General features: G+C 32.7%; 4 protein-coding genes, 1 long non-coding RNA gene and 1 other non-coding gene across 15 annotated transcripts; 2 read left to right on the forward strand and 4 right to left on the reverse strand.

The window, feature by feature from the left end:
• Positions 1 to 984: 984 nt before the first annotated feature.
• LOC129291418 (uncharacterized) lies at positions 985 to 1,983 on the forward strand. Of its 2 annotated transcripts, none has more exons than XM_054928750.1 (2): positions 985 to 1,301; positions 1,440 to 1,983. In XM_054928750.1, the coding sequence occupies exons 1-2, from the start codon at positions 1,207 to 1,209 to the stop codon at positions 1,693 to 1,695; spliced, it is 351 nt and encodes a 116-aa protein (XP_054784725.1). In that variant the 5' UTR covers positions 985 to 1,206; the 3' UTR covers positions 1,696 to 1,983. The 2 variants fall into 2 exon arrangements, with proteins under 2 accessions (XP_054784725.1, XP_054784732.1); XM_054928757.1 differs by having other exon boundaries at positions 998 to 1,301; positions 1,443 to 1,983.
• A 1,146-nt stretch (positions 1,984 to 3,129) lies between these two features.
• LOC129312118 (uncharacterized) lies at positions 3,130 to 11,871 on the reverse strand. Of its 5 annotated transcripts, none has more exons than XM_054954739.1 (16): positions 11,625 to 11,871; positions 10,556 to 10,717; positions 10,314 to 10,430; positions 10,148 to 10,232; positions 9,353 to 9,461; positions 9,165 to 9,232; positions 8,936 to 9,061; positions 7,781 to 8,826; positions 7,343 to 7,543; positions 7,134 to 7,194; positions 6,390 to 6,503; positions 6,041 to 6,154; positions 5,862 to 5,968; positions 4,539 to 4,631; positions 3,642 to 3,710; positions 3,130 to 3,450 (listed from the first exon to the last, which is right to left on the reverse strand). In XM_054954739.1, the coding sequence occupies exons 1-13, from the start codon at positions 11,708 to 11,710 to the stop codon at positions 5,870 to 5,872; spliced, it is 2,388 nt and encodes a 795-aa protein (XP_054810714.1). In that variant the 5' UTR covers positions 11,711 to 11,871; the 3' UTR covers positions 3,130 to 3,450; positions 3,642 to 3,710; positions 4,539 to 4,631; positions 5,862 to 5,869. The 5 variants fall into 5 exon arrangements, with proteins under 5 accessions (XP_054810714.1, XP_054810705.1, XP_054810698.1 ...); XM_054954730.1 differs by having other exon boundaries at positions 3,539 to 3,710; XM_054954723.1 differs by lacking the exon at positions 4,539 to 4,631.
• Positions 11,872 to 13,454: 1,583 nt separating this feature from the next.
• Positions 13,455 to 19,177, reverse strand: LOC129318716 (WD repeat-containing protein WDS homolog). Of its 5 annotated transcripts, none has more exons than XM_054963646.1 (5): positions 18,885 to 19,177; positions 17,613 to 18,348; positions 16,477 to 16,578; positions 13,866 to 14,501; positions 13,455 to 13,779 (listed from the first exon to the last, which is right to left on the reverse strand). In XM_054963646.1, exons 1-5 carry the CDS (start codon positions 18,926 to 18,928, stop codon positions 13,612 to 13,614), a joined length of 1,686 nt encoding a protein of 561 aa, XP_054819621.1. In that variant the 5' UTR covers positions 18,929 to 19,177; the 3' UTR covers positions 13,455 to 13,611. The 5 variants fall into 5 exon arrangements, with proteins under 5 accessions (XP_054819621.1, XP_054819646.1, XP_054819612.1 ...); XM_054963671.1 differs by having other exon boundaries at positions 17,613 to 18,385; XM_054963637.1 differs by having other exon boundaries at positions 18,854 to 19,177.
• Positions 19,178 to 36,221: 17,044 nt separating this feature from the next.
• On the reverse strand, positions 36,222 to 36,293 carry TRNAD-GUC (transfer RNA aspartic acid (anticodon GUC)). Its single transcript has one exon. It is a non-coding gene; the product is annotated as a tRNA-Asp (tRNA).
• A 643-nt stretch (positions 36,294 to 36,936) lies between these two features.
• On the reverse strand, positions 36,937 to 40,421 carry LOC129291864 (FT-interacting protein 3). Its single transcript, XM_054929420.1, has one exon. It carries the CDS (start codon positions 40,192 to 40,194, stop codon positions 37,105 to 37,107), a length of 3,090 nt encoding a protein of 1,029 aa, XP_054785395.1. The 5' UTR covers positions 40,195 to 40,421; the 3' UTR covers positions 36,937 to 37,104.
• Positions 40,422 to 58,217: 17,796 nt separating this feature from the next.
• LOC129305566 (uncharacterized) lies at positions 58,218 to 59,374 on the forward strand. The gene is made up of 3 exons (XR_008591989.1): positions 58,218 to 58,500; positions 58,602 to 58,698; positions 58,835 to 59,374. It is a non-coding gene; the product is annotated as an uncharacterized LOC129305566 (long non-coding RNA).
• Positions 59,375 to 72,089: the final 12,715 nt, after the last annotated feature.

Genomic DNA, 72,089 nt, shown 5'->3' on the forward strand with positions numbered 1-72,089 from the left:
TTTGAACATTTAATTTTTTTAAAAATATTTATATTTTTAAACGGAGAGAATATGAAAAAAAAAGTTACATAGACACAAATGAATGTTTGTAGTCTATAGTTTTTTTGGTCTAGTTCTTGTCCATGGGTTGGTTTCAATTTTTATTTAATTATAACTTGAATCAATATAAAATTTCCTTTTCAATTGTTTTAGAAGAAATTTTCCTTGATTGATTTTTTGATGTAAGATTTTATAAATCAAATAAAAATAATTTGATTTAAATTAATACTATTTATAAAAGTGCATACTTATTATATGATTATTAAAAAATAAATTTATTGTCTTTTCAATAAACAATTTAATGATAAATATGTAAAAAATATTGTTACCTCCTTGTCGCCCTTCGGTTTCAAGTGTATTGATGCAACTTTACTCATCTTTATCCTGTCTCCTCTTTTCTTTTTTATTAGTATTTACTTTTAAAATTTGAAAAATATTGTACATAAATTCATCAAACATCTCTCTCTCACACACGCAAAGACCATTTCCTATTTGATATTATTGACTTGTTTGGATTTAAACTTTATCAAGGCACAATTGAAGAAATTAAATGAAGTTGTAAAGAGGTCAATAAATATATTTAAAAATAGTTGGAAAAAAACTGTTCAAAGCAAAAAAAAATCGTTATTTTAACTTTCGAATAATGTTGCTCCATATAAATTTTTATTTATATTAAGCTGTATATCTAAAAGCTCAAACTAATCATAGTAATTTTAAATTGATAATAATATTATTCCTCTTGATGGGTTCTGATTTATTACAGTCAACAAACGGAGGCAATTGGGAAGAGGGACTCTCTTTTTTTTTCTCTCTTTCTTCTGCGCTTCTCCTCTCTTCACCATTCATTAATTTTATTTTTTAAAAAAAATATTTAATAAAATAACATAAAGAGCGGAGATGAAAAAAAAAGAGAAAAAAGAAGAGAGAGAAAAGGAGAGTCCTCTTCCAGACAACTGTGGGTGGTGATGCTACGGCAATTGCTTGATGTGATGGGCAGATTCTTATATTGCGTGTGTGTGTGTGTGTGTAACAAACAAGCATTTCAACTTTCAAGCCCTCCTTATCGTCTTCTAACTCTGCAAAAAGATTCCTTCTTTTTAATCTCCAAAAATCTCAGTGATTCTACTTTTCATCAGCCTCTCTCTAAGAGTCCCTCCATTATATTCCATGGCCGGAGATTCCAATTCTAACCCTAAAATCATCGTCGAGAGAAATCCTCCTCAGTCACGCCTTGCCAGTCTAAACGTCACCTGCTGGCCCAAGTATGTATGCCCCTTGCTCTCTCTCTCTCTCTCTCAGAGTTAAGTTCTGCATCAAATTCATAACATATACGCAACACAACTCTGATATTTATGTGTCTCTGTGTATTTTGTCGGGTTTCGTTTGGGGGTTACGGGAAGAAGATGGGGTTGTTCACCAGGGAAGTACCAGTTGAAGTTTGATGCAGAAGAAACCTGCTATCTGCTGAAAGGGAAGGTCAAGGCTTACCCAAAAGGTTCATCGGAGTTTGTGGAGTTCGGTGCCGGAGACCTCGTGATTATCCCTAAAGGTCTCAGTTGCACTTGGGATGTATCTCTCGCCGTCGATAAATACTACAAATTCGAGTCGTCTTCTTCTTCTTCATCCTCATCATCATCATCTTCTGCAGCTTCTTAATTAGTGCATATTTCAGATAACTGAACTGTTAGTAATTTCAATTCTTTTTGGATGAATATCAACTTCAACAAGTGAATGATTCGGTTGGCAAATTTGTCTATTTGTGGAGTGGCCATGGGTGGGCTTGGCTTTCTGGTTGTCTGTTTCTGTTGGGTGTTCAGAGTTCGGATTCCGACAGAGAGAGAAAGAGCAGTTTCAGTCAAAGAAGGAATAAAATATCCGTCAATGCATGTCCCGTTCAAACCCATCTACTTTACGTGTTAAAAATCAAATGCAGCTTTTAATGTCCCTTTGACCGGTCAACGCCTGAGCTTTTTTTTTGGGTGTTAATGTTTTATTGGTTCACACATGACATAATAATTCAAGTTTGATTAGCTCCCACAATATCAACACCCATGCTCGCCGGGTATCAAGGCGCTTGTCATGTTTGCAATTGTATTAAAACAACACTTTTATGTTTCACATTTTTGTTTGGCTGGTTTTGAGAATTTTTTACAAAGAATTAGAAACAGATTCTCCTCTGCTGTTATGATTTATGACAACATAATGATGCTATTGGTATAATAGCCAATTTGAAACAGCTGAGGCATTACAGTGTGTTTCATAAAAAAAGAAAAAAAAAACTATTTTACATATTGGTAACTCTTAAACAGAGTCTGATGTTTTTCTATAATAATCAACATTATTATATACACATAGATCAAGTGTTTTTTAAAATTAAATTGTAGGTCTCTTTTTACGAAGTCATGTGGAGAGAGAGCCTGACAACATTATTTTTCATACAAAATATATGATTGCAAATCAATTCACGTAACCTTAAAAAATGACCCAAAAAAAAAAACGCGCGCATTTTCTTTCCTTTTCTTCTGTTTTTTTCAAAAAACTCGTGACAGTCTAGATTTTTCCACCTAACATTTCAGGGAAAAACCCTCTTAAGTACATAAGCGATTGTTGTTTTTCCGGATCAATAAATCATGAGAAGGACCCGCATATAACCTTTTATTTGCAGTTTTAGCTAATTTTTCTTCAGGCTGTTTCAATTCTTCACGTTTGTGTCCGTGCTCTGACAAAACCCTATCAATCATTTTCAATTTTTTTTGCTCCGTATCTTCTCTCTTGGACCAGGAAACTTTTTTCTTTTCCATTATTGTTATTTTTTAATAAAAAGATAGAAGAAAGTCAGGAAACATTATACAAGCGCTTGAATTTTCAAGGCCCACTTCTCCAGTCCTTGAAAAGAAAAGAGAAGTTCAAATAAGCTCTTTCCCAGACCCTGATTTATTTGGATAAGGTGGACTTTCTTTGCTCATGGTTTTGGGCTTTTGGTGCCCGCACAAAAATTTACTTGAGCAATTCTGATTTCTGATTCATAGTTCGCAGCTTACTCAGCTGAAAATCCTAAAGCAGGAGAGGAAAAAGAGTAAAGCACAGCCCTGAGAACCGATAGAGCATCAGATATTTCATTGTGGAGAGAAATTTCTGTTTTTTTTTTCCCCTCGGCAACAGCTTGTACACAGGATGTGTGGAATGAAAAAGAAAAAAACCCACTCTCTATCTCTCTCGTGTTGTTTTGGGGGGGGGGGGGTTGGAGGAAGAGGGAAAACAAGTGTTTGAAGGGAGAAATGTTAGTAAATGAATAATACAAACTGTACAGCTTCTGGGGAAGTGAGTGTGGAGTCCCTGCATTTCATGGGCTGCATTGCATTGCATGCACTCAGCAATCCAGTATGTTTGTTTGGGCAGATCATAGGGAATCTGCAGAGATAGCCGCATGTGAATTAGGTTCATCTAAAATCACTACGACCTTTTTATCATAAGGGGAAAAAAAGAAACTGAGCATTACTCATGTAACAAAATTTAGGCAGGGTATGTGTCATTCTCGTGTTGAAATTTCACACCACCCTAAATGTAAAACCAAAGAAATTAGGTTGGAATCTTCAGTCTACCATCTCAGAAGTACAGGTGATGTGAAGCCGATCATGGCATTAATTCTGCCTCCAATCATGCTTCTAAACCTACAATCATGCAGTAATCGTAAGGTTAAATAATTTACATGTTACTTTGTTCTGATCCAAATTCATGAATAAAATATTTCCCTATGATAAAACTGAATGAAAAAACACCGGGGGAAAAATTGACTCGTCACAAGAGACTCCAAAGATAAAGTCCTATGGATTGCCCCCAAAAAAAAAAGAAAGAAAGAAAGAAAGAAAGAAAGTCATAATATCCTCAAACAAACATTGAGAGAAGAAATGGGGGAAAAAGTATGCATAGAAAATCAGGTTTACGGGTATCTCCAAATCTGTCGATCAAAGAAAGTTTCTTCAAATCATTCGTTCATACCACAGAAAAGTCAAGACATAAAACCAAAACCCAAAGACCTCAAGATTAAACCAGGTGAACCAGATGAAGAAAACCATTATCATCTACAAACAATATATGAAAGGCATGCAGCCAAGAAGACAAGCTTGGGAGTGTATTTGGCTGAGGCTATGACAAGTGACAACGATAACGATGATGAGAGGGATACAATTTGGATCATAGGTTGGGTTAAGGAAATTCGATGGAGTAGAAGCCCATGTTGAATTGAAAAGGCATATAATATGGGCTTAATCGTAGCAGCAAAATTGGCCCAATTCATCATTAATTTTGGCCAATCCAAACCCATCACCCAGCCTAAACAAAAAGCAGATAGTCAAAGCTACACACAATCAACTTCTTTGCTTAGAGTTGGAGGAGGATGAACGATGGTTAAGCAGGGTAGACACAACGAAATGAACCAGACTAGAGCTATGTTTATGGGTTGTCGAGATTTTGAGTGAAGCATGGGAGAAAGAGCATACTTGTGCAACAAGCAGATGCTATGAAGAGAAGAGGGCATGGATTCGTTTCCCATCATGCTAAAAAAATTTGGGAGCACTTGCTAGAACCCAAACCTGCCATTTAACTCGTTACTTGCAAAAGAAAATGATCAAGGCAACCAACAGAACCAAACAAATAAAGCATTTACGCAAGTATTCTGTGTTAATGAGAGTACCTGCTGAGATGGACAAGAGAACTAAATACAACCATGTTAGTAATTGCTATAATCGCAACTACTTGTGTTATGGCAATCTTTATTATAACTAAAGTCACGTCAAATACCATCCTAAGCTATCAAGGATTCCTCTTTAGTTCTATCAAAATGCATTTTGTTTCATGAAACAATTGGGGCAATACCGTGAAAAGGAGGTTATGGGATGGCGTGAAAGCATTTCTTTTCAAAGAATTGGCTCTCAACTGAAAGCTCTAGCAACTCAATTAAAGTAAGCCGAGGAGGTTAGGGGAAGGTTTCTAAATGCATTTTGTTCTATGAAACAGCCGTTGCAATGGTGAAAAGGAAGAGGCCAAAAAGCATTTGAGGCAAGGTTGCACTTTTACCATTGTCGCATCTTTCACACCTAATCTCATTGGTTGCATATTGTCATGAAGAAGTGCAGATTTTGACTTACAAATTCACCCCTAACGGCTACTACAAAGTGGGAGCGGACTGGACTTCCTGTTACTGAGACAGGCTTGTATGTTGGGATGAAAGATGGCAGTTTCAGTTTCGCGGTTGGCTCCAGTCTCAGGTTTAATGGAAATGAAATGAAACCCTTGGTTCCGACATTTGATTTCCATCTTGGGATAAGATGCGTCTTTTGGGGTGGGGATATAATGGAACACGGCAATTAGACCTACATTGTAGCAGAATCATTGTTCTGAGTGTTATATTGAGAAGAGTTCCATAACTCCTCTTTTCTGCACCTGAAACCTAGAAAAGCCTAAGGTAAATCCATGAATCAATTCAGACTCTCCAAGCATCCAAGTTAAGTAGAGAGCAGAACAACACAATGATACAGTCTGACGTCCTTTCATACACTCTAATTCTGTCCAAGAGAACAAGAGAAAAATAGACATTTTAACAAGGAAATAAGAAAGATTAAAGCTTTGTCTGACTAACAAAGCTTTGTATCAGCAATAACAAATTATCGAAAGCAGATCATCAGCATATACCAAATCCTTTGATTTTATATACCCCTCACCCTTATATCTCCCCAAATGGAATTGAAACAAATGAATCAAATACCATGTATACAAGCATCTATAAAATTAGAAAACATAAAAACAAGTAATGTAGATAAAACCTTGCTGATTAGTTGACTCCAATAATGTTATCCTCAGGTAAGTAACTTGCTTTAGTGCCATTTACTGCATGAGCCCCGTCATAGTGGAGGACCCTCAGCTTTCCTTCCTACAACCAGAAGAAATGTGTTATTGATTAATTGATGGCAGTGAATTTAACAGGTAACATATAAAAGCATACCTTAGTTCCATAAACAAGCCCTCTACCAGGAAAAGGATGAAAGCATGCTACATTGACCTCATCCTCTGCACTAGGAAGCACCATGACGAGTTTCATATCTGACACTCTGTATACCTGAGACAAGTAAATTCAGGAACCAGATATTCAGCCTAGAACTTGTCATACTATCAAGTGCGATGGCTGGCATTTCCTAGTGGGTGGTCCATATTGAACACAAAAAGGTTTGTGATCAATCAAAACAAAAATATATAAATTGATTTTTCAGAACTACTGGAGTGACTATGTTAGTTCAGAAAGAGGAATAACATGAATTAGAAAACTATTTTGAGATTGAGAAGAGAGCATTTACCTCTAACACAGTATATATAGGCAGGGTTGTTTCTCCATCGATAACAATGCTTTTAAGAAGAGATAAATGACGTCTACCATAGGCAAGCAGTATGTGCTCAGATGTGGGTGAGAACTACACATTAATAGTGTTGCAAAAATTTAATCCACAAAGACAAGAACTTTTTAACCCTTAGCTAGTCAAGTAAAGAAAGATTACAATGATAGATAAGAAATACATTATTTTAGACATCAAAACAGAAATAGGCAATTAAGTTTTCAGAATAAGTTTGACAATTCCCAATGCCAATAGGTTTGTTACTTCATTTGGTGGGTTCCAGAACACAGTAAGAGAGAGAGAGAGGTGTGCGTGCGTGTATTTTGTAAGAGAGAGGGGGAGAGAGGGAGAGAGAGGTGCGGAATAATGGATGAAATGCAAATTGTAATTAATAAATGGATAAGAAAAGCTAGAACTGTGATTAAAAATGGTTGGAAATATTTAAAATTGCAAACAAGGCAGGACTCAGGAGATAGAACAAGTAATTGTTTAATGATAATTGTCGGGACCAACATTTTCCTTTCTTTCCTTTTCTTAAAAGGAAAATCCTCACCCGCAATTCTTAATATATAGTTAAATGACAGTCAACACTTATTTGAATATTCCAGCCAAATAATAAATGGCAGATATTTTTATGCATAGGTTGGCTGTGATAATAACGAATACTAACCAAGAATAGTTTTATCATCAATTAATAAATTAACTGACCTGGATTGAAGTCAGACAGTGAGCTGCTCTAATTGCCCGCGATGCAAGCACCATTCCAAATCTATTCAAGAAATTCAAATAGTAAAATTGTTTTAGATTAAACACAAAGGTGTCAAACTAAAAAGTAAGAGCAAGAAAAATATAGAGATTCCAGGCAAAATTTAATGAAATCCTTATCCAGGAAAAATGTTAAAGGAAGTGTGCCCTACGTTGCCTCCTCAAGGGAATATATGCGAAGCTCGTACATAACTTGGTGTGCGGAGATTGGATGTCGTGTTGGGGACGTTGCAACTCCTGATTCATGTTGTACTTGAGCTTGTAATCCTGAATCAGCTTCTACATGAGGAAGCATACATGCAACACATGCAGCCAGAAACCTACCACATGGTGAAAAATGGGCACCCATTTCACTGCAAACACAGTTTTGCATTAGAAACATGATGCATAAATGCAGGCAGTATAAAAATTGACCAAGTCACTGCAAATAATTATGATAACAAATTTAGAACTTAATCCATTCCCATGAATTGAAGCAATTAACTCTCAAAATGCATGGACTAGCAAAGTGAAACAACTCTTTTTTTTTTTTTTCCAAACAACAATAAAATTCAATCCCACGATGGAAAATTTGTTAACATAGATGATACCTGCACAAGACGGCATGTGGTATTGTAAGGTGGCATCTTTCAGTACTTAGTGAGGCACAGGGATCTTTTATGTCATGCGACCATACTCTTAGCTTCACTGTGCAAGGCAGCTCTGCAGCAGCTGCAGCTACTGATGTGGCAAGTTCTGACTGAATCCGACTTATGATGGTTTGAATGTCAGTACCACCATATGGAATACTAATGGAAGAGGCCATATTGCCAGAATCAGATGCAGGAACTTGAGATTGTGGAAAATGACTACGCAAACCAGATCTCCCTAGAGCTCCTGGTATACTTGTGCTTCCTGGATTAGCTGAAGATGAAGTTGTTGCTTCATCATCATGAAGGGGCAAATTAGATGCCATGATGGAAGAACCATTCTGAGCTGAGCTGTCCCGACTACCACTCAAATGAGGAAGCACCAAGGGGACGCCAACTTGGCTTTGACCCATTAACCATCCTTGCAGAAAGGGTAGCTCCCACCCACTTGGGTCTCTTGAAGGGAAAAAACGGTGAAATTGACCCAAGTCAGAAAGACCCTCATGATTTGTTGTTTGTCTATATAAACCATGCAGCACATTACTCAGAGAACAGACATTTGTAGAGTTTTCATGTTGGCTTCCTTCAGCTGGTACTGTTTCATCAGTGTCCATAACATCCACAGCAAGGTTACTAATACCAGTCCCCATTCCATTAGAGAAGGTACTAGGAATCTCAGAGACTGTATCCATAGGAGACACTGTATTATTATACTGCTCAGTAGCATGTGTGGCTGCTTGAAACTGTGCTGAGGAAGCAGATTCAACTTGCATGTTCTCTGAACCAGCAACAAGACTAGCATTGTGTGTTTCCATTCTTGAATCATCGACATGAGATGAAGGTAAGAAGAAAAAAGGTAATGACAAATAAGGTAGTTCACTGCTGGGAAAAGCAATATGTTCCTTAAAATGAATATTCGCAACAATCACAGCAGGTGGAGGATATTGTAAATAACCAGGAGATGTAGCCCGTGTCATTGAGGAATCTGAGGAGTCAAGATCATTGACCTGCACATCAGCCAAACACATCAGCCTAAAACAAGAAATCAAACATGATACTTTGGTTACAACAGGTAAATAATCAATGAAAATGATCAAAGGTGTTTCAGTTTGTTACCTCAGCAGTTAAAAGATATGGTGCTGCATGCGGGTGAAAGTGAACGGCCCTAAGTGAACGCCTTGTTTTCAACACAGATGTTGGTGAGGATCCTTCACCTCTCTTGTTGTAGTGCCATATGTAGAGCTGGCATGGCATTGAAAACAAAAAAAAACTAAGGCATCAAATCCACCAAAAAACAAGCCAGATAAACATAAGAGATTATATAAACAGCAAGTAAAAATCATACCTTGTGGCCTGATGCAATGGCAAGTATTTCCCCTTCAGCATGAAAAGCAATGGACGCAATGGGGCGATCTGTGATTGAAAAGATCATGATAAGAGTAAAAATGGAAGCAATAGAACAATAGACAAATTCTGCAACGGAGTAAAAGTAATTTAGGACTTAGGAGATAGGGGGATTAAGAGTAAAATTACAGAAATGGTGAAATAATATGCATTTTGATGTGTTAGCATCCCATAAGCGAACTTCTTGATCCAAGCTCCCACTAGCAAGTATATGTGGTTGCAACGGATGGAACCTAACCTGTAATTCATCAGCACCATATTAATATAGAGATGAGGCAAAAGTACCTATCAGTTAAACTTGCAGAAGAAAGGAATGCATTGCTTATTTGAACCAAACAATAAACAAAATGGTTAAAGCATCTAGCGGCAAGCTAACAAAACCTTGAATCAGATAAATAATCAATATGCGCCACTATCATTCATTTCTATATTGAAGGCAATGCCTAACTTATAAGGGCCAGAATTTCCTAAATCATTCATAGCCACACATAAATTATAGAAATAATTATAAAATTCTTATAAACTTTTAAGGCACAACACAACAACAAAAATCAATGACAGAATGCATTCCCCAATAAAGGGGATGAGTGCTAATTAATGGGCGCTGAACAAACTTGCTAATTGTCACATGCTCAAATAAAACTTCAGTGCACCAGCCACAAAATCAAACCACTGTTACACAATTTAACAGCTTCAATGACTGAAAATATTTAACAAATATTAAATGACTGAAAATAGGGCTTTGTTATATGTATAAAACTCAAAACCTTGGAAACTGTCCCTTCTTTGAGAGTATATCACATCAAACTTGATGTAACAAGGTTTCACTCTCTAGAAATGATAATCAGTAACGAGCGTAAGAGAAACTTTGAAATAAAATTTAGTTACAAGAAATTGAGGCAAGCAATAAAATGACAAGCTTACCACCCAAGGGGTCCTCCTATGGCCAATTAACACATTTAAGCAACTTCCAGTTTCCCAATCAATTATTTTTACAGTATGGTCACCACTGCACACGCCAAACAAAAACAAAGCTCAACCACAGAGGATTTCAAATTAGTAAAAGGAGGAGGAAAAAAGTACAACTTACTGTGTCGATGCAAGCACTTTTCCATCTGGGCTAAATGCTGCAGCAATAGTAGATCGTGGGGGAGGCAACAAAGAACAATATTTAGCTGATAAATGCCGCAATGACTCTGCCTCTACCCTGAAAATCATTGTTATGTTATTCCTCAAATTTTACTGTTCTTAAAGAAAGAAAACAAAGATATGCACCTTGAAGAAGCTTGATTTTCATTCAATGAGACTTATAATATGAAGTTGCATAATTACCATGAGAGGAGACTGCGTTTCGAATCTCTCACTGCATCATTTTTAGGATGCGGGCAAGAACCAGTTTTGGGTTCAGAAGCTTCTCCCCAGTGCTGTTTTGGCACATGTTTTGATCTGGCAGAAATCTCTCTATGCGCTAGCAAATTAAATACATTTTTTCCACTGACCAGAGTGAACAAATCAAGTGAGAGAATAATCAAGAAGAAAAATATTTAATTTCAAATTCTTAATGAATAGCAAAAGAAAGTGATTTTCAGCCAAAGCTGTCAACAATAAACTTGATATCATTTACCATAATAAATAAATTTCATATCCATTCACAAGTACTTGGAAAATTGTGAATTATTTAGCTTATTATTCCATCACTAAGCACTGATAAGTATTTTCAATACCTAAGGATGAAAAAAGTTTACATGCTCCATAACCATAAAAGCATACATGAGAAGTTCTCAGGGACTCCAGTGCTGCGAATTTATGGTCATATTATATAATCCACGTGTATTTCTTCCGAAGAAAGAAAATTCCTCAAATATGCTCCCGATAAAAAGGCAATGTGGATATTTTTACTTCAAATTATATTGATCTCGACAATGGGCTAAAATTAGATCACTGGATCACACCTTGGGGAAAATCTACCGCTTGATATTGAGTTGGTGGCAGTAAATCAAAGATAGGCAACATTGAAAATCAACTAGCACCAAAGAAGAGGATCTTGAAAACTAAGAAGCTTAGAAATGAAAATCAGAAATAATACACATATATCAGTTCTCAGTACACGGCTATATAAGATCTCCGCTGGCCCAACAAGTATCAGGAGGATACTATCATCCATCAGCAAAAATGGAAGCATCCGCTAAAATAGACCATCATTTCATAACCTGCTAAACTTGGTGAATTGCCATCAAATTTCCGGCTTTTATGCCGTCAAACTACATGACCCAGAATTCAAATTTCTTGCTTTCTTCCGAAAACAAGACAGCGGGACACCCAAGTTCAGAGTGACACGAAGAAATAAAGAAAAAGAAAAGAATCGGTACAAACAAAAGGGATGATCTGAAAGAACTCAGACCTGCTGTTAGAACTACAGGAAGACGAGGACGAAGGTAGGGTCTGATCTTGAGGCCGAGGAAATCCTGTCATATCTGTGAATTTCATTCATAAGAATTGAAATTAAACAGCAAAGATCAATCACCGGACGAGGAGAAATATTACAGTTGCCAATATCTGAAAGCGAAATTCATAGTTTCAATCCCCGGAAGTGGAAAGTTGGGTTTCCACAAGTCTCCCTCTCTATGAGGGCGCGTGTGTCGCTTTATTTAGCCTCCGTGTGGATTTCAAGGTGAGAATCCACGCCGTAGGGGTGGGAATGAAAATATGGCGAGTCCTGGGGCCATGGATGCAATTACGGATTTTGAAGGCTGCTAGGGCAAACAGCTGTCCTGATCATTGATGTGACCACTCCTTTTCTTACGGTCCGTTAGATCAACCAGCATAGAGATTTGTGAAACCTGAAAGAGGTCGATTTAGGCCCAACCGTACGAGGATGGATGGATTATACCATAATCATAAGCATAATAGGAGTGTATTATATGTATTAGCGGGAAAATAACGAATTTATGATAATGGCAGGTTTGTTTAAAATTAAAAAATAAGTGATTTTTAAATAATTCAGAGATTTTATTAAAATATATTTATTTTATATAAAATTTATAAAATGTAAAAATTATTTTATATTTAATTATAATAATAAAAAGTGATTATTAATTAGTTATTTTTAAACTTAATGATATTTTTTATGTTTATTTTATAAAATAATTTATTATTATATTATATTAAAATTTTATAATAATTTCACTTTTTTTAACAATTTCATTTATAGTATTAAATTATTTTTGAAAGTTATTCAAAATAACTTTTTAAAATAATCAAAAATATACTTTTATTAAATTCTGATTATTTTTAAAACTTTAAATACACATCATAACAACCCACAAAATATAATTTCATAAAATAAGTGATTTTTCATAAAATAATTTAAAATAAACGTGCCAATAATGAAAGAATTGGTTAATTTCAACCATTTTTTGTGAATACATAATGGCTTCTTTAATTAATGAGTTCGATTTAAATTTACCAAAATAATATAGGCTGAACGATACAAAGAAATGTCTTTTTTATTGAAAAGTTGGAAAGACGGTTAGATATTCAATGCTAGTACCTTTTACCATAATATTTAAACCTTCAACATGTGTGCAGTTTTTCTTAACTGGATAAGAAATGGTTCAAAGCTTCAAATAATTAGAAAGATAGTAAGATCATTTAAAAAAAAGAAAAGGAAAAGAAAGATAGCAAAGTGCATGATTGCGTAGCAAATTCAACAGAATTCAACAGAATTGAGAATATTTCACGCCAATAGATAGTAGATAGATAATTCTCTCTGAAACCAGGCAACACTATGAAGTTATTTTACCTAGGGCAAGATGAATGAAAAAGAAGTTTCGTTTCAAAAATAAGACCTTTTTCCAAAATAAAGACTTTATCTCATCACATTTTGGACATAAACTAAGATTCCGTCAAACACAGAAATAGAGATTACTAGGAATTGAATTCAAGATCCCAAGGTCCAATAATATTGTCTGTTCCACATTCCCAACTTTACAGCAAAAACTACTGCAATCAAATAAGGAGAGAAGTCATTCATATCGGCTGAACAGATAACCGCATGACCTGCGAACACAGACATTGCATGGATAAAAGGAATATGCTAAAAGCGTTTCGTAACATAGAGACTGGAAAAGGAATAAACCCGAATCCCATCAGTTACCTACAAAACTATTAAGAAGCTGACAAATGCACCGCATAACAACAAAAAGAAACAGTCAAAAATTACAGATACAAATGGAAATAACGAAAATTTAATAGGAAAATCAGGGTTTTACATACAAAATCGCGCTGAAAAACTAGGCTTATGGGGAAAAGAATGTAACTTATCTATATACACTAGGCTAAGGTTTGAAAATCACATCCAGCCTTGCTCAAACTAATATACTCTAGTTTCAATCTTTTTTTGATAAGCTGGGTCCCCATATACGAATTGTATGATCATCACTGGCAGATGCCAACATTTGTGGTCTTCTAGGGTTCCAGCTGACACAATTCACAGTCATCGTGTGCCCAGATAAAACCTCTATTGGTTTTGAGTTCCGGCGGTTCCAAATGTAGACCTGAGTCCATTGGATCCAATATTTGTTAGTTTCTACTTTCTATAGCTAGCTGCAAGTAATTAGCCAATTCTGAAGGAAAGAAATACCTCTGAATTCTCGCTACCGCTGGCAATGAATGTGCTATTCAATCCACCAAAGCATGACCTTATCACATATTTGTGTTGCTTGTGGCCCTTGTACCTCAATGGCTTATCCCATTCCCCACCCACATCCCACATATGAATCTCCTGGCTGTTCAAATTGACGATGAAGAATTTGCCATCTCCTGAAACTGTAAGGGATGTGATTGGGTGTTCCTCTGAAATGACTCGATCTATATTCGTCCCCAAATGCAAAATCCGAATCTCTTTTTCCATGAATACGGTGATAAGGTACTGCCCATCTGATGTAACAGCAAGATCTACAACTTTAGGCATCCTAACTCCTCTCCAAGCCTTTAGCTCATTTCCATCACAGTCCCACATGCAGATGCCCTTTTCAGGGTCGGAGCTGCCACACACAATATGCTTTGAGTTGGGAAACCAGGCACATGAGCTCACAACGAAGCCATGACTCCCAAATGTGTGCTTGCAAGTACCTGTTTCAACATCCCACAGCTTCAAGACTTCTGCATTCCCACATGTGAGCAACTTAGTGTCATCAGGACTCCACGCCACGAAAGATACAGGACTTTTGTGACCTTGTAGTGTGTGTTTCAGTGTCAATTCTCCATCTTCCAGCACCTAGTACAAGTGATCCAGAACATTAGAAAACAAGTGCCTTCAATGTTCCCCACTTCCACATGCGCACTTGACGGGTAAAACTAATAATCCAATACTAAAGTTTTATTTAGTTCTTACAGGTTAACTTCATTACATAAATACATCCAGAGGCAGCAAATAAGCAGGAGTGCGCACCAAACTGACTCAATACTCGACAAACTAACAGTTAGAAATATTTGGGGAAAAAAGAGTCGGTTCTCAGGTTGCATGAAACAAAATAAACTACGCTATACAAGTCTCTTGGCTCAATGGCATCCAAACCCCTTTAAAAAACGGAGGTTGTGGGTTATATACCCCATATGGTGAAGGGATGGGTGTGTGAGCGTGATAAGCATGTGTGTTATCCTTCCCTATGGGGGAAAGGGTAGCTGGGTAGGTAAGTTGATGTGTATGGGTGTTTGTATTTAATCCATTTAAAAAAAAAAAAAAGACCAATATAGAATATCAAAACCCAATCTCATGAAGCCCATGAATATTTTGATTAAAAAGACAGTCTGAAGAGAACATACGGAAATTCCCAAATAATATTTTATGTTAACTTATTTGGTTAAAAATGTGCTCCATGCTCTACTCCTAGGCTTCACTTGTATTTACTAAGCAAGTGGCATTCCTTTTAAGGGAGCAAATCCACTTCACTTTAACCATAAAATTATGTGATCAATTACAGTGATCAGGATAATGAGAATAGTTTTGGGTCCAACTAGTCCTGACAGGTCAATTATTCACGTAAACATCAACAATAAAGTTCAAAGGGCAGAAAGGGTCCCATTTGGATAAGTAGTTCCCCAATCCTCTCCCCCTTTATATCACAAGTATTTTTCAGCCTTTACGTGCATCAGAAAAACTAAAATCTGCCACAATAAAACTTTACTAAACTAAAATCTCCACCATACAAATAGTATAATTTCCCTTGAAATAGCTACAGGGAAGGCAATAAATTTGGAGCACCAGAATTCACGCCATTATGGTCTGGTCTTTAAAATGGGCTTAGCCAGCTGCCTAAACAGATGAAGTACCAATCATTTCTTTCCGGTAAAACTAAAATCAATGCAGGACATTCCCAATATACATTATAATTTCTTCCTCTATTGGGCTAAGAGTTACGCTCTTTAATAATTTACACATTATACACTAGTAAATGCAGTTATTCTGCCCTTGCAAATAGAGCAATATTTTAGTTTAACTAGAACCAAATAAACTTTCAACAGATTTTAAACTTTTGATAAATGGCTTCATCTAATACCCCCCACGTGCAAAATTCATTTCCCTTCAGCTTATATATGCCAAATTATCATCCAATATTGGAAAGGCTCAATCAACAGCTGCTTCAATCTACAGTCTCTTAAATAAAAAAGAAAATATTATGGACCAAAATTATCCTCACATTGGCAATAAACTAAGAGGCCTTGCTGCAATTCATGATTTGTGATTTTCTCTATAATGATTGACAAATCAAGTGCACTCATGAATTGGAAAGATGTATTCTTATTCTTAGGGTTCTCCACTAAAGTCTATTATTATCAATTAGATTAAAAGAGGGTCAATAAATTGATGTTCCCCAGCCCTCTCACGATAACAAAACGTGTCCCAGCTGACCCACTGTAAAAATCCTAATGTGGAATCTTATGCTTTCACTCCAGCATTTGTGAAAATTCCTCTAGCCAAACAACTTAAAATAATTACACAAAGTCTTGAGATAACAAATCTATTGTGATGCATACATTTGAAGGAAAATGTAGAACCAACCTAACACCTTGGCAGTTACAATTCACAGCAAAACTTCAATAGAAATACATGATGTTTCCAGCCATTTTTTGCATTATCATACAGATTATGAGTTCAAACAAGAAGTTTAATTGACATTTAAGAAAGTAAGTCTTGAAAAAATCAATGGTAAAGCTAAAATATATCTTCTATGACACTGATAACGTTATACCTTCCATATGATAGCTGTGCAATCATTAGATGAAGAGGCGAGGTACTCCCCATTATTAGAAAACTGCACAAACCAAACTTCATTTTTATGCCCAGTCAAGATCTGCAGCAATGACCAACAAATGTTATCCAAAAACATACAACACATAATGTTAGAAAACTAAAAGATAAACTTCAAATTTATCTCCATGATTTTATATATCACACTCTTTTGCCACAACTAAAGCATCCATCTAGATCAATTTCTTGGCCTACGGTTCATAAGCATTAGTCCATTTTGGAATCAGACAGACAGATACTCTCATGCCAATAATTGCTATCAAGAGACAACAATGAGAAGTCTGTTGACATGCTATTATGGTACAGCATAAACCAGTCAGTCACCTAGAGGAAAAGCGGCATAGGTTGAACTATTATAGATTGTAGATACTAGAGCATAATCATTATGTTCGTTGTTCCTTTTTCTTGAGAAAAAAATTAACTGAAACCTATACAAGTGCCCACTTGACTAACTACATCCTCCCTCTGTTACAAGAAATACACCAATTATTCCTCATCTGTAATACAAATTTGGAACCACAAGAAGATGGAAGCAATGTTTCCAATTCTCCCCCTCAAGGCATCTAATGGGAAGATCATCCTCTATCACAAAATTGATAGAAACATAGTAGACATCCTAACCAAAAGGGGTTAACATGGTTAAAACTTGAACCAACAAAATATGTATGCGCAATATGTAATCATTTTTTCCATAATAATCAATGGAGAAGATATTTTTTTCCCACAAAAAATAAAGCAACATAGATATATGATCTGAATCACAATGAAAAGGTAATTTAGGAAGACCCTTCATCTAAATTTCAAAGAAGCATGATGCATACTATATATATATATATATATATATGTAACTATTGAATAAACAAAGATCATGTGTAGAATTAATAATAGATATTGATTATTTGATTTTAAAATGGCCTGCATCCAGTAAAATGAATCCAATTTATACAACAGAAAGCAAATAAAATAAAACAAATTCTTTTAAAAGATCAAATAAATTCCTGCATTTGTCTGATAGATCCTCTTGAAAAAATAGCCATGCTATCTTGCAAGCAGTCACAATATTCAGAGCCAACTCACCTGAGTGGTTTCAGTAGGAATGTTATCCCGACTACAGCAATGGTCCTCATAAAGTGAAATTGGATCTGATGAGCTATGATACATACAAGAATCAGTCCAGGCAGTCAGAGTAGCTTCTACTAAATGCTCCAGCCTTCTTTCAGGTACTGTAATTGGAGGAGGGATCAATTTCTCCAAGTCAGCTAACAACTTTCTTCGCAAATCATGGACAATGGATCCATCTATCAAACCTAACTCCGTATCCTTCAAGGAAAGCATGCTATTGGCCAGGCTGTGAACCTTGCATTTGTCCACATGTAATGAAGAGACCTGATTCCTTAATACATTCAAAGCTAAAGTATCTTGGCCACAACTCAAATACTCCAGAAGACACTGTCTGAAGACAAGAAACAGAGCGGATTCTCTAGTTTCATCAATCATATCCTTCATTAAATTAAGAGTGCTAACGCAACCATCCCAATCCCCATTAAGTATTTGTGATTCAAGCAACCGAAATTCGGCAGATTTGAATGAAATACCAGATTCCAATTCCAAGCATGATGCAGACTTACTATACCCTAATGCATATAGGCACTGAATGATGATCCTCACAAATTCAATTTTTTTAATCAAGCCTTTTGAGCCAAGCACATCGGGTGAATTCTCCATTAATAGGATGCTGGAAAGCTTCAGCACGTCCAGACAATTATTGACTTCTATACTCAAACGACGCAAATTCCCTTCAGCTGGCATGAACCTAAATCGAATATTGATTCATCAGCACAGTTCCCGCCCTGTAAGAACACAGCTATGGAGAACCTTAACGCGAAAACCTGAGACTTTGGACTTCCCAAACTCTCAAAAGAGCCTGCCAATCATAAGAAATAGCGAGGGGCTCGAACAGATGATATACAACAGACAATAAACCTAACTCTGAATATCGTAACGACCCTGAGATTGGAAATTCGGAAGGGAAGAACAAAATCCTCTCAACCCAAATTATCAAAATTATTCTTCAATGAATCAAGAAAATCCGCAAAATAAACCCTAGATACTAGAAAGAAACGATCACGAGCTACCGGCAGCAAAAAATGTGAAAACAGCTCTATGCTCGCAGTGTTACAAAACAAGTCAAGTTTAACAACACAGAATTAGAAAGCATAAAAGGCATAAGCACTAGAGATTGAGAAGAGGATGAAGGGCAGAACCCATAACATAAATTGAAAGAAGAATCCATGACAGTAGAATCCAGATAAACTAACCCGAGTGGGTAAGAGCCGAAAGGGGATATACCCATGAACGAGAGAAGGGTTGCAGTGAGGCGAGTGGACGAGCATGCAAAACAGAAGGAAGAGGCTGGGTTCATGGAAGAAACAGAGCAAGTGTTTGAAAGAGGCCAACAGAGAAACCAGGGCGTTAGTTTTGCTCTTCAACGGAGGAAAAAATTAGTGTTGTTAGAAAGGATACGATGCCATTGGAGGGACGCAGAATGGAAAAGTGGAAGATGAAGGAGTGAGGAAGGATTGAAGGGGCCAGATCTTTAGCACGCCGTTGTCCCTTACTTGCAAGTTTCGCATTGTAAAACAGCCTAAGGTTGCTTCTTTTATTTGTAGCCTCACCTCTCTGTGGACGACAGTTTTTTTGTTAACCGGGTCGGATTCATAGTGCTAGCGAGCTGCAACATTTGGATCCACCGGCACTCCGGCACCGCCAAAGCCAGGGACTGGGCTTGGTTAGGGGTTAGCTGTTTGTATTTTTTTAATAATTATTTTCATTTAATAATAGTTAAGTAAAAAAAATTATACTCTAAGGTCAATTGTGTATTTTTCATTATAGCAGAATTGGAAAGGTCTCCCCATATTTATTTAATTTATAGACAATAGATTATTACTTATTAATTTTAAGTTTAATTGATCATCATATCATCATCTATACTGTAAAGTATAAACTCTGTCACTGCTGATCTATTGTTGTTTCAACATTGACGGTGGAGTCCAATTTATTTTTTTTCCATTTATTGTCAAACAGAAATATAAAAAAAAATGGGGGGAAGTAGGGACTTGGTGGATAAAAATAAAAATATGCACCAATAGTTTAAAAAAAATGAGTCCAAGATCTATCATTAAAAAATTTGGTGTGAAATCTGCAGTTTAGTTAATAAAATTTATTTACATATGGTGAAAAAATTTTGTTATATAATTTCTCATTTATAGATGTTAAAATTTAAATCAGGATTCAAAAATAATAAAATTTTTATATTTTGCAAGATGACGTAAAATCAATAATAAAAATTGATGGTGAATATAAGATTCTTATAAAAAATAATAACCATTGGATATGCAATAAAATTATAAATTTTAATTCATACAAAGTATAAAAAGTAATTTACTTAAAATAAAAAATATAAATAAAATTAATTTACTCAAAATAATAAATTTTTAATAAAATAATTTTTATTTTATATGTATGAGATTATAAATTGTAGATAAAATATAACGATAATTGAAAAATTATAAAATATAGTATTTCATTGTTTAAATTTAAATATCAATCATATACTCGTCTTGGAATAGTGAATTATTCTTTGTATAACAAAATTTTATACCATTTGTGTAAAAAGGAGACAATTTGTTGTACATATTCTTAATATAGATGAGTACGCTGCTTATGTTTTTACTATCCATAAGAATAAGAAATTCAAAAAATGCAAGTTGTTATTTATGAAATAATATAAAATAAAATTTTATTTTAAAATAAAAATTGTACGGGGATAAAAAAATTAGTTATATAAGTTCTCCTTTGTAAATATTAAAATTTATATCAAGTGTAAAAATTTATATCCCTCTATTTAAAAATGTAAAGCATTTTTAATTAAATTTTATCCTCAATGAAGTAGTTATTTACTTTCAAAACTAACCATATCTTTTTATATTTACTCCTATTAAACACCCTATAATAAATATAAAGTCATTCATTAATAAAATACTTTTAAAAAAGGACAATAATTACACCTTAAAAGATTAAAAATATCTTATATTTTTTAACATTTAATTTTTAAAAAATATCTTATATTTTTAACAGAAAGAGTAAGATTTTTTTATTTTAAAAGATCATGTAAGATCTATAATAAAAATTGATAGTGAACATAAAATTCTTATAAAAATAATCAGTGTTAAATATGCAATGAAATTATAAATTTTATTCAAACAAAGTACTAAATAAATAAAATTAATTTACTCAAAATAATAAATTTTAAAAAATAATTTTTCTTTTAATTTTATGTGCAAAAGATTATAAATTGTAAAATAGAATATAAAGCTAATTGGAAAATTATAAAATAGAATATTTTATTGTTTAATAAATTATTTTTCATACTTCACAATGTGTAAAGTAACAAACTCTTTTATTATTTGTGTAAAAATAAAACAATTTGTTGTACATGAATATTGTGGACCGGAATAAGAAATTCTAAAAATGCAAGTTGTTATTCATAAAATAAAATTTTATTTTTAAATAAAAATCATATGGGGATAAAGAATTTAAATTTTTACAGGGATAACACGGCCTAGATAAAAAAACTTAATGTATATTTATTATTTTTATGGAATAACAAATCATAAAATAATTTGTGTGAAAATAGAAAAAGTTTTTATTCTTTCACCAAAAAATCAAAAACAAGTTTTTGTCCATATTTTTCAAATGCATAGGATAGAAATTTTATTATTCTATTATTTATATCTAAAAGTATATCAAGGTTTGAAAACCTATGAAAACATTCATGTGATTATGTCCTTCAAATTCATTATATAATGTTAATAATTTATCTTCTATTGCGCATTTAATCTTTTTTTAATCATTGTATTGATTGCAATGTACGTACACGAGATTGATAAATAATATTATAACATAGAGTTATAAATTACTCCCTCTATTTTAAAATATAAGGTATTTTTTAAAGAGTGAAATGTTAAAAAATATAAGACATTTTTAATCTTTTGAGGTATAATCATTATATTTTTTTAAAAGTACCCTTATTGATAGTGACTTTATATTTATTATAGAGTATTTAATAGAGATGAATATAAAAAGATAGAGTTAATTTAAAAGTAAGTAACTACTTTATTGGGAGTGAAATTCGATTAAAAATACCTCACATTTTTGAACGGAGAGAATATATCATTTTCTTAATTTACAACTATTTTAACTAGGATTTATATAAATAGGATAAATTGGCCCTTTAGGCAAAAAAATTGTGTATCCAAAAAATATGAATCAAATTTTTAAAAATTTAAAAGTATAGTCAGTTCACGTCAATATATAATAAGTTTATTATTTATTTATAAGAGTTTTATCATTAAAATTTTATAATGAGTTTGTCATTAATGTACAACGATATATCATTGACAAATATAATAAACTGGTCATAATACAAAATATAATAAATGTTGGACTGTTTGCTTAATTTACTCCTATAACATGAATTATATCTACAAAAGTCTTTAGATAAACAATATTATAACATAAATTATAATTTATCATTATAGTACATGTTTAAATTTTCTTAAGGTGATACATGGGACAACAAAACTTTGTCCAAGAAAGGAACTTCAAACAATTTTTTTGCCAAAAAAAAAATTGAGCTATTAAGTATGTTAATATTTAAATGAAATAATTTAAAAATATTCTATTAAAATTATAAAATTTAAATAAAAATAAATATGTATTTTGTTGACTATGAGTAACCTACATCTTTTATTATATTAAATTCATATCTCATTACTTTTTTTTTTTGCATGTGTGTTTGAAATATTATTTTAGCAAACTTATGTATTTATTTTTTTTAAAATACTACATAAATAAGTCTGTATAACTAATTAATTTAAAATATGAATAAAAATTTAAAAGACTATATTAAGATTGATACTTTGATCAAACATGTGGCCTAAATTACTTAATCGTTGAATGAACGAAAATGAAAATTTAAAAATGAAAAAAAAATGTTTAAATTTTGTAGCTATTGACGATTGATTTTGAGAAAGATTTATATATATATATATATATATTTAAAAAATAAAAATGAGATTACACAAAAAGATGATAAAATTAGAATAGAAAGTGAATTTTGCCAATAGAAAGATCTGAAACTTGTTAGGCATTTAATAGAGAGAACAAATGTATACTTAATTTCTATTTGATCATGTTATCTATTCCCTCACTTCCATCTTCTATGATCCATCTTTTATTGTGTTTTCTGTTATTTGCTCATGTCTTTAATTTACCACACTTGACCACGTAATATTATCCCAAGATGAGTTCGATATTAGGCTAATGGGGATTTTTAAAAAAAGTCAGAATAGACATGGATGGACAGATGGTAGGGAAAAAATTAAGACCATTTAAAAACAAAATTCCAGACAATTTAAAAAAAAATTAGAGATCAAACAATGCATTATAATTGAATAATCAGTCTTGTTAATTTTTAGTATCAATATATATAAACTATTTATATAACTTTTGTCAAATATATCAAATTTTATATTTTTTTATATACTCCTATTATTTAACATATCAAATGTTATGTTATTTGGAATTGTTATCACATATTTTTTTAAAAAAAATTAATATAAAGTATTGGCATAACATGTTGGAAAATCTTTTAGAAAATCTATTTCAAATTGTGCCCAATGATACTATTCTTAAGAGTAATTTTGACATAGTTGTCAAAGCTTTCCATAATTAAGTGAAACCCTCTATAAAATAACTAAGATGATAAAATAGTAAAAATTACATAATAACTTAAGAGAAGCACGAAAAGAGGGAGAAGGAAAAAGTGCCCAAATACTAAGGATAGTGGCTCCTACTATGTGATCTGCGCTACCTTTTATGGGCAAAAACCAATGAACATTGGGCAATTATCACTTATTAATGACACATTAATGCAATTAAAATGATAGTTATAGAGAATAATGGCATTTAAATTATAAGTTATCGAATAAATAGATTTAAATAATAATTAATATTATTAATCAAAATAAAAAGTTCTTTTGAAATATCGTTAAAATAATTAAAATATCCAACAACCCTACATACTTCAAAATGAATTTACCAATTGAATATGTTACTACGTTTGCTAGGAATTTATTTTATTTATTTGTTGCATAACTTATTTTAGTTAAGGCATGAGAGCTATTTGAGAAGATGTATGTGAGATTTAATTACTGGATATTTGTTGAATACATGCAAGTTACTGTTAATACAATTTTAATTTTTCTAATTGCCATTCGATATGAAGGGGCTATGTGCATATGGGTTTACAAGTTTAAAATTATGAGAAATTCTAATTTAATTAAGATATGAGGAGATTATATGGCAAGATTCTAATTTAATTAGAATTATTATTGACAAGACCAATGTTTCAAAACTCAGACCGAACGTTCTGACTATCATCCTCTCAATAAAACAACTTGGTTCAACTATTTGGACCATATGAGCATTTGGATCGGATTGACCCGAGTTGACCTAGGTGGATTTAAGAGAACTGAAGTTGACCTGAAAACTAAAGTGGGTCAACCCGGTCCAAGCTTAAAAATGAGAGTTTAAATGATGATTATTTCTCTGTTAAACTGAAAGACAGTGATGAAGCAGAACTTGAAAACAATTATTTATAGCAATTTATTCATGTTGATGTTGTTGATGACATTAAACAAGGTAGTGAGAGTGGTTTAAATGTCGTAAAAAAATGGTCTAAGTATTTGGAGATTATTCCTGTGTCTGGACAATGCGAAAAGAACATTGGAGATGTAGTGTCCAATCTAGAAGATGATGATTTGCATGAAGAGTATGAATCCAATAAGGAAGAAAACAAAAATGTAGAACTCTGAGTAGATAAGTAAGGTTGCCCTTACTAATTTACTATAATCTTCCAAAATTAAGATAATCAAGGGTTTAACCCTAATATAGATGACCAGATTTGTAAAATTATACAAATGTGATCCTAATTTTTCATAATTTAAAATACTCCCATGAAATTCTATCATTCACAAATCAGAGCTTAAAACATATGCAGAAGTATGGAATCCAACTCAAGTTAATGCATTTGCAAAAGTAGTGTAAAAGCATTAGTTTTCAGCTAGCACAGCACATGGGTCGTAGCTGAGGCACCATGCACCTTGACACATTACATGAATTTGAGAGCATTTTGCTATCAATGGTAGCACCCAAAACAAACTTTTAAAGTATCCTATTTTTTTGTCTGGCATCCAATTAAGGTGATCTAGGTATTTATGGAGAGATTTCTTCTAACTCTTGCTAATGGCACTAATTTCACATTCAGATCATTTTTCTATTAAAAGTTGGACACTCTTTACAAATAACTTTGCTTTTTCACACAAACACACAACTAGGCTACCCAAACCATAACACAAGTGCTAAAAGCCTACGCTAACCCTTATACCACACTCAATGTATTATTATAAACTCATGCAACACACCACAGTCATTCCAACACACATAATTCATAATTTCAACACTCAACTCCTTCATTCACAAAAACATGAGAGGGAGTTAACTTTGCATAAATCCATCAAGCATTCAACCATGAAAAACTAATTACATAATATCCTACTTACACTAGTATTTCAGCCTTATAAAACTTTACAACTCCAACACAAACAAATTTAGGGCACAAAATACATTCAAAACATCAATTTATGAGTGCAAGTAGTCTTAAGAATCACGTGAGGTCCTAGTTGGCAAGATTAACAATATTCAAATACATATAATTTAAATTAAGAGGCCTATAAGTAAGATTTACTTATACATTTGATCATTTTTCCCAATCCTAAACAAATGGGCTAGGCCCTATAATATTGAAGAATAAGGGGTGAGTATAACCATTTAGTAGCCAAGGTTAATTTAGCTTATACAATTATATATTAATTAATTATAGATGTAAATGACAGTAATTTTACACTCATTATATGCACATATTTCAAATATAGCCTCAATCACAAAAATAACAATCATGTGACTGGGCACGCAACATATGGCATCAAAAATATTTTAAAAATGCACATCTTGGGATCGTAATAATAACAACTATGTGGCCGAAAATAGAATGTATGTTCAATGCTAATATTATGCCCTCCTGATACCTTCAACATAAAACGGGTAGTTATTTGGTGGCTACATCTGCTACTCGAATTAACACAACCTTTTACTCATAAGGATTTGCTAGGCCAGGGTGAGCCTACTCATTTATGATCCACAATTTTCTCCAATACTAATAACCATGGGGTGTCGTACTCCTAGCCTCTTATGAACTGGTGGAGACTAATTAGATTCAAGTCCCTCGAATAACAAGTGGAATAGTCTCAAATCAACCATTAAACAATGACTACCTTCTAATTCCAATAGTCAATGCCAATGTAAGCTTCCGATTCCAACAATAAGCTGCCATTACTATATGGATTTATCAATCTACTCCTCTCCTTATAGGTGAACTCTTGTCTTAACGATTATGCTCACATACTAACAAGTTGTATGCTATTCAACAACATTAATCACCTCATATCATGTTTACATAATTTTCTTTCTCTACTATACTCCACATACCAGACATCACATATTTATCATTTTCATAATAACATGCTCTCACTCATCATTATTAATCACATAAATGTAAACATGCATATCCTTATCAATCATCCAAGCAATGTTACACATATATTACATCACATTGTCAAAATTTGCATTAATGAGCCCACAAACACCCAACAAGTTCTAAACAATTTCATTCAACAAATAATTAATTAACATATAACTATACAAACTAAATTTTTTTTCCCAGTTGCTTCAAACCTTTGAGAGGTCAGATGTTTACCCTTCAAAACATAAACTCCCAAAGCTTCTTCTTAAGCCTAAATAATGTGAAAATGGTTAATCTACAATGAATTCACAAGGATATCATCATTATCCCTTACTTGAACAAATTTTAACATTCTAACTCCAATTCTCTTTTTTTTAATCAAAATTATAAATTCAATCCCAATCATACCTATTGGATTTACTAAGTTCCAATAACCCACATTATCATAATTAAGCCAATAATCCACCATTAATGGCTATTTAACACTCCCTACCAGCATCATAATTGTAAAATTCAGACATTAATCTCCCTTACCAACCAATGACCCACAAAACCACTTATGCCATGTTTAAATACTTTAAACAACTCCCATTAACTCTACCCAAGTTAACGAGTTTAGACCCATGGCTCATATGGAGTGAAAATCATCATCCTAACTCAAATCCTAACTTTAATCTTCAAAAAAATAGAAGGAAAGGGAAGAGAGAAGCTTAATATACTTACTTTTAGTGCTAGAAGGCTAAAATATCTCTAATGGTCTTCAAGATTATGTCTTAGCAGAGCAAATACCATGCCTTTCATTTTATCCTTTTTCTTTGCTCTGATTTTCTATCTAGTCTATGTGTTCTTTATTAGAAAATTTAACCATGCTCCACGACGGATGGCATAAAATCACTCCCTTCAAATTTTTCTTAGTTTTGACACCTAGGTAGCTCGACTTCACTTGGACCCGAATCTAAAGCGAAAATCACAACCAAATACACTTATTAAGCCTCTATAGCCATACACCATATCAATAAACTTAATTACCCTAATTGAGCTTTGTTAATCGGGTTTAAATTTCTATGATGTTACAAAAAGGCTAAGAAGGAACTCAAAGTACAATCCTAATAAGATGACTTTACATATTCCAAGTTTATGATTGCAAATATATGGTTTCATATTTGGTATCGTAAAATTTAACTCATTCGTGTATAGGGCATAAATATTGAATTGCAACTTTTTTATTGAGCTTGATGCTAAAATATTTTATTGTTGATTAAAAGCTTATTGCTAGCTTTGCAATTGGTCTTCTACTTAATCAAGAACTAGTTTTTAAGAGGAGGAGACAAGTGGGAGATATTAAATGAAGTTGGCTTCCCTCCATTGAGGAAAGCCTCCTTTATCTCTCCGCTGAGGCAAAGGCAAATCTAGATCGTCCAGATTTAATATTTTTAATTTTTATTTTTAATAAAATAATATATATATATATATATATAAATTATAATTTTTTAATAAATATACTTTTCAATCTGACAATTCAGGTTTAATATAGATGATCCAAATTTAATATTAAAAAATTAAATTAAATTTTTAGATATATTCTGAAAATTGCAGATATATTTTGAATAGGACAATAAACTTATTAAAAAATTTTAATGTTAAATTTGGATCATTCATATTAAATCTAGACGGTCAGATTGATAAGTTTATTTATTAATTTTTTATTTTTTTTTTATATTTTTTATTTAAAAATAAAAAAAATATGAAATATGGACAGCTTAGATTTGCCTCTACCTCAATGGAGAGGTAAAGGAAGCTTTCGTTAGCAGAGAGAAGCCAACTCTATGTTAAATATGAAAAAGGTGTTTGAAATATTTTTTAATAATTATATGGCAATAATTAGAAAAAATGATAATAAAATCCCTTTTGAATTATATAAATGACAATTTAGTCCCTCAAAATGTTATAATTTCACTAAAGTCTCTAGGGACCTCTTTGTCAATAAATTTTAAATTAAAAAGACTATTTACCCTTTATTGATAAATTGCGATTTCTTGTTCAATTGTTATGATTCTTTAAATTGAAGGTGTGATTCTTAAAAAAAAACGGTTGTGAATGGGTTTATTATCTTGATAACTTATTTTTCAATAATAGAAATTACATTTGATAGATTTTGATTTCTTGTACAACTTTTGAAATTCTCATAATAAAATTTGTTATTCCTTAAATAAAAATTATGATTGTTTTTCAATAACAAAATTACATTTGATAAGTTGTGATTTTTGGTTCAACTCTTATGATTTACAAAATAAAAGTTGTGATTAGGGTTTTTTATTTTCAATAAGTGTAAAATAGTCTTTTATTTTAAAATTGATTAACACATAGGTTCTTAGCAGCAAAAGTGATAAAAGAGTAATAACAAAACTCATCTCGTTGCATAATAATATTAATTGCAATAACTAGTCTATCTACCTATTTTACATTCTATTACTTTCAGTACAAAAAGAAAACTAGAAGACAAAGTAGTCCACTTACCTACTTTATTACATCTTGCCATTTTCAATCTAATAGTCCCACATATCCTTATACAATAAAAACCCTAAATGTTGTCAAAAAAGTATGAATGATAGCCACAAGATACAACATGATCTTTAAGCTCTTCAAATCTCTCTTCAACCTCTCAATCTCTTGCTTTATGATCTCATTCTATTGCTCCAAATTTCTCATCTCAATTTTAAATTTGCTTAATCTCTTTTGTCTGTCTTTATTGATAGTGGATTTGGATAAGAAAGGAAAACAAAAGGATACATAAAACAATAAAGTCAATTGTTATGGAAACATGTTTATAATGACATGTGTAACATCCTTGATTTTTAAATAAGATTAAATAAGCTCAATCAGATTAATTGAGTGTGTTAGTGAGGTGTGTGGCCAGAAAGGCCTAATGGGTATTTGGTCTCATTTCAACCCTAAACGCTGGTTTGAAGAAGAATCGGGTCACTCAAGAATGAAAGAGGGAGATTCTGTGCCATACGTTGTAGCTTGTGGATAAGCCACAGTGGCACATGTATGGCAACATGCTTAGGAGAGGCTTTACGTGCTATGTGCCACAGTGCATTGTGCATTCGCTGTGGCGCATGGTCACTTTTATGATATAATAAGTCACAAATCTGATGCAGCAGAGAAGAGAATAAACAAAGAACCCGAAAGAGCAGTAAAAGAGCAGAACAAGGGTTTGGAGAAATTGAGTGTTGAGAGTATTTTGGATCTCCTAAATATTAAAAGTAAGCTTTTTACATTTAAATCTTTCTCTCTTCTTCCATTTTCTTGATGATAGAAGTTAGGATTTGATTGATAATGATAATTTTTGATCCATAGAGGCTATGGGTCTAAACCTATTGACTTAAATAAAGTTAATAGGAGTAGATTGAGCTAAGTAAACTTAATATTTATGATTATATGTTGATTGAAGATCAAAGGATATTAAATGTCTGAAATTCTCATAAATATAATAGTTGGGAACAATATAATTTCATTAATAATTATTAAAGAGCTCAATGATATTCATGAGGGTTAAAGAAAGCTAAGAAACCCTATGGGTACTTTTATGTGAACTAGGATTGAATCTTGAGCATGAAAAAGTGTGGAATTATTAGTGAAATTAGCTCAAATGTGGATATTGATGATTTGCATTGTAAATGCTTGTAGAATGGCTATCATTGGAATCATTTAAGTTTCTTGAAAGCTTTAGGAGTGAGTATTTAAGAGGTGAAACCTTTGACCTCTCAAAGGTTTGAGATAACCGGGGGAATTCTAACTTAACTTTTATGTGTTTATTAGTTATTGATTGATAAATGATGATTAAATTATGTGAAATTGATTGAAATACAAATGTGGTTGCTTTGCTTGAAAAAGCCCACTATGAAATAGAGAAATAGAGATTTAATATCATTCAATTATTTTAAAAATTGTCAAGTTCAATGATTGTCAATGTGTGGGGTACTATGATTATGAAAATAAGAGTTTAATGATTTGAGTGATAGAAGTTCAATGATTTTAAAATGTATGGAGTTCAATGATTGTGAATGTGTGAGGTACAATGATTTTGAAAATTGGAGGTCAATCACTTGTGTAACTTGGAGTTCAATGAGAATGTGTTTAAGAAGTTCAATGATTTACAAAATGGTGGAATTCAATGAAATTAGTTATATAGAGCACTTTGAATTAAATTAAATATAAATTTTGCATGAATATGCATTGCATGATTTTGATAGGCGGGAGTTTATCTAGAAAGAGGAGTAAAAAATTAAATTCACATGGTAGGGCTCCATCTTAGTAATGGCTTGCCGAATTGATTATATTCATATTGTCTTACCTGTTCAATAAGGGACTATCCTACTGGTTCAACAAGCGACTCGAACCTAGTTAGTTATCTACTGGTTTAATGAGGAAGCTAGTTTAGGATATATGACACCTCATAGTGTGAGAAATGGGGGAAATCATGTTTTATAAGTGAGTTGGATGTGCCTTAGCTGAGTAATCCCCTTACAAGTATTTAGGCTAGGAAACTCATGGATTATAGACTATCCCATTATATTATAGCCCACGGTTTCATGTCAGAGAAATAAAGAGGATATAAAGGAGGTGTGATCATATATATAGTGAGTAAGGGCATATGGTTGTCTTTATTATGACCCTAATGATGATAATCATGAGTTGAGTTTTAATCACTTTCGAATATATGTCAATGAATTGTGTGATAATCTTTCCTTGATATGAAAATTACTAAAAAGCTTTATTTTCCAAGTATGTGCTATTATGCTTGGAAGTGTAAATATATATTCTCAAATGTTTTTCATGGTTTGAAGAATTTTTTATATATGCCACTTACATTTAAACTAATCGATATGCATTAATATGTGTTAGTTGGACTTTAATTATTGAGTGGTTGTACTCACCCTATTATCTTTAATATTTCAAGGAATAGGTTAAGAGAATTAGAAAGAAGAAAGCTCTCAAAGGCTTAAGACTGCGGTCATATTTTGTATGCCTCTTTATTTTTTAAATCATTATATGCATTTGACAATTTAAATTGCCAACCAAGTTTTATCCATTTTTGATTCTTACTTGCATTATATGTTTATGAGTTATAAATATATTTTGGGCCCTAAGGAGTGAGTTGAGGTTATGTGATACATGTGATGGGGTCAAAATACTAATACAAGTAAGAGTATAGCATATTATGTGTTGATTATAGATTATTTGATGAAAATGTGCTTAAACCTCCTTGTTTGTTTTTTAGGTTAAGGGGTTAAGTAGTGAAATGGTGATCTATAAATGTTTGTTGTGATATGATTCATTACACAAGTTAGTTTTGATATTCTATATGTGGTCAAATGGGTATCAATGGCTAAAGGCTTATATGGTAAATGGTTTGGGCACTCAGTTTTGTGAAATTTGTAGAAAAAGTATAAGTTTTAAAAAGAGTGTTCAGATTTCAATTAAGTAATAATTTGATCATTAAATTGAAGCCATTAGCTAGATCTCGGAAAGAGCTTTCCGTAGACATCTAGTTCACATCAATCAGATATCAGATGGAGAATTGGGACACGTTGAAAGTTGTCTCAAAAATTATCAAATTGACAACAGAATTTATTGTCAAAATTTTGTGCAATTGCGTTGCCGTGCAGGGTGTCACAAGCCGCAGTGCATGTTCAATGATCCATAGCACATGTTCAATGAGCCACAATGTACATCCTAAAATTTTTTCTTAATTTTCTTATTTTCAAATTCTTGTATTAATGCACTCATGTTTTGAATGATCTCACGCTTCCACTTATTTATGAACTCTAATTTATCTATTTGGAGGACTTTAAAAATGATTTTAGTTTTGTAAACTTGAGATCCTAACTTTTTTAACTATTTAAAACGTGGTATTATGTTAACTACCTTGATCCTATTTCTCTATTGCTTGGGAATTAAAGTTAATTATAGGATAGAAGGAGGAGGATGTTATAACATATAAGTTCATGTGTCAACACAGGAGATATGAAAAGAGAAAGCAAGGCAAGATATGCTTGGTGCAATGACATAGCTAAATTAAATGCTTCTAGACATAGTTGCAATGATACAACCATCCATACACAAATATATTCATATCTCAATTATAGTAAAAAGACATAAGAGAATCTTAAGGGTTTCAACTAATTACCCCTTCACTACCAACGATATCTTTTAGGCCACATATTTAGCACAAATAGATATATCATTTTTTCCTAAAAATCATTCTGACAACTCTTCATCTCTTAATTACTATTTTATCAATACTAAAAGGCATTATTAAATTACTTCTTTATTGACTATAATGGTGTTTCGTAATAAAATAGAGTGTAACCAATAAAAGAAATAAAAAATAGAGTAACTCAATTCGTTATTGACACTTAAAAAAGTTTTAAAATTAGACATTAGGTAGTACTATCATTAGAAGACTATATCAAAGTCAAAAGATAGAATTGAAAAAAAAAACAAGATTAATTAAGCAAGTCCATAATTGGTTTGATTATTAAATTTTCCATCTCAATTCAGCTAGCAATGCATCCTAAAGATTGGTATCTAGAGAGAGAAAAATCAAAAGGTAACCTGAACATAATTTAGAAAGTTTGACTTCAAAAGTTCAAAGCATCCAAAATTTTTTGGTGAACAAAATTGACCTCATGCCAAATTGCTATTTCTTGTGAACATAATCACACACCCTCTCTTTGGTGAACTAAGATCCCTATCGCCATCTCGCTTTCTATGGAATGAAGATCGAGTCGAAGTCTTCTGTTGAACGAGGATCCCTAATCGCATTAGGTAGCCTTCGAACTTGCATGTGTTCGCCCTCTAAGTTTCAAAGTTAATGCTATCTAGTGCTCCGTAAATCCCCAAGGTTGAAATATCAAAAGGTTGATGTGGCTATCATCGACAACTTAAAGGGAAAAGAAAAAAAAGGCACCAAATGAACAATTAAAAGAAAATATAGGTATTAACAAAATGACTTTCCCAATATTTTTCATACGATTAAGATATGTCTAGCAAAAATATTTTGCTTTACTCTATTAAATTGATTATATGTTGTATCATATTATTAGCCTCCTTTTATAAATGCCAATATGATTTTATGGTGGTTTACAGAGAAAAAGTTTTAAGAGGAAGGTTTTTTTTTTTGCATAAGTGTTCTTTATTGTGAATAATAATTTGTTTATATATGGTGACGAAAACAAATATAATATTAGAACTACAATGGAGGAAGTGAATCTCAAGGATACTGTAAATGTGAGTATCATATATAATAAATTTTCATTGTATTAAAACAACACCATGACATGCCTAAATTTTATATTTAGATAAAAAAAACTTTGGTGGCCAAATAAAATATTATGAAAGTTAGAGTTTATTAATTTGGAGTTGGCTAATAAGGAGGTTGAGTAGTTGAAAAACTTCTTAATGAATATTGAGAGTAAAATTGACATGGACTATATGGATGATTTGTGATAACCAATTAGGAATAGCTACGACTAAAAATAAGATATTTAATGACAAATGCAAGCATATTCGATTAAGGCATTATATTACAAGCTAGCTACTAAAAGATGGGGTTATCACAATTGAATATGTGAGATCATATATATATATATATATATATCTAGCGGATCCGTTAACAAAGCTCTCGAGAAGAAACAAATTACAAAAACACTGAGGAAAATGAAACTTAAGTCAATTTGAAATTAACAATGATGATGACTCAACCTTTATGGTTAGTGATTCCATGAAGAAGATTTATGAGTAAGAACAAATTATTTGTTAGTTCTACTAGCACTAAAATTATGTTATCCCTCTTTTTATGGTGCATGAGAAAGTGTTATGATGCATTGTTGGCGAGGTTGAGTAAAGCTCTCGATGATTTCGTATTTTTTATGGAAGGTGTATTAATTGCAAATACATTTAATAAAATCACCTAAACGAATGTGGAGTAAGGCCGCTTTTATGAGATTGTGGCAAGATCTCTAAAGTATTTGTTGAAATACCAAGCACACATGTGATCGATTAAAGCACAGACCAGCCATTTATAGTAGAAACTCTAGGGGTATAATTCCTCCAATTAGGCCTTTAGCATAATCTTAAGAGCTATTGGTTCATAGAAGCACGCTTTACCAACTTCCCTATGTATTAAGCAATATTGATCTAAGTCTAATTCATAGTTCATAAGACACCAGATTCAAATTAATTATATTTCATGTGAATAACTCTGATGATAATATTTCTTTTGATACATATGAGGGATATTGCATGTATGTGTGTCAAAAAGTACAATACCATATTACTCAAATGTATAAAGGCCTTAGTACACATATACTCAGATGTAAATTTGGGCAAGCATTGAGCTTAGAGGAGAAAAGGTACTGGAAAATATTATTATGTGGAGTTACACATTTTTTTCCTTTTAAAATATGCAACGTATCTAACATAACAAAAGCTATAAATCATAAAAATCAATGACCTCTTTTTTATAATTATGCAGTTAAAATCACTTTTATGATATAAATCATAAAAATCAATGACCTCTTTTAATATACCAAATTGCCTTTTGAAAAAAAGTATTGGAATACAAATTTTATCACACCATCTTACATTTACTAAACTGACTTTTACAAAATAAATTTTTAACAAACTAATTTTTAACTAATAAAAAAACCAAAGTGGCACTCAGTATCGTCTAAAATCTGAAGGCATCACCAGGTTTGGATATGGTGGATAATGATAGCAAACACTTAACCACGATCACCAAATTTGAACCCCACGAAAATTCGATAAACAAAATCCGAACCTTAGAACCAAATGCGAATCATTTATCATAATCTCAAAATTTATAAAACAACAACTTCAATCCGAAGGAAAGTGGATTGCCGAACAGTACCTTTTTTATTTCATAACAGAGGAATTTAAGATTCAAATGAGATCTTCCATGGTGTCCACAATTTTGAACACTGGAGGTCTTGTCTTGTTTACCAGTTTGTCCCGGCCAAATGGTAGCTATCAATTAGCTATCAATTATTAATTATTTATCTTATAACATATTATTGTCATTAATATTATTAACATTTTAAAATTTATTTGTTTGGATTTTATTAAATAAAAATGATACTTCTCTAATTATATTTATAGGTCACTTCTAACATATTTTACCATAATTAAAAAAATTTTAAAACTTATTAACTTTATTTTAAAATTTAATAAATTCTTAAATTTATTCCTATAACATACATACTTTAACAATACTCCCTTCATTCAAAAATATAAGACATTTTTTAAGGAATTGGATGTTAAAAAATATAAAATATTTTTAATTTTTTGAGGTATAATTATTGTCTTTTTTTAAATGTATTCTTATTGATAATAACTTTATATTTATTGTAGGGTGTTTAATAGAAAAAATATAAAAAAATAAGATTAGTTGAAAAATAGGTAACTACTTTATTGAGAAGTGAGATTTAATTAAAAATTTTTTATATATTTAAATGGAGACAATATATCTTTTTTTTTTCAACATTCAATGAAAACTAAAAGAAAAAATTTATATTAAAAATTTAATAAAATAATTTATAAATAAAAAAATTTTTCCCTCTCTAACCTATAATTAGGATTAGAGAAAATATAAAAGTGTACTGTAAAACCCGCAATTAAGTTTTCCATTGTTTTCAACCACTCCATGATATAAAAATGAACATATGCTTTATGTAAAAAAGTACTAAAAGAATAATTAGATTATCAAAACAACGCTCAAAAAGAGGCACTTATTGAAAGGGGTAAAAACGGCAGCGTTGGTTCAGAACTTGAGATTTGAGATAATTTATTTTATTAGAATGAAATTGAAAAGGCCACGCGTCTTGCTCGAAACCGAAAAGTAACGTGAACACCCTTGCTCACGGGATATTATGGTTGCAAAAACTGAAAAGGGATAGCGCCGTTGCCGGGGATCGAACCCGGGTCACCCGCGTGACAGGCGGGAATACTTACCACTATACTACAACGACCTTGTTATTGGGCAGGAGAAACGATATATATATACATCATAAACAATAAACCAGGAAGAACCATCTCGCCCTCCTCAATCTCCATCCACGTCTACTTGTTCCTCCAAATCTCTCTCTCTCTCTCTCTCTGTTTTTGGTACAGTCATCACCAAGAATTCCAAGGTATCGAACTTGTCTATTTGCTTGCATGATCCAGGCTACAGCCTCCGACCATGCTTTTAATAAAATTATAACTATTGAGAATTAACCGTCGGCCAATCCAGTCACGACGGAGCTGCATATTCTAAACCTTGCATAATAATAAGCATAAATCATACTTGTCTCCTTCGCCCACCATTTTATACCTTGCAAACAGATTTAGAATTATGTCACTGGTACGTGAAGACAAATCGTGTCCCCTTTAACAAAGCACAACACTTTCTTTGCTAGCTAGTAGCTAACTCCTTTTTTCTTGTGTCAACGCGTCCCATACCTTAGCTTGCATTCATGGTTCACACTTCAGTTATCGTGGAAGCCTATGTAGTGTTCCCGTTGAAAAATGGATAACGTTCCTTGATCATAATCTACAGAACAATACCACCCTTAAGCCTCGACACTTTGCCTTTTAGAGCGATTTATCTAGTGAAAAATTAAACCCATCTAATATTTCAAAATCATTGGGGATAACAATGCCAATGCAAGACTTGATTAACGGTTAGCATCAATATCATTGGGCATAACAACTCTCCCACACGAAATAACACCAGACTACTTAGATACATAATACCCAGAGACAACAATCCCTCCCACCTAAACCTAAACCTCCAATCATCTACAACAAGCTATCGGCTTTGGTCGGCAATCTTCTGAAGAAGCTCAATGCCGGCGATGGCAACTTGCTCCTAAACCTAGGAGGCCTCAAACAGTACACTCCCAACACAGCCACCACGACCCTGATGGGCACCGCATAGAACCCGACCGCCGCAGCCAAACAAAACAGCACGAACAACAACGTTGCCCTCGGGTCTCTCCAGCTCAGCACTGCCTGAAATCTTTCCCCTTGTGTCGCCATGTCTCCGACCACAGTCTGTATCCTCCCCGCCACACTCCTCAGCCTGTCATACCTCATCCTCACTATCTCCGCACTTCTACTCGTTGGAAATGAATCAAACTCCTCGTCCAGCTCATCTGGGTATACACTCTCAGCATGCGACAGCCTCGTGTCCATGTGTGGTGGGTGACGAGGTCTTGTCCTGTATCGCCACAGTCCCACGCAAGACATGTAGAGTAATATGCCGGGAATGATGAGTTCAGGAAGTATCACTAACGTGAGAAAAATGATAAGGAATAAGGCCGAGTATAGTGGTTTTTGCCAGTTTCTGATTGATTCAAGCCATCTTCCAGTTGACACTATGCCTGAGACGATGCTCATTAGCCTGAAGAAATTTGCTTTGCTTCTTCTCATACTCCACATGTGAGAATCACGGTCAAGCATGTACTCTACCACCTCTCTGCCCAACGGTGGCTCTGCTCTGCTCAGCCTCGATGCTACTACGTTCATGGCTTGGTATCTCATGCTGTCTAATTGATTCACGCTTAAAGGATGAATATAATGCATCTTAGGAAGCAATGGCATTGTGTACATGTGGAGCATGTTGGCCACGTTGGCGCATGAGAACCTCACAGCCAAATGAAGCTCGCCCATTTTCTTCACCCCAGAAGAGTGCAGCATCAAAAGAGGATATGAGTGGGTGTATACCCTGTCTGTCTCAAGTGTAGACAATCTGATTCTAACCTTTCCTATTCGGGAATCACGAGATGTCGTTGCTCCTCCAGAATTGTTGTTGCTGTTATGTGTGTTCCTGTCAATCCTAGAATTGTCAAAAACCCCGACAGTCACCACAGTGCAAGGATCATAAACTTCCCAAGTGTACTGTTCGTTCCACTTCGGTGACAAACTATCCACCACCGTGCGAGTTCTAACCCATTTCTGGCCATACTTTGCAACACAATACGCATCTGTTGATCCTACTTTACCATCCTTTATCTTCGCAGGCATGAGTCCTGTGGCTCCCAGAATTCCCATTTCGAGAACCCCAATGTGAGGTTTCCAGAGTCTCTTATCAGTAGGCCTAACGTCGCTACTGTACATTGTGGCTTCATCAAGCACATGGTACCCTCCGTCAAGCGACACACGAAGATGAATCCTGGAACCAAACCTCGTAACAACCTTAGTATCAGCTATGTTACCGAAGTTGCTTGTATTCTCGAGGTTGAACCACCTTGAAGTCACTGGCTTATCATCAGCTCGTCTCTCTATTGCAGCCACGGGTAGAAGCACTCTGCCTACAACCTCGTCTCTTCCTGGTCGAACCCGATCTTCCACAGAAATTAACAAGTAGTCTTCGATAGGTTCCCCAACGACAAATAATAATTCTTCGTTCCAACAAGGATTTGAGAAGCTTCGGTTGGCACTAGGAGCTGCGATTCTGGTTCTGAGAACCAGGTTTCCCACTTGGGCTTTTGCTGAAAGCTCGGGGAATCTCACCATAACCGAGTTTTTATCCCCTGGAATGATATCCTGCGCTTCTATGATGGACACTTTGAGATACCAGAGCTTTGGGGAGAGATATACCTTTGACTTGATTGAACTAAGCCCATCAAAATGAACATTTGCGGCTTTAGAATGCCATGCTTCTGCGAATGCTTCATCAGCTTGTGTTCCGAACCATATAGATACCATAATTTCCCCTGTTTTGGTCTTGTCGCCTTTCTTGTCCTCCATTCTGTACCATTGTGGTGCTAATTGACTATCAGGAGGGACACGTGTGGGAACCTCGCTCAAATCGAACAGGACCCGACCCAGATAGTCATCTTTGTTGCTCTCTTTAACAAAGATCTCAGCCATTGATGACTGTATGCAATCTTTGGAAAATGCAAACACTTGTTCCCATTCTGTATTACTCAACGGGGCCCTCCTAGTGATTCCCCTGTAATTTCCAAGCTTCACTTCCGCTACCAACTCACCTCCACCGAATAGAAAAATGTCACGTGCTCTCACGACTTTAACATAAAGATACTGCATTTGCTCGACAAGATCATAGGTTGAACTGGTTTTGTCCTTCAAGGACTCACCTCCGAGCTGTGGCCGTGTTTCTTTGAGCGAAAACTCGAAGGACCGATTTGAGAACAGACCCGTTCCAGCACCACCCAGGCCGCCGTTTACAACTCCAACGCCTGGACCAGCTCCGGCAGGAATAGGAGGACCGAGTCCGGTAGTGATGACAATAGGCTTGTTTTCAGTTGGGTTTTGCTCCATAGCCTTCGAAAAGTTTTGAACTTGATGCGCTGGCTTGTTTTCCTGTACTATTTGTTGTTGCGTAGCCATGACCGAGTTTGCTCCTTGCAGTTTCTTGTTCTTCTTTGAGAAGCCGGAGGGAGTACAAGCAGAAGACGAAGAAACACATGACACTATTCCATTATGACCACCCAAATCCTTGACATCTGCTATGGCAGTGAGATAGAGCTTGAAGCTTATTTCCCCTTTGATGTGAGAAAACAAACTTCTTTTGTCAAGCGCACATCTTTGAACCACTTCTTCTCCTTCCTTCGCAATGTTGGTCCCAGACACCCTCACTTTGCCCAGGAAGTTTCTACTGTTACCAGAACGCCTGTCGTTGAACACGTTGATCTCTATGGTTCTGTAAGGAAGATCTGCAGCGTCTTTAACGTGAAACACAAGCTTCTCATTCCAAACAGGGTTCAAATCTTTGTACTTGACCTGGGTTCTCTGCCTCTGGTTCTTGAACTCCACTTCGACAAAGGGCGACGACGAGCCCTCGCCGTCCTTGGGCATAAGATTGTGGGCTTCCACTATCTCCACCACAAGCTTCTCTTTGCCGAAGCCAATGTTGTCGTTCATGATGGTATCTCGAAAATCAACCAGACAAAAGCAGAGAGGAAGGAGGCACCGAGAAATCAATGAAGACAGAAGTAAAAACGAAGACAAATGAGGGGGAGTCTGAAGAAGAAGTACTATATTTCCAGGGAAGCTCAAAGCATAGGAATGCAGGGAAGGGGAAATGGAGCGTGCCAGAGAGTTAATTCGCAGACAAAAGCGAGCAGAAAGGGAAATGTTGCTGGGGGAGAGAGGAGGAGAGAGAGTAGTCCAAAATCCTAATGGCCAATAGGGGTGGTGATAAATGCCTCAGGAAGGATTTAAGCAGTGTACAGTCAAACAGATGTGCTATTTTTTTCTTGATGCTCGTGATCTCACGCGCCCCTGAGAATTCTGGTCAGACTGATACAGTGGAACCCACTCAAAACATTCTCCCCTTAAACCAACGTCACGTTAACCCGCCAGATCATACGGCTTACTAAAACATTAGCTGGATGAGTAATCCTGGGTCAACGGTCTGAAATTGGAAGGAGCAATGCATTTGAAAATGAACAGTAACGGAATAGAATGAGATTTTTAACGGGGGGGTGTTGGGGCTGGCACGTTGATAATTTCAATGAGATACTTAAAATGTAGGGGAAATGAAAAAAAAAAAAGAAAGAAAGAGAAGAGAATGTGGGTAAAGGATGAGGGAGAGCGTGAAAAGGAGGTGCCAAAATGAAACGGGAGAAGCTTGGCGAGCGTGCCAGAATCCACAGAGAATCCGACAAGCATCGGAGGGAGAAACAGACAGAGGACCATGATCCCGTAGTCCAAGGTTTTCACTTCCCTCTCCCTCTCTATCTATCTCTTTTGCTGTTTTTGATATGGGGGGCCAGCCTAGCTCCTAGTAGGAGTGCTCCTTCAATCCACGTTATAGATCACATTCTTTTTAAAATAAAGTGATTTACTTTATAAATTATTAAATTAATAATAATATTTTTATTTTAAATAAAATATTTAAATTATATTTAAAAAGTATGAGAAAAAATAAAAAAATAATATTATATAATTTATTAATTTTTTAAAAGTTATGTTTGTAATTTTACAAAATTTTATTTTTTTATATTTTTATTATATTAATATTTATAAAATTAATAAAAATAATTTATAAATAAAATCGAATAAAATATTTTTAATGATTTTTCTCTCATGCTGGATGTCTGGGACTGGATAAGAGAGAGCGAGCAGAATGTTGGGTCACAGGCCCACATAGCTTAGGATAGCAGCAGATGCAGAGACGTCGCTGTTGGGATATAGTTAGAGGAAGGGAGGACTCTCTTTACGGTGGAAGCAGAACTGCAGCCACCTTCCCAAACCCTTTTCAGCTCTCCTTTTCGTACGATTCCTTTATTACTTCCGAACTTTTTATAAACCCAAATCACTATTCAAGTTTTCAAACATAAATCAGTAAATCACAAGTAATATTGTACTGTTTTTTTTTTTTGAGCCAAAAGTAATATTGTACTGTTGCTCATGCCTGAATGAGATTTCTTTAACGTCCATTGAGTTAATTACTCCCTTTTTTTTTTGCCAAAAGTTAATTACTCCTAATTAATAGTGTCAAATTTTTTTGGTGTCAAATTTTTTAAAATATGTGTTCATGTTAACCATGTAATATATTTAAATAAATAAATACATGATGGTATATAATAAAATTATAACTCTTGTATGTTATTATATTCTTTTTTCCTGACTTTTCCGTATTTAAAAACAGACTTAACAAGAAAACCAGTACTGTGAGTGAACGCGCATAAGATATATTTAATATTTTATTTTTATTATATTACCAATCATTGTATAATATCTATATATATTCTTCAAGTTTTTCAACATATTTTACAGAAATTATAAAAAACTTTAAAATTTATTGACTTTGCATAAAAAATTAAAAAAGTAAAGCATTTTTAATTGAATTTTATTTTTTAATAAGGTAGTTATTTATTTTAAAATTAATCTATTTTTTTTATATTTACCTGTATTTAATATGATGTTTCACCCTAAAATAAATATAAAGTAATTTATTCAATGAGGTACTAAAAAAAATAATAATTATACTTTAAAAAATTAAAAATTTCTTCCATTTGTTAATATCCAATATCTAAAAAAATACCTTTATTTTTTTAATCGAGGGACTAAGTTCTCGACTGTATGATATCTTTATTAAATGCATATACTTTAACAACATATATTTCTTATGTTAAAAAATATAAAAATATTTTATTGAATATAACCCTGATAAATTAGTTAACTGTCTTCAAACTAATATTATTTTTTATATTTATTTTTATTTAACATGATGTTTCATTTGAAAATAAATATATCATGATTTATTTGTTAAAGACATTTTTTTAAAAATATCTGTTAATTACACATTGAACCACTAAAAGTGTTTTAAATTTTTTAATATCTGACAAGTTATATTTATTAATGGGGTGAGTATTTTCTTATTTAATATTTAATGGAGAACATAATGAGAAATTTATAATAAAAATTTAATAACTTGACAATAATTAAGATAAAAAAATTATGTCTTGTAAACGGTGAGGGAGTATATATACTTTCAAAAAGGGTTAGAGAGGAGGGTGTATAATACTCTAAATTTTTATTCTGATTCTTTGTTAAAATATAATTAATTAATCAAACATTAATTCTTAAATACTTATCATGGTAGAAGAGTGTCTGCCATGATAATAAAGAGTAAAATCAAATTTCCAAAACACTATCTCAACAATAAAGATTTACCATGGTATAGAGAATTTTATATATTATTTTTAAACCATGCCATTGTAATCTCCTTCCTAAATAAACACCATTAATATCAATAACACCAATATCAAGGTACTCATTAGACTAAACCCACAAGAATTATCAAGTTTTCACAATTTATGAATGGGAGACAAGTTTCAAACTATTTACTAAGGGATTCCCAAGATTTTAACATTTAAAACTCTCTCAAACATTTTTATTAAGCTCGAAACAAAGTTTTCAAAGTATTATGAAAGCTTAGAAATTAAATGAGACTTAAAACACTTGTTTTAAAACTCAGATCTATAATTTGTACAAAAAATAGGATGTGCGCTGCGGCCTTCCTCGCCTCTGTGTCATGTTCCATAGCACATTACACAAATATGATAGTATTCTGCTGTCAAATTAATAGCACAAGGAGCGAACTTCTAATGCGTTTCAAATCTCCTTCTTTCTAGCTTTAGTTAATAGCATAAGTTTTACACTCCAATTTATTTTCTACAAAAAGTTGGATACTCAAACTCATTTTGACCACTTTTCTACAAAAACTCATAATAATGGTGTCCAAACTTACATACAAGTGAAAAGCCTATACCAAACATTCAACCACACTCAATGAACCATAAAAGACTCGTGCAATACACCACATTTATACCAATGTGCTTATATCAAATTTTTACTACTCAACCCTAAATTTTATAAAATATAAGGGGAGGAATTTCTTGTATAAAATAACATTTTCACTTCAAATCAGTCAAAATACACATTTCTTAATTGCACAAGTATGTTAACCCTATACTAGGATTTACATCAAAAACTCAATAACTCAGGGTGCAAAATACATGAGTTGTACATTATAGTAATAAAAGTAGTTTAAAATAATCATGCAAATCCTAGTTGGCAAATTGATATAGTTAATACACATAAAACAAACACATTAAGACACATAAAAAGGATTACTCTATAATCCTATGCCTCGGCATGTTTTTCCTTATCTTGATCTGATGAGTTAGGCTCTAAAAATATTAAGAATTAAGGGGTGAATACAACCACTTAGTGATCAAGTTTTACCTAGTCTATATTGTTATATATCAATTAGAAGTAGATGCAAATGGCAAGAACTACACCAAAAATACATGCTTGATAATTATGGCCACGATTTACAACACTAATAACCATATGACTGGACTTGAAGCATGTATAATTGCATTTACCAATAATGCACATTATAGGGGTCGCAATAATACCAATCATGCACCCTTAACTCAAGCTAGACTATAATAATAACAACCACATGGCTGGGTCTACATGCATGATCAAATGCAAACCTTATTCCCTCTTATTATCTGCGACATGAAACCAGTGGCTATTACATGGCTACGTCCTTCTTAGACTAACTCAGCCTTTCACTTATGAAGAGCTACCAGGCCAGGATTAAATCACTCATTTGTATAACATAATTTGTCCTAATACCAACAATCATGGGGTGTCGTACCTCTAATCTAGTCTCTTCATGAATCGATGAAAACTATTAGATTTGAGTCCCTCATAAAATAAGTGGGACAGTCCTAAATCAACCATAGAACAATATCTACCTCTCAATTCTAATGGTCGGTGCTAAGGCAAGCTCTTGATTCCAACAGTCTTTACCAATACCACGTCAATTTACTAGCTACTCCTCTCCCTAAGCGAACTCCCACCAATAATCATGCTATGTATGTATATCACATATTATGTATTCTAATCCATAATTCATGTCATATAAATTCACTTATTCACATTCACATGCTCCACATGTCAGTTAACACATTCTTATCAATTTCACCATGTCATGCTATCAATCATAACCAAAGGTCAGTAATGTGCAACATGCAATAGATTTTACATTTTTCAAAACCATTTTATCACAAATTAATTACATTGCCAAATTACATCAATTAGTTTCATGAATAAACAAATTTCAAATCATAATTTCCACAATTATTTACTTAACATACAATTATATAAATTAAGTTTTCCCCGATTACTTCAAACTTGTAATAACATAAAATTTTAAAGTAAAATTTAAAATAGGAAATAATATATTTTAAGAGTATTTTTATTGGTTTTAGGAACAAACCTGACAAGAAGAGGAGTTGGTCTAGTGGAAACTATGCAATCAATTATTCAATTGGTCTAAGGTTCAAATCTGCCAAGGACCAAGCGTGAAAATTTTTATTCTTTTGATTTAGCTCTTAGCAATTACCATTTTGCCCTGGAATAATAATAAAAAAAATAGAGAGAGGAAACAAAAGAGGCAGACATATTAATGCAAGAGCTAATTCTTCTTCAGCCTCTTCTTCTTCATTCTTTTAAACCTTCCAGATCAGGGGAGAGAGTGCTTGTCCTTCCTCATTACCTTCGTCCTCTTTCTAATTCCGTTCAGCTTACCGGCTAGTTTGAGTATGCTCATTGTTATTCCTCATTTCTTCCTCTATGATTGCTTGTAGTAGATCAAAATTTCTTCCTCCTGTCATCGCCGGTAACCGTGAATGAACTTTCTTCCTCCTCCTTTAATGTGTTACTGTGAGGGAAAGTTTGGAGTTCTTCATCATTTTTCTTTCTCTACCTCGCGTCACTGGTGCTCGCAGCCATGAAAGCTCTGTCTATCCCCTTGTCATTCTTCATTCTCCCCTGTTAGTTTTGTGCCAGGTGCTTCAATATCATGCGGTGGGAGTGATTTCTATTATGGTTGGAGGTTTGATTTGCTAGTTCTCCCACTTCCCTATGTGCAATGACAAGAACCTCTTTTTTTCCCTATCCTCAACATTTTTTGGTCAGAGGGAACTCTGAGTTTCTTGTCCTAGCTTGTCATGGTGGACCTAAGGTGAAGATCTTTAAATTTTTTTTCCTTTGCTGGTTTGGTGCATGGCTGTGTGAATGGAAGAAATATTAAGGTTTATTCAAGCTAAAATTCATGTTTTTTTAGTTTTGACTTTAGTATGATATATCCCTATAATCATTTTACTTTAAGTTTGGGGAGCATGGTAGTGATTTGAAATTCTTTCAAGCTTAATTGATTTTTAATGGGGATTTAATTTTTGAGCTAAATTGATTTGCTTTTTGTTAAAGTAATGAATTTGGAAGGCTAATGATTTAAACATCTATGTTAAAAATTTTTGAGAAATGGACTTGGATAGGAAGAAGCTTGGTTATAGTTAAGGATCAAATGCTCACAAAGTGGCTGATAGAATGTTTAAGAGTGAGTCTTGTTATATAATGACTTGATTCTTAATGTATATGATGATTATACTGTTGATTAAATAAATTATCATTAAAAGACAATTATCTTTTATGGAATTTGGGAGTTTGATTGATTTAAATATCTATCTTGTAAAAATTTTGGGAGTGGGAATCAAGGAGAAAATTGTTTGATTTGAGTTTAAGAATTATGTCTGTTAAAAGGAGTTTTATTTAATTATGTAATTTATTAATTTTATCAATTCTTATGATGATGCAATTAGTATGTGCTCTATTTAAGTCAACTTAGTCTTGTGGAGAATTTTGATAGTGTAGTTATTAGGGGGTTAATTGAATTTTGAAAATTTCACGTTTGATGATTTATAAATTATGGTGTTGATTGATGACTCATTTCGGGGTGCTCTTAAAGAGTTTGATAAAGTGGGTTATGGAGGTATTTTTTTTAGAATTGGGTGTGTACTCATGTAATATGCATACCATGATTAAAATTTAACTACTTGTGCTTGAGGGGAGCTGGAAAGACAAGTATAGTATAGATAAAGCTTTGGATATATACATATATAGTATTGTAAGGATTGAAGGACTTTAGTTTTATATCGGATTGACTTAAGAACCGAGTGACTATATTGTTGTCATAGGAAAGGAGTTTATTAAATGCGGATAAAGGTCACTAAAGTTTTGTATTATTGAATAGGGGATGAAAGAAAATCTTGATCAAGGTAGTAAGGGAGGATTGAAGCTTTGCATTTTGTACTCAGGAATAGTACGGGTAAGTAGATAGCGTCCCAACTGATTTATCAATAAAAAAATTTTCAAGATAATTTTTTTTACATAGATCATTCTATAACGATTATACTATATATTTAATATTTTGTTATTAAATTATTTTTATCTTAGAAAGTTTAGAACGAGATGTTGAAGGAAATTTGAATCATGAAGTGTATGTGTTTTTCGTTACAAAAGTTACTTTCAAAAATTGATGAAATTACTTTTATCAGCTTTAAAAATTTTGGTTTCTCCATAAATGCAAGCATAGATAGCAGTTATCAAATTTTATTCTGGCAAGATTTGAATGTTCAAATTTTTTCATACGAGTTTAATTGTGAGAATGGAAACAGTATTTTAATAGTGATAACTTTCTCGCATGTTTGAAAATGAATTTGGAGGAGATTTTATACAGAATACTAGTTGTTAATGACAGTTTCATTAACCCTTGACACGCCATGTACACCTAGCTAGCAGGATATTTATAGAAGGTGCTAGCCTCGTGTGATGGCCAACACACGTGGAATGGAGGGATGGTTATTCATGAGTATCGTACTCACGTTTGTTTTGTAGCTTCAGCTGCGTTTGGTTACTTACCCTTATAGACCATGTGTCCACGTTTGTCTTCATGGCATGAGCCGCTTTTGGTTATTTACCCTCGTAGATTGTGTGTCCACGTTTGTGAATTATTCTGATAAATTCCTAAAAATATGAATTTTAATCAATTGATGATTTCACATTCTAATGATTTTAATTAGCAAATGTTATTATTTTCATTTATGTATTTATTTAATTATTTTGACTTGGCAAGGTCAAATGTTAAAGCTGCTTTGTCATCATAAGTTAAATATTTCTTGATATTGAAGTTAAATAGAGCTATTATTTCGAGCTTACAAATTGATTTACATTGAATTACTTTCTCTTTAATTTATATAATGATTATATTTTATTTACCTTAATATTGCAAAATGTTATGGTTGAGATGTTATCCACTAAAGAGTATTTTGGTCTTAGATAGCCTGTGCCTCAGCCAGATTATCCAAGAGATTTTGTTATTGGATTGAAGTTGAGACATCATTTTGGTTAATTTCTATTTTGATGTAAAATTTTAATTTATTATTGTACTTTTATAAATAATTTTATAGGTGCTCCACATATATTACGGTTAAAATCTTTATTTTGTAATATTTCATCTGCTGGTTGGAAGGAGCTGAGCTCCTAGATGATATAATACTTCTTTAAAATTTTGGTATTGTAAATTTTGGGAAAATCCTATTTACAAGTGAAATTTTGTCGGAATTTCCCACAAAAATATATATATATATATATATATATAAAGGCTTTATTTAAATGAAAAGTATTTTTAAAATGAAACATTTCTTGAATTAGGCTTAAGGGATGTGTGTTTAAGTGCATATCTCATGTCAGTCACTCCCATAATGCGGGGCGTGACAAAACTTTTAAGAGGTCAGATGTTTACCCTTCACAACACTAACTTTCAAAGTTTCTTCCAAGCTTAAATAATGCCAATTAAGTCATACTAAAAATTAATTCACAAGGATAGTATCATTATCCCATCTTTGGTAATTTTCAATAATATAACTCCACATATCCTCTTTCATCCAAATCATAGATTTACACCCAAACAAACATACTCAATGGGTTTACTAGATTGTATTATTAAGAAGTCATTAAACTATCATTAATGATCCACAAACACTCCTAACTACCTCCTTGATGTTGAATTTCGGATATTTATAACTCCTAATGGGTTTACCGAATTGATTGGGTATTCAGATATAGTGCACAGCCCTACATGGTAATAAAGGGTCAAATCCGTTTTATAAAAGTTTACTGTGGTAGAAATGAGCTTTTCTCAAGATGGAATATTTCACAAAATGGACTATCATAATAGAAAATGATTTATCATGATAGAAAATGTTTAAACATTAGAAAATAAGCATACTACAGATATTTAGGAACTAAATAAGGTAGTTAGTTAGATACTAATGAAGGCAATATCAAATAAATGATACCTAATAGAATTTCATTGAAAACAAATATTTAAAATCCAACATTTTGTTGAAACGCATAATCACGAGAGAAGCATGGTTCCTGTTCTAAATTCAAAATGTAATTTTAGTCAATCATAAATAGGCAACAAGGGAATTTAAGTATCCACCCAAAACAACTACACTAGACTCTGGTAGGTGAGACAATACTTCCTAAACACAAGCTTAATAATCAACGTCCAAATGAGCCTGAACATCACTTTTCACAAAATGTCAGCATAACTTAACAAGAATCCTTGCTATGGTGTACACTTGACAACAACACATCCACATCCAACATTATTTAGTAAACATGTTCTCGACATGGACAAAGTACAACCATGGCTAGATTAGAGTTACTCAACATAGTTGCATAATGATATTTAAATAACATCAATCTCAATGTCAAATCACGGTGAAAATATCCTAAATAATCAACGATAGCCACGTGGGATGAACATAATCCTCATGACGAACATATGTGAAGTCAATCAAAATATAAAGTCTACATGCTTAACTGAAATTAAAAAATTATCTGGGTTGGCAAGTATACATTACCAAGCTAAAGAGGCAAAACAAAAGGACCTATGTCTCATACACTACTACTTCCTTAGCTGGATCTACTTCTGTAAAAATATTAATCATGAAGAATGAGACATAACATTTCTCAATAATCAATATTAAAGTACTATAATAAAATGTTAGTAATATTGTAGATATTTTAATCTAATTAGCAACACAGCACAACAAAAAAACAGAGAAAGAACACATAGATACCACCTTCATGATGCAAAATTTTAATCTAATGATAATGATAACTAAATGATCGAAGTTTTGAAATCTTGCTGTGATATTTTCTAAAATTAACTACCATTAACATTACTAGGTTAAAAGATCTCTCCTCTTAGCGCGTGGCACGTCGTTGACCTTTGTCAGATGTCATAGATATCAGTGAACCCTTACTTCGTCATCATCTTCAACTTTCAACTCACGTGCTCAACCGTCGATTAGCATGAGACTTTAAAGATGGGGGATTCCATTGTACTCTATTAGTGTTTTTAGTTAGTGTTTGCATTGACCAACCAAAAAGGCTAGTAGACCTCCATGACCCTGGCTAAATTTTTTCACTTTCATGATTGAACCTGTTCAAATGCTTCATTTGTTGTTTCGAAAAACAAGAAGAAAGTGCTTCGCCTAATCTATTTTTTCTCTTAAAATTTAGAATAAGTTAATTCAACTATTGACTATTGAAATTAAGCATTTTTATATTGACATCTTAATTTAACAAAAAACATGCATACATTAAATTAATAAATATTGATTTAATGAATAATAATTTGACTCATATTTTATAAAGTTGTGGGATCAAATTATATTGTAAAAAATCTTGTTGATTAATGAAATGTAGTTATCTCTTCAAGAGCTCATGGAGCGGAATGAATTCTCTAGTTCAGGTGAACCCATAACAATTTATCTGAACATTTTTTTTTTGTGATTAAAAAAATGTACACCATATAAAAAAATTTGTCCAGGATTCGAACGCGCCAGTGGATCCAAATTTAAGTTTCAGGTGCGTGTCCAACGGCCGCGATAAGCACATCTTATTGTGCCTCTTAAACTTTGATCTTTTTGTATGATTTTTGACAATGTTGGGATTGAGTTTTTGTTTTTGTTTTTATTTGGTGCCAAAGATGGTATTAGCTAGGCTTCTCTTTAAGCCATTGTACATTTGAAATTAGTATTCCGGTAATAATTTGTGCTTATAATTTAATGGCATGTAAGTTTCCTTCTGAATGAAGATTGCGTGTTTGATCCATTTATAATTTTAGACTATTAGTACTTACCCTTCTAATTCATAAAAAAATAGCATTGCTGTAAGTCAAGCCAACATTAAATTAAAGTGTAATTATTTTCGTAGTTATTCTAGTAATTTAGTCGTTGCAATTTGCAAATATTCCCTTAAATCAAGCCAAAATTTAAGGGTATTTCTGGAATTACAGTAGATAAAATGATGCTTTATTTACCATAATTATTATTAATAATTCATGAATTTAGATTTGCATTAATCAGCGAACCTAAGATTCTTGCGGAAAAGGAAAGATTTGCACCTGAGAGACACAGAAAATAAACAACCATGACTGAAAGGGTCTGCTCTTCAAGCGGGCCCCTTTCTCTGAAGTTTAGTCCTCGTCAAAGTGTTTATTAAGCTTCTCGTTGTTTTACCATTATACAAAGCTGGTATATACATTATTCTTCAGTCGTCCATTCCTTTACATGCTCCTACATCACATTTCAATAGAGGTTGTAATGCAAGATCTTTCCTTTTGAGCCCAGTAGTACACATTTTGGAAGTAAGTCTGAAGCATCTTCAGATTTTGATCTGTTTAGTCTCCTTAGAAAGGGTATGGGCTTCCTATTCAGTCAACGGAGGCTTTTTTAGGGGGGGTTTCAAGATTGAGTGAATTCGAAGTCTTGCGTATTCTTTAGTTACACGAAATTTGACTTCGTTGAAATGGCTTCACAGACAAATGGATGATGGTTTTCTTATCATAATGAGGTGATCTTTTATTTCCTGAAAGCAGAGTTAGACTGTTATTTTATTAAAAAAAAGTAAGCTGTGTTTCTAATTTTATGTCAATGTGCCAATTTTTATCTACCAAGTGACAGTGTCGAGTCAAAGTCTAGTGGTTACTGCTTTCCTTCTTGCTTATGGAGGAATAGGAACTGCAATACTTGTAGCCACGAAATCTCAGTTTGGGAAAAATGTTATTTTGTAAATGTTGTAGAAAAACTGATTTTTACTTTGAACACTGTCTTGCTAGTTCTCACGGTGGCTTCTTAATTAGTTTGGCGATCAAGGATTTACCGATTTTTCCAGTGGCTTCAATGCTCTTTCTAGTGCGCTTATATGTAACTGGACTCTTAATATACCAATTATTTCCGTGGGAATCAAAAACATAAGATTTGACATAGCTTTTAGTTCATGAACTTTTGATTTTCACACTAGCAAAAAGGAAATCTACTTCACCTTTTGCCCATTGCTTTTATAAATTTCACCCTGATTACTTAATTATTGCCTAAATTTTAAGACAGAATCTGAATGTATTTGTAGATTGTTACATTCAAGTGTGACTCTCTTTGTATTGTAGACCTCTGTCAGTCCTATAGTCGGACCCCATATTTGGGTGGAGGATCCTAATTTAGTGTGGGTAGATGGTGAGGTTTTGAAGGTTAACGGAGAAGAAATCAAAACCCCTTTAACTTTTGGAAAGGCAGTAAGTGTGCTTTGTATGCTAGTTAATTCAATATAAATATCTTGAATTCATTTTTGTATCCTTTGCACATAGCATTTTTGCTTCCAGTGCTCTAAATGAACATGAAAGATGGAATATAACATTATGAAGATAGGCTTGGTAAAACCATCTTTGTGGATCATGTCAGTTATCCATCGCCTACTAGATTGAATTTTAAACCGAAGTTCATACTTGGATCTTTCTAATGATAACATTGTTAGTTTTTGCCTCTTTAATGTTTTGGCTTTAAATTTATAGGTGGTTGTTAAGTCTTCACATATTTATCCTAAAGATACTAAAGGCCCTCCATGTGGAGAGGATGATATGACAAAGCTTCCTTACCTGCATGAGCCTAGAGTCCTAGACAATTTGAGATTAAGATGTGACATCAATGAAATTTATGTATGTATTTTATATACATACCAACTCTCTAAATGCTTTGTCAGTCCCCTCCCCTCAAGTGGGGAAACTAGTGACTTAACATTTTTTATACTCTCTTTGTTTGTGATTTCTTGTTTTCCTAGTTCCTTGACATGTTCTAATCCCAAAGTAGTGATTCCAGACTTACACTATGAATATACTGATTGCTGTGAATCCTTTAACAAAGCTTCCACATTTATATGATGGCTCAATACAAAGGGGTTGCTTTTGCTGATCTGAGCCCAGACCTTTTGCTGCATATAGGCTAGTCCTTTTTTTTGGGCCCGTTAATTGTGTATCTAGTCATTTTACAAGTCTGAATGTATAAGCTATGTTGTTAAGGCTTATGATAACTGAGGGAATCAGTCAATCGATGTTGGTTAGTGGTGAAGTGGGCTTAGTAAAACAGAAAGCACTAAGTAACTCATGCGATATCTTGCTTAGATGGGAGGGAGAGCTGCTGATGAAGGTCGGCCTGTTGAGCAGCAAGTCCTAGAGGTAAAAGGTTACTTCTTTCTAGTGTTTGTATTTTGGCAAAGTAAATTTCACTTCCCTCAAGTTGTTCTTTCATTCTTAGCTTTTTCTAGGATATAAATTTCTTACACTATTACCACATATAACTTTTTTTTAAATTAATTTTCATTCCTCCCCACCCTTGATTTGCAGTCTAATCCTGTTTTAGAAGCCTTTGGCAATGCAAAGACAGTAAGGAACAATAATTCAAGGTGCGCAGTTATACTTACGTTTGTGCTTATGCAGTTGCATAAAAAATTTTGTGCTTATTTATATGAAGCGATACTAAAGTTTGTGCTTATGCAGTTGCATCAAATAATTATGCATCAATTACTTTTTCTAACATCAAACAATTATGCAACAATTGCTTTAATAAACTGTGTTAATAAGAAAATTGGGTTCAGTTATGGAAAGCCTGTAGCCGTTATTTCTATTTATGATTGTCTTCTCCACTGCAATCATTTGAAGCTGAAAAGATTAGTGTATTTGATCGCCTCATCCAGATGATTGGTTCCGCAACTTAGGTGACTGCATTACTTTGTTCTGAATTATGCTTTGTGAAATAGGAACACTTCGTGGAAGTTTTAGACATAAGATAGACATTTTATTGAAAATGTTTGTGATGAAAATCTAACAAAATTTTCCTAGAATATTTGTGATGAACCTAACATGGGAATGCCTTCACCCAAGATGTGTACTAATCTTTGATTTGCAAATGAGATATGCTCTCATGCAATATATTAATAAGCTGCATTTTAGTGAACAATTCATCCTTTATTGTCTAGAGCCTTCCAGCAATAAAATTTTTATCAATGTTGTTTATCATTGTCAGGATCTTAGATGCAAACTAGTTGGTTCCTTATGCATTCCAAGAACAAGTCGTGCTATTCATGGCTTATAAACTGTGTTACTTGCTAAAGATTTTAGATTTTATATTGAATATCGATGATTTTTGAATTTCATTGTGTGTAAAAGCAAGTAATGTAATCATATCAGATCATACTTTCGAAAACGTGATTTCTATTTTAAGGTGCAATGTTTTTTGCTGCTTGCTTGATGAATTCTTTTTACCAAAAGTTATGTGATCATGTTTGACTGTTGAATTGCAGCTGTTGCATGTGTCATGTTGATGACTTTTGATATTTTATTAAATTTATTGGTGTTTTTAATGTAATTAAAAGTCATTTATTTAATTTTTTTAATAAAAAATATGATTAAGTGGATGATTGCGGTGTGAAAATGGGCTTGGACATATAATTAAAAGTTAGTGGATCAATTTTATTATTTATGGGCCCAATGATGGAAATTTTGGAACTCAAGTTAAAGGAATTAAATCTAAATAAAAATCTGAAATTTGTTGCAATGAAAACGTATTTTGCTGCAGTGAAGCGCGATTCTAGTAAAATGTAAAGTTTTGATCTTTAGCAAACTTTTAGGGTTTAGACATCTCATTTTCGACCATTCTTTACCTCCAGCACTTGCAGAATGTCCAGGGAAAGCAAAAGGAGCGAAAGGATAGTTGGAAAAGCTTGGATTTAGTAAAAAATTAAGGGTTTCACTCAAGATTGCTCTGATTAAGCTTTTCTTCTCCTTTGTCTCTTTATTTTGCTATATATATTACTGATTTTGTTGTCATGGAAACTATATTTGACTGATTTTCTCTTAATTTAGGGCAGTTATGAATTATTTTTAGATTAGAGTATGTTTGAACTATTTATTTGAACTTAATATTTATTTTATTTACTTAATATTATACTTATTTGTCTACTTAATGGTAGGCCACTATTGAATGTGAATTTGAGGGTTCAGGTTTTGCCTTGAAAGAGAAAAATCTAAATTAAACCATTAGAGTGAGTAATATAGAATTACAATTTATTTTAATTTGTCAATAAGATAGGAATATACCTATTGGCCCTATATAATCACATTAGAGTAAGTTTGTATTTTTTTTGCCTCTTAGGTAATTGTGTTAGGAATAGCATATTAATTTGAAAGAGGGGTGTAATTAATTGGAAGATAATTATTTCTATTAATATTCTAGATTAACAAATTATTATTAAGTAAATTTATTTAAGCAATTACATGCTTTATTAATTGAAGAAGGGATTAGATACCCTAGATTGCCTTGATTGTCTGTAGTTGTTGAAATTTTAATTTTAGTCATTCATATTATTTCAATTTCTCATTTTACAATATCAAATTTAAATTTTATTTTGCTTGACTTAATGGAAGTGAAAAATTTATTGCCTAATTATCAATTAACTTGATTCTCTATGAGATTGACCTTGATTTATCACTCACTATTTTACGAACTGTACACTTACAGAATCATTACATATTTGCAAGCAACACATGTTTTAATTGTTCTTGTTGCCTATCAAAGGATATGCTATTGTATGGTAATGAAAGCTCTTAAGAAAATGATAAATGATAAAGCTAATGGATCTGATTGTATCCCTATTGAAGTGTGAACATTTTAGGGGAAGAAGGGTACGATGGTTAACTAAATTATTTAATGAAATCTTACAATTCAAGAAAATGCTTGATGATTGGAGGAGAAGCACCTTAGTTTCTATTTACAAAAATAAAGAGGATATTCAGAATTGCGCTAATTATATAGGGATTAAACTTATGAGTTATACAATAAAATTGTGGGAAAGAGTGATTGAGTATAAGTTGAAATTAGAAACTAGTATCTTTGAGAATCAATTTGGTTTCATGTTAAGTAGGGCGATTATAAAAGCAATTTATCTACCAAAAAGTATCGATGCAAAGGTAAAGATTTACATATGATTTTCATTGATTTGAAAAAAAAGCTTACGATCGTGTATCAAGAGAAGTACTTTGAAAAGTATTGAAAGAGAATGGTGTTTAGGTTGCCTACATTTGAGCTGTACAAAATATGTATGAGGGGGTAACAACTATTATAAGAATGTTTGGCGACGAAACAAAAGACTTTCCTATAAGAATTAGACTATATTAGGGATCATCTTTGAGTCTTTATTTGTTTAATTTGATTTTAAATGTTTTAACTGAATATATTCAAGAGGAAATTCCTAAATGTATGCTTTTCATCGATAACATAGTTCTAATTGCGAAGACAAGAGAAAGAATTAACTGTAAACTTGAGTTATGAAGGAAGACATTAGAGTCAAAAGATTTTCGCTTGAATTGGAGTAAGATAAAATATTTACATTGTAATTTTGATAGGAAGTTAGTGAGTAGTAATTTGAAAGTAAAATTAGGTGATTAGATTATACTTCAAGTGAAAAAATTTAGATATTTGAGAGCTATTATTCAATATAATAGGAAAATTGATGGAGATACTGCACATAGGATACAAGTTGCATGGTAAAATTGGAAGAAAGGCTAAAAAAGTTATTTTTGATTTTAAGGTACCTAATAAACTAAAAGAAAAATTTTATTAAATTGTTATAAGACCAGCAATATTATATAATAGTAAATGTTGGCTTTAAATGGGGTACTAAGAGTATAAAGTTGGAATAAAAAAAATGAGAATGTTAATATGAATGTGTGAATGTACATGTAAAGATAAAATTTGAAATGAACACATACGGAAAAAATGATAGAAAATCATTTGAGATTGTTTTTATATGTACAAAGAAGATTAGAGGAAGCACCTGTGAAGAGAGTGGAATAAATAGCTTTAAACCCTATCAAGAAGGGTAGAGGAAAGCTAATGAAAACGCTTTTAAAAGTTATTGATCGAGACCTTTAAGTTAATAATATTTTTAAAAGCTTGATAAATAATAGAGTATAATGACATTATACAATTTATTTAACGAACCTCATCTAATGGAATATGGCTTGTTGTTTTGTTGTTCTTGTTGTTGTTGCCCATCCATTCGATATTCTCTTCAGAGATTATGAATCCATTTTTTATGTTGAAATAGTACAGAACAATTAATGTTTTCCCTCTCTTGGCATGTTAAACTATCTGGTCTTATCTTTCATTCTTTATTCTGTACATGTTTTTGTTATGGTGTTACTTTTAGCATTGTGAGGAAAATATTGTTAGAGGATTTATATAAAAATGTCTTTTCTCCTCATCCTTTTTCACTTCTAGAATCAAGATGACAACGACCTTATGGCCTATTGGCTATCGAATACGTCTGCATTATTGTCTTTGCTTCAGCGAAGTTTGAAATCTGGTGGTACAACTGACACAACTACAATTAAAAAACCACACAATCCAACATCTCTTTTTGGAAGAATGACTATGGTAATGATCCTTCCTTACATTATTGCCTCATATAATTTCTGCTTTTCTTATAAAATTCCACTCGTTCATTTTTTGACTGAACTGCAGGGCTTTCGTTCATCCCCTTCTTCTGCCAGCCTTGCCGCCCCTGCATAGGAGGCTGTACGCAAGGTAGAGGCCAAATATCCTGCTTTACTTTTCAAGCAGCAGCTCATGGCTTACGTGGAGAAGATTTATGGCATTATTCGGGCCAATTGAGGAAGGAGCTATCTTCATTGCTTTCACTGTGTATCCAGGTATATTGAAATTCAATTAAGTATTGTTCAGCTGAAGTAAGCTATATATCAACTACTCCCTCGAATCCTAAATGTAGGAATTATTTAACTAATTCACACAGATTTAAGGGAATTGGACAAGTTATGTGAAAAAAATGTGTGCTGATTTTCCTAAAATATCACTCCCTTTTAATCATTTACACTGGAGTATTTATCAATATAACTTATACATCATATAAGAATTCAACTATACGGATGGCTTGGGGAAAAATAACAAACATAGGAAACAAAGGAGATTGAGATGATACATTTAGGATCAAAGCAAACACTCCAACTAGTTCCTACATTTAGGACCCGGGGGAGTATTATGACCTTGATGAAATCAGCTAGCCTTATCCCCCCCCTCAATATTTTTCTTATGCCTTGTCCCAATATTTCCTTTTCAAGATAATTCCCACTTATTGTTGACATGCAGGCACCAAGAACATCAAAAGGAGTTGCACGATCCTTTGGTAAAGATTCTCCAACAGACCACTGGCATAGCATTATTGAATCCCTCAGCATATTGTTGTGTACACTGAAAGAGAATTTTGTCAGAAACTTATTATTTTATAAACACTAAGCAGTTATTTTCGTTGTTGCCTTGTTTATGCTATTTTCACACCACCACCACCACCATCTTTTGGGTTTTTGGTGCCTCCAGTACTTAACCAAAAGATCTTTACTCAAACATTCCAATATATTAATGTACAGCTCTTCAACAGGTAACAAGTTTTCTTGTGAATACCCTTTAGCTTAAAAGAAAAGGTTTTTTGGCGGTTTCAATATGTATTCTTATTTATCAATCTTTTTGTGTTATTACTAGTCTTCTACATCGCGATTGTTGCACATTCAGCAATGAAGAATGTATTAAAGCTGGATTAGGAGAACTGGAGCTGTGGTGCTACCAAGCAAAGGAAGAGGTTGCTAACCCCCCCCCCCAAAAAAAAATGTCTGTATCATTAATGCTGCATGTAACAGATGGAAGTAATTATCTGTGGCTGCTGTTTTTACTTTAATGTTCATAAAAGCTTTAATTAAACTGGCTTGGGTTTGCAGTATGCAGGACCATCTTGGGATGAACTTAAGCACACAAGACAGGCTGTTGGATTCTAGGTAAGTGTGCCTTTGTCTCTTTGATGATGCGGCGTCATATTGGTAATAGGATGAACACTATTAAAGCAGAGGACAGAAGGCATCCACTTCTCTTGCATCATGGGTGTCTCAAACATGATGATATTTGTACTCCGATAGGAACTTTTGGGAGAATCACATCCCAAAGGATAGCTCAGGACTTTGGAGAGTCCAAAATCATTATAAACGTTACTTTAAAATACTTTCTGATTTGGAATTTACGTCCCATGCCTTGCAGCATTCCACCATGCTCTATAGTCCCACCACCTCGGTGGGTTGCTTTTGTGCAAGCTTCTTGGCCCTGGCTAACACTCGCCACTAATTAATACCACACAAGTACAACTAAGTATAGTGGAAGGTTCTAATACCAATTGATAGGAACTTCAGGGAAAATCACACTCTAGAAGCTAACCCGTTAGATTGGATAGCCCAAAGTCATTATAAACTCTATTAAAATTCTGTTCTTTCAATTGGAACTCAATTACTCCAAGTCCCATGTCTTGCAATTGGCTTCTAACAATCCTTCGGAGAAGTGACTCTTAATTGAAGGCACTTTCTGCAATAAAATGCATCTTTTAATTCTGGAAGAAGCCCATGCTCATACAAGTTAATTTGTCATTCTAAACTTAGGCTAGTAGCAGTGCATGGTAAAGCCTACTTATATAATTTCATCAAGCCCACTTACATTCATACTGTCTGTTTTATTCTTACTTGGGAGACTAGGTAACAACAAAGTGTAATGGGAATTGTCTGAACTACATTAAGTAAAATATTGCATCATGATTCTCCTGTCTTCATAGAGGTAACATTAGCTCATCACTAACCAGAAACTGTTGAGCTTCTTAATTTCCGACAGAGCAGACACTCGTTTTTTTTTTTTTTTTGAACCAGAAACTACTGTCTTTGAGATGGAGATATACTCAATTTTCATCTTTTTGTTTTTGAAAATGATCTGTTTCCTAGTTACTTGCCTCTGATTTAAGGTTTGACTGTTACTTTTGATCCACTGGTTATTCATCAGAAGTACAGAATTTCCTATGACGAAATTACCAATTATTTGTGCCCTATAAGTGTTTATTCTTCTCAAACCGTGTATAATTGCGGGCTTGTCTGCATTTTTCATTATTGGTATGTTGATCTACAGATCGCATAAATCTAGAGTAGAATTTGACTGGATACCGTCTAGATCAGATCTTATGTATTCATAAGTGATTTTGTGTTTTTTAAGTTATGGATTCATATGTTTCTGCGAGTAGCAGTAGAGACGGTTGCCTATATTGTTTATCACCTTCAACTTGGGAGCGGATGTGGCTACTACTATTATTGGCTGAAAATTAGATACATATTTTGGATATAGTCCCAAAATAATATGACGGTTGGAGACTGTGGAGGTCCTTAAGCGCAAAACCTCTTCCTCTTGCTGTACTTTCTTTATCTGTTTATTTTTCTCATACTTTTTACTTCTGTTCCGTTTTGCCCTCATTAATCCAGATACTGAGCGTCCAGCAGCTGTACAGAATATGTGCACTTTATTGGGATGGTAATTATCACACTCAAAGTGTATCTCCCAATGCAAGCCTATCAGCTTACAGTCACCAACTGCGGCAAAAGACATTCTTAGGTTATGAGTTCTTGATTAACATGCACCAAATCTTCCTTCAGGTCATTTCAAGCATGAGGATGATTATGGCCGAGGACTCTGTTGATCCTCTCAATGATTCATTCTTGTTGGAGGACAATTCTAGGTGAGAATGCCTGTGTATGAACAAATGGCAAACAACAATCATCTACCAACAACCAAATATATTCCTTAAAGATAGGAAAGAATAATAAGCAACTAGCCAACGAATATAATTGACAGCATTCATAAACTCCCAACAGTAATTTATTGTGGAGCAGATGATAAAACAAATGTAGGCTAGCTTTCTTGTGATCCATTTAATTGTTGGTTTTACCCACTAACACATGGTTCTTCTACACCATCCCCTTCTCAGTGGATGACCTCTCTTCATCACTGCAAGAGAAGGACTTCCCGGACGTGAAACTCGCGGAAGAACTTCTCAAGAATCCGGCCTTCCAATTTTTTAATGACCCCCCCGGGGGGGGGGGGGGAAGCTAGCTAGGCTTCTGGATTTTTTTTGTCTTGCCAAGGGGAGGGAGCAAAATCAGTTCTTGGTCCTTGCCATGGTAGTTGTAAGTTCTTTCATATTTTCGTTATTTTTCTCCCCTCGTTCTGTTTTATTGAATCCTTTCATCATGCCCCTTCTGCAAAATTATTTTTTTTTTCCATTCTTTTGTTGGCATTCAATTCAAAATCCTCCTTAAAAGGGGCAGGGATTTTTTTTTCCCTTTACAAAGAGTTCATCTGAACAGCTTATGATATTTTGCCGTGTAAAGATAACAATTATTATTAATACATAGGGACGAATAGATTGTTCATATGTTGGAGTTGGCTTTTAACCATCTTTCTCCTTTTCCCAGTATCTGTGTCCATGTTCCCCAATGACTATGCATTTACATATCAGAAGAACGAACTAAACGCATGAAAATATACATTTTTACTAGACGAAATCTTCATGAAAAAGTTGGCATGTCGTTTAGGTAATGAGAATGAAGTTAATCCGGAAGTTTGGGTTGTGCCAGATACGTTAACATCAAATCCCGGCTATCTCCATTGTGTGGCATTAAATTTAAGTTCCCTTCGGTGTAAATTTGACTAAATATCAAGTTTCCCGTGTCAAATCCTGCGAAAATAAAATAATAATAATAATAATAATAATAATAAAGAACAAAAACTTTGGCTAATTGACTTAAACCTAAGATTAATAAAAGGATATCATATTTGACGGAAGACATTCGCATATCTCTACGTGATCATCAACGATGATACAGTCGAAGGAGATTCTTCTGGTGATATTGCCAACTTAGACGACCCTATCCACAAACAAAATGGCACTTGAAGGTGATGAGAAAATCAAGGTTTGAAGACAGAAACCGTGTTGGGAGAAACCACGAGGAATTCACATGGCTGTGGACCCAACGCTTTCACCTAATAGGCGTTTCTATTCAGCATAGCTTAAATCCCATAATTGCCATTTGGGACCATAAGGGACCCTCCTAGCTGTAGCATAGGGGACCACCCTAAAGCGGATTTGGATATATCCACAATGCAGATTCTGAGTTTGGAGTTTGAAGTAACGTGAAACTAGTGGCCATTCTAGCTCTCTCATATTGGTCCATTTCTGCTTCAGCAGCAGGCACAATTTAGCACACTGAAATACGTATTATATTGTGGTCCTTTCCGAATGGTTTTAACAAATCGCTCTCTCTCTCACACCCCTAGCGCCTACGTGAAGTGGGGAGGTTTCCTTAGCATTGATCATACTGACAATTTGAGGGCATTATACGACCCTGCTGGACCAGAATCTAGTCGTTTTCGACGAAATCTATGTAGCAACCATGGGTTACCCTAATAAAACCAAGGCATTTTAGATAATATGATGAATTTACTTACCCCTAATCCCTATAACCTATTTTATTTTATATATATATATATAAGATATAAAATTTATATGAAATCATATTATTCATACAGCTCACTTTAGACTCGGTCTGAAATACAGGCTCACAATCTAGTTAATAATGCATGCATAAACCTTGAGAAGTCACGTGAAAATAAACCAGTTAATATTAAGCCACTAGGCGCATGGACAAACCCTGATTTAACTGAAAAGAATAGTACTGCGGTTGGATTGTGTCAAAATCATGCCAGCACTATCAGCAACTGATACCCAACGCCATCACTTTCGTGACATTCTCTGCCATTGTATAATTGATAGTTATATGCAATTTGTACTCCTTGCTTTGTCTCATTTGCAATATTAATTGGGATAAGGACTGATGGGAGACTCCACCTTGGTCATTTTCAAAACGCATATGGCTCCAAAATCCAGTCCAAATACCTCCCAAAAAACAGATATATACCATCTATATATATATCCATTAACGTCCAAAAACAGATATAAATATACATATTTTGTGGCTTAGGTTGAGGAAACTATTAATGAATTGAGGAAAAGATGGGAAATAAATACTCACTTTGGTGGGCCTTAACTTAGTAGTTAATTATTTGACTTTAATTACTTATTGATCTGGTCTTTGAAACCACTGGATGGGCATTGTTTTCTAGACTGATAGGGGTCGGCTATCTTTTCTTTAATTGTGCATCAGACTTCATTGGTTCCTCTGGACCATATCATTTTGATTCCAGACTAATATCAACAAAAAAAATTGTTTTCAACTCGTGAATAATATTCGATTCCTCATGCATGATGATCAGAAAATTTCTGTGAAGCAAAAACAGCAACGTCCACTTACGTTATATGTAATCAATAATCATGCAGAAATCTCACTACGTACGTATTTGAAAACATTAGGATAAAATGATTTAAGCCAAAAGAAAAGAAAAGAATTGGAAGATTAATCAACCTCGAGAAGAAATTCATGACTAGATTCGCCGTCTTAGCGGTGAACGTGTTAGATAACTTAATTAGATCTTGGGGTGTTACAGATCAGATCAGTTTCTTGAGTGTTGACATGAAAATGAAATGTCTATTGGCAGAGTCGAAGAATAAGTAATTAATAATTATTCTTTTTGTACCAGATTGCATCATATTATTCTGTTTTTTTCTCTATTCGAGTATAAGCTTTTATTAATTTATATTAAAAACTCCGTGACCACAAGTTTCAGTATGATAAAATGAAATAAAAATATCAACCCCACTTGATCCATGTGTTAAGCTAGCAGATAATCAATATTGAAGAGTTAAACCTGAAGCATGAAACTAGTTAGGAAACCATACAATGCATCTGCTCGAATTCGTATTTTCTTTAATTGATTTTTTCCCCCGATATGTGTGATGCGTACCTAGCTAGCTTCATTTATCGCAATTATTGGACACAACTAAATCCTCGAATCGTGACTTGGCAAATTCACATTTTAATTATACTCTTCACCAAGAAACATCCTTCAACTTTGGAGAACAGGATCTTGCTACTATATCTTCATGACGATAATATTAATTGAACGTGACCTTAAAACTAGAAGAACAAAAAATTAATGTTAGCGTTTGCTATACTATAATTTTGTGCAAGTTTATTTCAAACCTAAAGTGATAGAAGACGTGCTCAAAGACTGAGCCAGGCCATGGTGGCTAGAGATCGACGTATACGCATATTTACTGCTCCATACAATCACACACACGCACACACACTCACACTCTGAGTCAACTACAATATAAAATTGGGGAGAAAATATAATAGAAAAAATTAAAAGAGGCACACACCCACACATTTTGGTGCTGAAAGAAATGAGGAACAATCATATGCAAGTAAGTCAAAAGCTATAAAATAATATGGATAACGGTTATATCCGCTGCACATGTAAGGTTGGTATATATCGAACTTAAATTTAAAATGAAAATAAAAGAGAGCGTATCTGAGTAGCTAAATGCTGTCTAAATTATTTAAAATTGTGGTTTAATGAAATGGCCATTCCATGTGGTCTCATGTGTTTCTTTTCACAGTCCACACATCTTGATCCATATATATAATTTATAATAATCTTGTTGGTTAAGGTCAAACTGGCTGCAGCGAATTATGATTATCTTATCATGAGCATCCAATCCTTCTTAATTATTCACTCACTCATGTTCTTATTTTCTTTTGGTAAACGCCTGGTCATGTTCTTAATTAGCATATTATTTTCAATATAAGAACTTAGTTAATTTAATAAAAAGTAAATTTCAGTTAGGTTCTTCAATTATTATTGTGGCCGTTATTAGGGTTATTTATTAGCGAAAGGAGTAAGTTTAAATGGTCCTGGTAGCTTCTAATTAGTTCTAATTATTATGATTGTGTCTAGTCATCTGATCGTTAACCTATTGAAATAGACATGCTTATAAATAATTTATTTGAGCAAGACATGTATATTTATTATTTCAAAGGTGTATCTTTTTGGTACCATTGTAAGATTTTGTTGTCTATGCATTGCATATGTTAATGTTTTTGTGCAATGCGTGTAATTGAAATAATTAATTTTATATCACGTATTTAATTTTTGTGCTTAAGTTACTGCTGGTTTGTGTGTATGTGCGCGCGTGCTCAATATTCTTTATTTGTAATATAAACTCTAGATCGATGACCACTATCTAATTTGACTGTTGGACAAATTGCACCCAACTTTTTGAAGAAGAAGGATTAATTTGAGCTTTTTCATTAGCCACTGACGTTTAGTTTCTGCATGAGTCTATAGAAATTTCAATGGCTTGGCTTTAGGCTCTTACAACATTTTTACTAAAATAATTATAATTAGGCCCCAATTTTCTCTTGTTTAATTTTTTTTTCAATCAACATATACTCCCTCTAGTAAAAAAATATGAAAGATTTCTGATTGACAGTGCTGGTCTAAATTATTTATCTATAAAAAAGAGTAGCTTTATGTTAGTGCACTAGTTATATTATTCCAGTTATATGTAACAGTGCATGGCCACCTGCCATATAATTAACACTGACAATATATAATTACGTGTCTTTACTAGTTACTGCACAGAAAAGCAATTAAGGTATAATAATCACATCCAAAGAAGATTGCTTTATATTATCAGGTACTATTTGATATGGTTTCTATTTTGATATGACAGGAAAAATATAATTCAATAAAATGAATATAGGGGTTTAGGTAAATATATTATTTTTTAATGTCAAAAGACATAAATATCATTACTTCAAGTGTTCAATGTTGAACGTTATTTTTATAATATTAGCATAAAACATCTGGGTAGTACAACTTCCTTTTTATATAAATATATATATATTATTTCTCTGGTATAAAAATTGAAACGGAATATCCTTTTATCCTTTACTTATCAATTACTATTTTTATTAAAATATATATATATATTGTAGATTTATTTTTTTATTTGACGATTTTTAGTTGTAATTTAAGTATTCTTGGTTAGGCAACTTAAAACTGCAAGTTAATTAACTGTAGTATTATTTTTTATTAATCAGTTTCCCTATGTGGCCAAAAAAAAAATTAATTAGTTTCCATCGGAATGGACCTTTATGTGTTTTTCGTGGAACGTGCGTGAATTCCTCTCTGGCCCCTAAAACATCCGCGTAGACATTTTCGGAGTTCAAAAAATAACTAAGCTATTCTCGTTTCTTTCCACAAAATTTACGAGCTTTACATAACTTTTATTTAAGAAATTGAATCATTATTATATATGGTTTTTTTTTTTTACCAGACACCTTATTATGGTTAAGAAAATGCATTAATTAGACTGCAAGTTTCCTACGTCCCATGAAATTTGAGGTAAGGGTAGATTTTATATTTTTTAAATATACTGATGTCATGATATATAGATGTAAATCATGGTGAACACTCAACATATCTATAAAAGTTATAAAAAGCTTATTGCATTGCATGTTTACAAATCATCATGAATTAATACTGAACAACGGCTTATTAAACCGACTTTAATACTAGTGGTATATAAAAGTTTCTAATCAGTTATCAGTTATAATCAGAAAAATTGGTCAAAGCATCCAACATGTTGTAATACTGAACTACGATATGGAAATATTACAATTATCCGGGAAGTGTATCTCTTTTAATTTTTTTTTTTTTTTTTTTTGGTACTCCGGGAAGCGTATCTTTGTTGATAATACTTGCAAGATTTTGTCGTCTGGCTTCTATTTGTTTTTCGCCAGCCGAGTGAACAATCTTCTTTCACATTATGTATATCATTTCTCTCAGCAATTTTTAATTCTGTGAAAATTATTAATAATCAGCGGACATTAAGACACTAGTTACCACTTTCTCGAAATATATAATCTCTGTGACAGCAATGATATAACTACCACAGTTCTTATAAAGAGTTAGGTGAAACCTTAATATTTTAAAAGATATATATATATATATATATTTATTTAATTATATCCTTATTAAATACTATATATTTGTACCTTAATAATGATAATTAAAACTTCAATACATCATTTTTTTTAAAAAGAGTAACAACTAAAACAAAGGTATATTTGAAAAATAATTATAAAAATTATTTAATGTCATTTATTTTGAATTAAGTAAAAATTTTAAAAAATGTCATAGATTTGTGGTTTGGAGGGAGAATGTGTGGGTGTAAAATAGAATATACCATAGTTAAAGAAAGATACCACTCCCTCCATTCCATTTTAGAAGACATTTTTTTGATATAATTTGATGCCTCAAAATATAAGACATTTTTTTACAAAAATAAATTTTCATTGGTGATGTGATATTCCAATATGTATGGCCATAACCATGTTATACCAAAATGAAACCTCATGTAGGATCGTTCTACAATAACTGTCTTATATTTTCTTCAATATAATGTATAGCTTTGACAATAGATTATGGCTACCAACTATCCTTTATTGAGAAAAGCAACCGTTCTCTATGATTAAATATGTTGTAGTCAATATTACCTCCAATTATTTCACTCCTTGAGTGGCTTTTCCTACCTTTTTTTTTATTAATGAAGGGTAGTTTTCAAAATTTATAAAAAAATTAAGATTATAAATTATATTTAATGAACTCTATTAATGTGTGAATTTTGATTAAAAAATATTTTATAAATTGAAATAGAGAACCTGTGCAAGCAGTGCTTTTCGTTACAGTGGTCATGTTTTAAAAAAAAAAAATTTAGAAGTTAAAGATTTGATTGAAAAGTTAGAGACTGAGAGCATACAAAAATAATAACAACAAGCCTTATACTATTAGGTGGGTAGGCTAAAGACCAAGAGCATAGTTTGTTTAAAATTTTGGCTAAAGTATATTTTTAGTTTTTTAATTTTATACAAGGTTTTAATTTATTTCCTTAATTTTATAGAATATCTTTTTAATCTTTTAATCTTAACATCATTATTTTAAATAATTATTTTTTGTGTAATTCATTGTTATTTTAAAAAAATTAAACTTAATATGTTAAGATTATATTTAAGAATATTTTGCTAATATTTAAAATTTTTATGTAAAAATTTATTGACATAAAACTAACAATGTTAGAGTTAAATGACTAAAAAGACATTTTATAAGATTAAGCTAATTGCAAATGTTTTGTTGATCTTAAGTTTTTTTTTCCTAAGCTGTTCCAATAAGCAAGCTAAAATAAGCTTTTTTCCAATACATTATATATATATATATATATATATATATATGTAGTTTAAATTTGCTAGAGAATTAACCATAATTCCAACAACTTTATTATGTTTAGTCTAACTAAAATTATTTTTTTAATCTTAAACAAACAAACTCTAAAACTCCAGCACATGACGAGAAGATGGGGGCGATGAAGCGTTGGTGGTTTTGATGCAAGTGACGAAGATGGGGGCACATGGATTAGTGAACAGTACTAATTCCAAGGCATAAATTAAAAGCGACGACAATGTTAATGTTGCTGCATTTATTTGCATTTGCATATGCCTATGACCGAGCCTCGGCCTCGACAATGCTTCCCCATGTGCTCTTCAACATCCTTATAAATAAAAACACCAAATACAAATAATCTTCCAAATGCGAGTACTACTATTACCTCCACCTAGGAAACTGTAAAGCGTAAACTCTTACTACATTTTAATTTCTCAGGGGAACATCAAATAATACAGCTATTAAGTATACGAAGGAACATTGTGCGTGAAAGCTATTAGAGATATAAACTAGAGAAAGATTAAAAATATCATGTCTATTATTGAGATGAATGACACATTATATACACAAAAAAATAGATAATATAATAATAACTAATTATATAGTATCTTTTAATAATAATTGAAATATATACATAAAAATAATAAAAGATATTTAAAAAATATTCTAAATAACAGTGCGCTTATGTGGAACGTGCATGAATCTCTCCTTGCTTCCAAGTTGTCTAAATTAAACACACCCACGTCGACATTTTCCAAGATCGAGAACCACCTGCCTTCTCCAAACATGCATGTGGGCCAGATTCTCTAATACACTATCCACTTCCCTAGCTATTCTCGAATTTTCTCGGGATACAAACACCACTATGTATTATGTAATACAATGCTCCCTCCATCTTAAATTATAAAATAATTTTGAATGAGTTTTTTTATCTTAAAATATAAAATATTTTGAGTAAATTAAAATTTTATTAAATGCACCATTTTTAATATTATCATTTCTTTTTCTATAATTAATTTTCATCTTTTTTTTTCAATCTATTCAATGATAGGTATTTTAGAAAGTTTATATTTTTGTTTTAAAAAAATAAAGTTATTAAGTGTATTTAATGAGGTTTTTTAGTATGTGAAATTTTATCCAAAAATATCTTATAATTTAAGATGAAGGGAGTATAACACTCATACAAATGTATATTCATATATTCTTCTATATACTCCTACACTGCACTCAAGGAAAGCAAATGAACGAGTGGAAAAAATGGCCCTTGACTGGTGCAGGTGGTGGGGTTAGTGTGTGTATAAAATGTTCCCTTTTCTTGATCACATGTGTATGTATCTGTTGAGCATTAATTGCTATTATATGATAATTATGTTGAGCTTAGACTATAACCCCTTCATCTATGTAATTAATTAACTGCGCTTTGTGCTTCTATATGTTCATTAAATTTGCAATTCCAAACATATGGGAAGGTTGATTATATTTTGCATGTGTGATTAAGTATTAATCAATTGATTAACATGGATAATTAATTGATGATTAACTAATAGGTGAACATCATCATGCATGCTGAGCTGAAAACAATTAATGGAAGAAAAAGGGTCATCGATCAACGCAACACAGAAATAATAGTAGTGAGAGCAGTGGGGGAGCCACGTTTGATTGGGGGGGGGGGGGTGCACCCCCTCAATTTAGCAAACATTACAAGTATACAGTGAAAGATTTAATATTTTGCACAATCACAACTTATATCTTTATATTTTACACCTATATCCTTAATTAATTATTTGAGATCACTTAAGTTTGATTAAGATATAAATATATTAATTATAAATTTTTCAACCCCATAATAATTTACTTTAAACATGATAAATTTGAACACAAAATATTAAACTCTTTCTATACATAAGACAACCTTCATAAAAAAAAAATCATCATTTACTTTTTAATTACAAAATCAAATTCAAATTTTTCACAATGATTTCTTTCATTACTTACTTTTTATTTCTTGCTCAACAATATAATTTTAAAACATGAAATCACAAAATAATATTTTTATGATTATTTTTCACCTCTATTATTGCAATGTATATAATTATTTTTCAATTATTAAATATTTATTTTTATAATATTAATATTTTTAAATTAAATTACACCTCTTGAGATAGAGTCCTGGCTCTGTCATTGAGTGAGAGGAACATGGAGGCTTTGTGATAAGGAGAGTTTGGGGGCGGCAACTTGGTTGAAGAGAATGTGCAAATTTTAATACTAATTAATTACGATAAACCCCACTATATATATATATGTGTGTGTGTGTGTGTGTGTATTAATTATTTAATTATTCTCTGGGGGATGTATTATAAGTTAATTCACTTTAGTATTACGAAAGGAACTCCATTTTGTGAACTTGAAATAAGGCCATGGCCTGCCTGCCCTGCCACATGCGAATCAGTGGTTGCGCCAGGTACAGTGCCCCTAATAACATGATATAAGACATGCACCCTCCATAAATCCATAAGACAGTTTTTTAGAAGCCATGTGTGATTCAAAATATATGACATTGAACAGTTCTAATAATTTGTTTAACTATACATACCCTTACTTATTTATTATTTTTTTCAAAAAAAATGATTCATTAAAATTTTAATTGTTATTATTAAAATTTTAATTGTTATTAAAATACTGATACGTACATGACATTGATAAGGGTATAATTGAAAAGAAATGAATAAAATTTGCTAAAATATTAATATTTCAATCAACTTTTTTTGAAAATTTGTGAAGTGGTTATCAATATTATATATTTTGATCATGAAAGAATGTATTATGTATAGATACTCACTTTGTTCAATATTGTAAGTCATTTTTTAATGTATGTTAGAAATATTAGGCAATTTTAGTCTTTTAATGTACAATTAATAAGATTTTTCTAAAAATATCCTTAATTAGGTGGTATAATTAATAAGATTTTCTCATTGGGACACCCTATTAAATGAAGATAAACATACATGAAAAAAGTATCTAGATGGAATTTGTTATCAGCTCCAACCTAATATAACTAGTAGCCCTTTTGAGGATTGTCAACCCTAAACCTAGAAATATTTAATTTTTTGTGTTTTATTTGATATTGTTTTGCAAAAGTTATGAAAATAAACAGTTAACAAGTTAACATTGCAATATTTTTTTTATTCTCCAAATCCATAAAATTATAAACTATCCCCCCCCCCAAAAAAAAACACGCCTTATCACCTTATTGGCTTTTATGTTTTGAAGAGATTATCCTCTCTTTACATAACTAAGGTAGAGATCACACACACATAATTAAACGCATGATATGATCTTTTATATTAACTACTATTTTAGGGATTTTCCCAAATCAATTTATTGAAGTAATGATGGATGATTCCTAATGGAATCCATGTAATTTTTTAAAGAAATTATTATTTTCATTCTATTTACTTGTATTTAAAATGTGTGGGTGTGTGTTCACCTAACTAATTTGCAGCATATATATGTAAAAAGTTAAAATGCAAGAATGTGCTAAAAACAATCATTTAATTTCGTTAACTATCAAACCAATAATTTAAAATATAACTTATAATTAGAATTAATTAAAGTTTACTTCTTTTATGTGCTAACATCATGTGTATGTCAAATTATTAACTAACATGTCTACATTGATTTCAAATTATCAGCTGCAGTCATCATGAAAGCAATCCTATTGATCCTATATATGTAATATATATAAAGACTGTAGTCATTATATGTTTGCGCATTTGCTAGCTAGAGGGTGGGGAAGCTAAATATAGCATCTAATTAAGTATTCATAATTATGTGAAAAGATATACCGCCGATAGGTTGTGCACATTTACTTAGTTGGCTGGTGTATATTTATACTCCTTTATTAAAAAATATAAAATATTTTTTAAAAAT

Source organism: Prosopis cineraria, unplaced genomic scaffold (assembly GCF_029017545.1).
Source record: "Prosopis cineraria cultivar Desert tree isolate PC_DT_omini unplaced genomic scaffold, ASM2901754v1 PC1, whole genome shotgun sequence".
Classification (NCBI taxonomy): Eukaryota; Viridiplantae; Streptophyta; class Magnoliopsida; order Fabales; family Fabaceae; genus Prosopis; species Prosopis cineraria.

Coding starts and splice junctions, on each gene's coding strand:
- LOC129318716 (XM_054963637.1), bottom strand. CDS start 18,957: ATGAACCCAGCCTCTTCCTTCTGTTTTGCATGCTCGTCCACTCGCCTC. Junction 18,349..18,853: donor TTCGGCTCTTACCCACTCGG/GTTAGTTTATCT, acceptor TATTCGATTTAG/GTTCATGCCAGCTGAAGGGA. Junction 13,780..13,865: donor GCGGTAGCGAGAATTCAGAG/GTATTTCTTTCC, acceptor CAATGGACTCAG/GTCTACATTTGGAACCGCCG.
- LOC129312118 (XM_054954723.1), bottom strand. CDS start 11,710: ATGAAATTCACAGATATGACAGGATTTCCTCGGCCTCAAGATCAGACC. Junction 10,233..10,313: donor AAAGTGCTTGCATCGACACA/GTAAGTTGTACT, acceptor TGGCGTGTGCAG/TGGTGACCATACTGTAAAAA. Junction 7,195..7,342: donor TATTCCCTTGAGGAGGCAAC/GTAGGGCACACT, acceptor TTTCTTGAATAG/ATTTGGAATGGTGCTTGCAT.
- LOC129291864 (XM_054929420.1), bottom strand. CDS start 40,194: ATGAACGACAACATTGGCTTCGGCAAAGAGAAGCTTGTGGTGGAGATA.
- LOC129291418 (XM_054928750.1), top strand. CDS start 1,207: ATGGCCGGAGATTCCAATTCTAACCCTAAAATCATCGTCGAGAGAAAT. Junction 1,302..1,439: donor AACGTCACCTGCTGGCCCAA/GTATGTATGCCC, acceptor GGTTACGGGAAG/AAGATGGGGTTGTTCACCAG.